A 67,893-nucleotide genomic window follows, 5' to 3' on the forward strand; every position below is an offset into this window, starting at 1 on the left:
TCGCACAGCTCTCGACTCAGTGCGTGGCTCCACCTGCCTCAGATAATCTGCATATGTGTCCAAATGCATTAAAGTGAACTCTGATGGTTCACTCAAATTTCTTATTACCTGGTGTCCAGCCACTGAGATTATCGACCGTATCTTCTTTCCTTGCGGCGCCATGCCGAACCTCTTACCGGAGATCACTTTAAGTTTCATATCTAAACTGCTTGGTGTTTTCGTCTCCTCGAACTCCGTTGCCTCGAAGGTATTCAGTTGCTCCTGAAGCTTTTCATTTTCCAGTTCAAGTTTCACTTTTTGTTCGATCTCTTTCGTCACCAATTCCTGCTGTACTCTATTTAGAGCATCCTTTGCGGCTGCCTTATAATCGATCTTGAAGTCATCGGCCGCAGTTGCTGGTTCCGGTTCACGTGCTTCTTCTGTTACCGCTTGCATTTTCTTTGCCGCCAGCTCTTGAGGTTTGTCCTTCCTGCGTGCCTCTGCTTCGCTCAAGAGTCGAGCCTTGCTTGCTTTCACTCCTGACAAAGCTTCTTCATGCCTTGGATGCTTGATGTCCGCCACTGCATCCCAGAATTGCGGACAATCTGATTTAAAATGACCTTCCAAGTTGCAAAAGAAACACCTCGGGCCGAATTTCGCAATTACTCCTCTCATGAAATCCTCATGGTCCAACTCTGACGCATCTTCGTCCTCGAGGCTAAAGCCTATTGCTTTCATGCCTTGTTTGTAAGCTGGACATAATGACACATGATGGTCTGTTGAACTACAATTAGCACAAGAGCGTCTCTTGTCCATATCGTCCCTCGTTTTGTACCAATTGTTCCCTTGATTTGCTGGTCCGTTGTTAAAATTGCCATAATTGTTCTTGTAATATCCAGATCTCGAAGGAGGTTTCAACAATAGATACTCTTTTGATTTGAGCCTCAACTCCTCCGGTGTTGGCGCATTAGTTGATAGTGGTGTGTAATGCGTTGCTAACATCGTACGAAGTTCATCATTTTTCACACCATCGATGAATTTTGAGGCTACGGCCAGGTTCATCCTTCGGTTTGACTCATCCGGTTGGCTGCGTCTTCTCAGCATTTCCAAATCATCGAGAAACTTGTCTATTGTTTCATCTTCTCGTTGCCTCCGTTTCTCGAAGCGCATCATCGCCTGGTGCCCCTGCACCCCTGATCCGAAACGGTTTAATAAGATTTCGAAGATTTTCTCAGCAGTGTCACGTTGATACTGTTTCTTGGCCATGACACAGTTCAGGGCTGTCCCTTCTAAGTTGCTGGTGAGCGCGCTGCATTCCTGTCTCTCAGACAAGTCTTCTTCCTCGAAATGCAGCTTCATTACCTCTATCCAGGTATCAATACAGCCATCAGATTCGTCTTTGTAGCATCTTGGTTTCTTAAAGACTCTTCTGGACTTTTCACTGCGTTCATTGGTTCTAGATAACCGCGTCAGGAATGTCTCCAAAGACCTGTTCAGGGGTTCAAATGCTGTGGCCATTGCCGTAGCATCCCTTGAGAGTCCCGCTTGAGTGTCCTCACACCTTGTCGAAGGCTCTGTGTGCGGTGCATCCCTGCAATCCGAATCACCTTGAGCGTTTCCCGCTTGGCCCATATGACTCCTCCTCGGGCTTGTATGCCCCATGTTGCCAGAATCGCTTCTCCCAGTCGCATGTGTGCTTTGCGTTGGTCGTTCGTTCGAGGTTTGTCTGTTCCCCGTTGAACTCGCTCTACTGTTCGGGCCCCATGCTGTATTACCCCTTGTGGCATAGCCTGATGAACTGCCCCTGCCTCTAGTGGATCCATACGTCTTCCTCCTTTGATGTTCATTGAAGTTCACCCTCGGTTCCCTGCTGGGACCTCCCGAGTTCGGCTCTCCTTCTTTTGGTCCACTCTTGCTGCTTAGTAGCCCGTCCAACCTATCCATGATAGCCTGAGTTCGCCTCTCCATCATCGCGTCTATCTTTGTGTCAAGAGACCCAAGAGACTGCTCTTGCTGAATTCTTAACTTCTCCATGTCGGCTCTTAAGCGTAACTCCCTCTGTTCCGCCTCTCTTGTCATTCGCGACAAGTTCCTCGTCATATGTTCGTCCGTTCTTTCTTTCAAGCGTTTCTCGCTTCTGCCAATTTCTTGTCTGTTGCGGTTTATTTCTTCCCGCAGACTTTCTCTTTCAATGTGAACTGCTCTTTCCAGTTCACTCATCCTTATCGACATCTGTTCATTCTGTTCTCCTAAACTGCCCACTATGTTGTTTAAGGCTTCTTCTAGTGCTGCCCCGTTATCCATGAGTGGCGTCACTAGTGGTGGTGTAACTCTGTGGGTCCCAGGTAGCTTCGTGCTGGTAGAGATCCTGGCCTTTACTCTCTGTCTTGACCTTTTATCATTATTTATTTCAGGATCCGCTAACGCGTTGCTAAGCCCTCTGGTTCTACCCTCTTCAGGTTGTGGCTCTGAACTTGTCCTAATCGCGAAGTCTTTTGACTGGCCTGGTGTGTTTGCCTCTTTGCTTATTGTTGTCACTACACCAAATTTGTCCATGGTTCCAGTCTCTCCTCCGACGTATGCCTCGTTCTCCTGGATCGAACTGTTGAGGCTGACCTGAGATCCAAAGTCCCCTTGCTCTTCTTCATCCTCTTCCTCTTGGGATTCACCGTCATTTCCTGCTCCTCCTCCCATGCTGAATGGAAAGATGTTTCCGAAGGTGTTCTTCATTCTTTCTGAGAATGATGATGACGTTGTTTGTTTCCCCGTTCCGCCTGCCATCATAGTGTTGTCTGTCGGAGATCTTCTAGTTGCCGTTACTTCAGTTGAGATGTCGGACAGTTCCGACATCTCCTCTCGATCCAACGTCCCGGTGGAAGTGGCAAAATCATGGCCTTGTTCTACCGGAGTAGATTCACTCGCCAGCCTTCTGCCTCTCCCTTCCAGTCCATTTACTCCCTGGTTGTCGTTCATGGTATGGTCCGTATTGACCTCCACTTCTAACAGTTCTCTTCGCTCTTCTGAGGTCTTTTGACTTCTCGTTTCAACCATTCTGCCTGAAACCGTCCCCTCTTTATCGGACCGGGTTCGCTTGATCCAACCCCCCCGTTTGTTGTTGATAGATATATTGTTGTTACAGGCATTTATATCAGTCAGGATCGTTACGATCAATTTTGTAGCCCGTTTGTGAGGCTTGTACTGTAGGGTTATTTGAGCATTTAAGCACGTTAATGATAAATTGCGCTCAATCCGGAAGGGTCAGCTGATTTGCGCTCAATTCGGAAGGGTCTTGGGTGAAGACCGATCCGGCAAGCAGTTCAAGGAGCAACAAGAAGGGGCTCAACGACAACAACAATCGACTGTTGGGTATCGTTAACAAGTTTTGTATCCCTTTTGGTACAAAAAGTAAGATAGTAATCTGTGGGGGGCTCGACAGTGCTGCACTGTAGTGACCCTTCACCGAACTGCGAATATCCGAGTTAAGCACCTTAATTCGGATAATAAACAAACCCGGAGGGGTATAGTATTACTAATATTATGATTTATATAGCCTATATTAATAGTCTTATATCGATTTTCAGTGAAAAACAACGAAAACAGACCGGTTTTTAGGGTCAAAATAGCGATATTTTGATCCCCCCAAAGTCGCGATTTTTGAGATATCGATATTTTTTGAAACGGAAAAAAGCGCTAAGTTAGTGTGTTACATCGTAACTGCACTACTGTAATAAGTAGAACCGGTTAACTTTAGTTCGGAAGCGGTTGGAACTAGTTTGGTACCAAAAACCAAATTTTCCCAATTTTTGATAGTAAGAAACACTAAAAATTTAGAAAATTTTTTTGAAATTTTTGAGGTAGGACAGTAAAAATAGTTGTTCGGACAACGTCCACTAGTGAATCTACAAGTCTTAAAATCCACTACCCGAATTTTAAGACTTCACATTAACGCCTATTAAGGGCGTTAATGTGAGCATCCGCTCGGCGCGGAGTGCTCGTTAACGGTTCCGCCGGTCATGATGTTATGAAAGAATAACACCCAGGAGCGCCATAAAAACATACATGTAACATTCGCCCGGAAGATACATATCGACGGATAACAAAACTAAGTCTTAAGACGACTGGCTAGCGTCTAAACAGAGCTTTGCATGTTTTTCACCGTCTCTACCAAGCCAGTACTTTTCGGTGGTCTTTCTTACATCAGGCTAACAAAAACGTTACTGTTCTCCGGCTTCGACCAGAACGCTCAAATTAACTGAATTACATGCGAAATTAGTGAGCTCATGGCTGGGTCTCTGTATCCCCAGACCACGAGGTCACTCCTAAAAACAGGGCTACTACTTATCATATTACTATTGTTTTTGTTCAGTAGATAAAAATCATCATCTCCATCGAAGATGGATCAACCCTTTCCCCCAACTCCTAGCACCTCATCCTTGTCAAAACTAATCAAAATATCAGTTAAATTCAAGTCAGGACATGACAGGATGCTAAAATTCAATACAAGTTCATAAAAGTTCCCGTCCCGAGACCCTTCCGGATTCTTGAATCCGGCGAATCAAGCTCCTTAACCTCAGGTTCACGCTAACTCGGAGGGCTGGCTTTTACCCTTCACCGTTGTTCGCAACGGCCTTGCAACTATTGTAACAGCACAATAGTTGCAACTCGGAACGTCCTCTGCTGTTCGGTAGTTCGTTGTTGTTTTTTAGTCTCGATTTTCGTACTGTTCGTAATCGCAGATAAAGTTGTTCTGTTTCTTTCTGCTATTTTAGCCAAAATGGCCGTTTTAACATTTCTCAGAAATGTTACGTCATCACTTCGAAAATTTAAAATGTAGAATTCCAGAATCTTCTAGCCTTCACCGTTTGGCCAATCATTCAAATAACGTCCTTATCCGTTCTAAATCGCCAATCCGGAAGGTTCACTGCTAAAATCCTGAATTCTGCAGAGACTGCATTTTGGCCATTCTGGTCGAATGTCACATACTCCCCGGACAGTCCGGTCAATGTCCTCATTGAATCGCGCAATGTTCTAAATGGTTACAGTGTCATCGAACAGAATTTACAAAATGCACGAAATTACTTTTATCTACTCAAATTTTATGGTTCACTCAAATTTCTTATTACCTGGTGTCCAGCCACTGAGATTATCGACTGTATCTTCTTTCCTTGCGGCGCCATGCCGAACCTCTTACCGGAGATCACTTTAAGTTTCATATCTAAACTGCTTGGTGTTTTCGTCTCCTCGAACTCCGTTGCCTCGAAGGTATTCAGTTGCTCCTGAAGCTTTTCATTTTCCAGTTCAAGTTTCACTTTTTGTTCGATCTCTTTCGTCACCAATTCCTGCTGTACTCTATTTAGAGCATCCTTTGCGGCTGCCTTATAATCGATCTTGAAGTCATCGGCCGCAGTTGCTGGTTCCGGTTCACGTGCTTCTTCTGTTACCGCTTGCATTTTCTTTGCCGCCAGCTCTTGAGGTTTGTCCTTCCTGCGTGCCTCTGCTTCGCTCAAGAGTCGAGCCTTGCTTGCTTTCACTCCTGACAAAGCTTCTTCATGCCTTGGATGCTTGATGTCCGCCACTGCATCCCAGAATTGCGGACAATCTGATTTAAAATGACCTTCCAAGTTGCAAAAGAAACACCTCGGGCCGAATTTCGCAATTACTCCTCTCATGAAATCCTCATGGTCCAACTCTGACGCATCTTCGTCCTCGAGGCTAAAGCCTATTGCTTTCATGCCTTGTTTGTAAGCTGGACATGCTGACACATGATGGTCTGTTGAACTACAATTAGCACAAGAGCGTCTCTTGTCCATATCGTCCCTCGTTTTGTACCAATTGTTCCCTTGATTTGCTGGTCCTTTGTTAAAATTGCCATAATTGTTCTTGTAATATCCAGATCTCGAAGGAGGTTTCAACAATAGATACTCTTTTGATTTGAGCCTCAACTCCTCCGGTGTTGGCGCATTAGTTGATAGTGGTGTGTAATGCGTTGCTAACATCGTACGAAGTTCATCATTTTTCACACCATCGATGAATTTTGAGGCTACGGCCAGGTTCATCCTTCGGTTTGACTCATCCGGTTGGCTGCGTCTTCTCAGCATTTCCAAATCATCGAGAAACTTGTCTATTGTTTCATCTTCTCGTTGCCTCCGTTTCTCGAAGCGCATCATCGCCTGGTGCCCCTGCACCCCTGATCCGAAACGGTTTAATAAGATTTCGAAGATTTTCTCAGCAGTGTCACGTTGATACTGTTTCTTGGCCATGACACAGTTCAGGGCTGTCCCTTCTAAGTTGCTGGTGAGCGCGCTGCATTCCTGTCTCTCAGACAAGTCTTCTTCCTCGAAATGCAGCTTCATTACCTCTATCCAGGTATCAATACAGCCATCAGATTCGTCTTTGTAGCATCTTGGTTTCTTAAAGACTCTTCTGGACTTTTCACTGCGTTCATTGGTTCTAGATAACCGCGTCAGGAATGTCTCCAAAGACCTGTTCAGGGGTTCAAATGCTGTGGCCATTGCCGTAGCATCCCTTGAGAGTCCCGCTTGAGTGTCCTCACACCTTGTCGAAGGCTCTGTGTGCGGTGCATCCCTGCAATCCGAATCACCTTGAGCGTTTCCCGCTTGGCCCATATGACTCCTCCTCGGGCTTGTATGCCCCATGTTGCCAGAATCGCTTCTCCCAGTCGCATGTGTGCTTTGCGTTGGTCGTTCGTTCGAGGTTTGTCTGTTCCCCGTTGAACTCGCTCTACTGTTCGGGCCCCATGCTGTATTACCCCTTGTGGCATAGCCTGATGAACTGCCCCTGCCTCTAGTGGATCCATACGTCTTCCTCCTTTGATGTTCATTGAAGTTCACCCTCGGTTCCCTGCTGGGACCTCCCGAGTTCGGCTCTCCTTCTTTTGGTCCACTCTTGCTGCTTAGTAGCCCGTCCAACCTATCCATGATAGCCTGAGTTCGCCTCTCCATCATCGCGTCTATCTTTGTGTCAAGAGACCCAAGAGACTGCTCTTGCTGAATTCTTAACTTCTCCATGTCGGCTCTTAAGCGTAACTCCCTCTGTTCCGCCTCTCTTGTCATTCGCGACAAGTTCCTCGTCATATGTTCGTCCGTTCTTTCTTTCAAGCGTTTCTCGCTTCTGCCAACTTCTTGTCTGTTGCGGTTTATTTCTTCCCGCAGACTTTCTCTTTCAATGTGAACTGCTCTTTCCAGTTCACTCATCCTTATCGACATCTGTTCATTCTGTTCTCCTAAACTGCCCACTATGTTGTTTAAGGCTTCTTCTAGTGCTGCCCCGTTATCCATGAGTGGCGTCACTAGTGGTGGTGTAACTCTGTGGGTCCCAGGTAGCTTCGTGCTGGTAGAGATCCTGGCCTTTACTCTCTGTCTTGACCTTTTATCATTATTTATTTCAGGATCCGCTAACGCGTTGCTAAGCCCTCTGGTTCTACCCTCTTCAGGTTGTGGCTCTGAACTTGTCCTAATCGCGAAGTCTTTTGACTGGCCTGGTGTGTTTGCCTCTTTGCTTATTGTTGTCACTACACCAAATTTGTCCATGGTTCCAGTCTCTCCTCCGACGTATGCCTCGTTCTCCTGGATCGAACTGTTGAGGCTGACCTGAGATCCAAAGTCCCCTTGCTCTTCTTCATCCTCTTCCTCTTGGGATTCACCGTCATTTCCTGCTCCTCCTCCCATGCTGAATGGAAAGATGTTTCCGAAGGTGTTCTTCATTCTTTCTGAGAATGATGATGACGTTGTTTGTTTCCCCGTTCCGCCTGCCATCATAGTGTTGTCTGTCGGAGATCTTCTAGTTGCCGTTACTTCAGTTGAGATGTCGGACAGTTCCGACATCTCCTCTCGATCCAACGTCCCGGTGGAAGTGGCAAAATCATGGCCTTGTTCTACCGGAGTAGATTCACTCGCCAGCCTTCTGCCTCTCCCTTCCAGTCCATTTACTCCCTGGTTGTCGTTCATGGTATGGTCCGTATTGACCTCCACTTCTAACAGTTCTCTTCGCTCTTCTGAGGTCTTTTGACTTCTCGTTTCAACCATTCTGCCTGAAACCGTCCCCTCTTTATCGGACCGGGTTCGCTTGATCCAACCCCCCCGTTTGTTGTTGATAGATATATTGTTGTTACAGGCATTTATATCAGTCAGGATCGTTACGATCAATTTTGTAGCCCGTTTGTGAGGCTTGTACTGTAGGGTTATTTGAGCATTTAAGCACGTTAATGATAAATTGCGCTCAATCCGGAAGGGTCAGCTGATTTGCGCTCAATTCGGAAGGGTCTTGGGTGAAGACCGATCCGGCAAGCAGTTCAAGGAGCAACAAGAAGGGGCTCAACGACAACAACAATCGACTGTTGGGTATCGTTAACAAGTTTTGTATCCCTTTTGGTACAAAAAGTAAGATAGTAATCTGTGGGGGGCTCGACAGTGCTGCACTGTAGTGACCCTTCACCGAACTGCGAATATCCGAGTTAAGCACCTTAATTCGGATAATAAACAAACCCGGAGGGGTATAGTATTACTAATATTATTATTTATATAGCCTATATTAATAGTCTTATATCGATTTTCAGTGAAAAACAACGAAAACAGACCGGTTTTTAGGGTCAAAATAGCGATATTTTGATCCCCCCAAAGTCGCGATTTTTGAGATATCGATATTTTTTGAAACGGAAAAAAGCGCTAAGTTAGTGTGTTACATCGTAACTGCACTACTGTAATAAGTAGAACCGGTTAACTTTAGTTCGGAAGCGGTTGGAACTAGTTTGGTACCAAAAACCAAATTTTCCCAATTTTTGATAGTAAGAAACACTAAAAATTTAGAAAATTTTTTTGAAATTTTTGAGGTAGGACAGTAAAAATAGTTGTTCGGACAACGTCCACTAGTGAATCTACAAGTCTTAAAATCCACTACCCGAATTTTGAGACTTCACATTAACGCCTATTAAGGGCGTTAATGTGAGCATCCGCTCGGCGCGGAGTGCTCGTTAACGGTTCCGCCGGTCATGATGTTATGAAAGAATAACACCCAGGAGCGCCATAAAAACATACATGTAACATTCGCCCGGAAGATACATATCGACGGATAACAAAACTAAGTCTTAAGACGACTGGCTAGCGTCTAAACAGAGCTTTGCATGTTTTTCACCGTCTCTACCAAGCCAGTACTTTTCGGTGGTCTTTCTTACATCAGGCTAACAAAAACGTTACTGTTCTCCGGCTTCGACCAGAACGCTCAAATTAACTGAATTACATGCGAAATTAGTGAGCTCATGGCTGGGTCTCTGTATCCCCAGACCACGAGGTCACTCCTAAAAACAGGGCTACTACTTATCATATTACTATTGTTTTTGTTCAGTAGATAAAAATCATCATCTCCATCGAAGATGGATCAACCCTTTCCCCCAACTCCTAGCACCTCATCCTTGTCAAAACTAATCAAAATATCAGTTAAATTCAAGTCAGGACATGACAGGATGCTAAAATTCAATACAAGTTCATAAAAGTTCCCGTCCCGAGACCCTTCCGGATTCTTGAATCCGGCGAATCAAGCTCCTTAACCTCAGGTTCACGCTAACTCGGAGGGCTGGCTTTTACCCTTCACCGTTGTTCGCAACGGCCTTGCAACTATTGTAACAGCACAATAGTTGCAACTCGGAACGTCCTCTGCTGTTCGGTAGTTCGTTGTTGTTTTTTAGTCTCGATTTTCGTACTGTTCGTAATCGCAGATAAAGTTGTTCTGTTTCTTTCTGCTATTTTAGCCAAAATGGCCGTTTTAACATTTCTCAGAAATGTTACGTCATCACTTCGAAAATTTAAAATGTAGAATTCCAGAATCTTCTAGCCTTCACCGTTTGGCCAATCATTCAAATAACGTCCTTATCCGTTCTAAATCGCCAATCCGGAAGGTTCACTGCTAAAATCCTGAATTCTGCAGAGACTGCATTTTGGCCATTCTGGTCGAATGTCACAATGTAGCGTTTTTACGGCTCTATCCAACCCGCATGACGGAAGAGCCCATTTTAATTGACCTCTTGTGTTAATTTTTAGTTTTGTCAGTGTTCTGTAAAGATCCTCATCTGAATTGCTGACCTGCAGGCGATCCATTTTCCGATACACATGTTAAGCCGTATTTCGAAGGGCTTTGCAAAGTCATTTTTGTGCAGAACTAAAAAGCGAATTTGTTCCTCAAATTGGTTAATTACAGAAAGAGTAATGCCTGCTGCCCCTATCAGTTCTTCTGCGTATCAAAAAATTGTTTCGAAGTTATGCGAGGACACTATACCTATTGAAATTTATAAGTCTTCTGTGACTGGCATAAGAGTTGCAATTTGTCAGGTTCCTGGCCCAATTGTCAACGGTTATTTCATGTTAGCAACCGAGGCTCATGATGACGACGGGCTGCCACATACACTAGAGCATTTAGTTTTTATGGGAAGCGAGGATTATCCATACAAAGGGGTGCTAGATATGTTGGCTAACAGGTGTTTTGCTCAGGGAACAAATGCGTACACAGATGTGGATCATACTGTCTACACGGTTGAGACTGCTGGTGCAGAAGGTTTTCTCAATTTTTTGCCTGTAAGTTAATATAATTTCTTAGCGTTTGATTTAATTGAATTTTCTCCTTTGTTCACTCCGCTGATTGAATAAATGTTAATGAACGATGTGAATTTCACCTATGTAAGTCATCGACCGTTTGAGATGGTTTAGTTTGAGATCTTTTCAAAACATTAATTCAATTGATCTAATTTTTTCTCAGCTTGCGCTAACTTCATTGAAAATTATCTATAATAAAAGATTTTTAAAATTTAAATGGCTGTAATGATGATAATAGTTCTTTGCTTTGTTCAGTATCCTTGAGTGCATTAGTGTTCTTCCAAATCTCCGTTGGCTAATTATGATAAAATATCTTACCTATGCCCGTGTTTAGGTTTATATTGAACACGTTCTGTATCCGACTTTAACGGACAGTGCTTTTGCAACTGAAGTTCACCACATCACAGAAACTGGCGAAGATGGTGGCGTTGTCTACTGCGAAATGCAAGGATGTGAGAATACCGGAGAAAATAGAACATATCTAGAGCTCATGAGAGAAATATACCCAGGTAAATGTGGGTTCAAAAGCGAAACTGGAGGAATTATGAAAAATCTCAGAGAAAGCACCACCAATGTAAAAGTTAAAAACTATCACGCTCAGTTTTATCGCCCTGATAATCTAACCTTAATTATAACTGGACAGGTTGACCCTCAAGACGTGTTTAAAACAATGTCCGCGATGGACGAGAAAATCAGAAATAAGCTAGAAAAGAATCCATTGCCAAAAATGGAAAGACCCTGGATGTCGCCGGTTCCGGAGCTTACGAAGTCTGTGACGAAAGTAGTTCCTTTTGGAAACGACACAGAAGATAAAGGGATGGTTCTTATTGGCTTTAGAGGACCAAAAGCGATCGAGATTTACAAATCACTCTGCTTCAATTTAGTGCTGGATTATTTCTCTGATACTAGTGTAGCACCTCTTAGACAAGCTTTCGTTGAGAATGAAAACCCATTTTGCTCGAATGTGAAATGGTCAATGATGGAGGCAACAGAAAGCACAATTTTCTTCAAGTTTGCAAACGTCGAATCAAAAAACTTGGACAAGATTCGACCAAAATTCTTTGAAGTAATCAAGGCTGAACTAGACAAGGTAACGTGACAACTGTTTAAATGACTCGGAAATTCACTTTTATTCGGACTTAATTTAAGAAATTTATTTTTGCCTGCCTAATTCGGTACGTTTGACATGATCATGGATATCAAATATTTCAGTATGTTCATTTTCGCGACGAGTTCCTTGGTATAAGACCAAATGTGCCTTTTTGGTCATGAAATTTAATCTTCTCAAATCGTGCATTCTATTAAATTTGTTGATTGCAGGGTCTGAAGATGGAGCGCCTGAAAGCAATCATCGAGAAGAAGCGTCTAGAGACTCTGAATTCTTTGGAGGACTGTCCTCACGAAGCCACTTCAGGAGAAGTAATGGGCCACATCCTTTTTGGATTAAAAGAGCAAGAATTAGAAGACAGACTGAATAAGACGAAACAGTTGGCAAAGGCAGCCAAGGAGTCGGAGAAGTATTGGAAAGAGTTGATGACGGAGCTGACTACTAAGCCATATGTTGAAATCATTGGTCAGTATATTTTCTCTAGATAAAGTAATCTTGTTTAATTTTGAATCAGTGACGTCCAGTTAAAAGGGTTCAGCAGCTTTTTTTATGACATCAATTTTTGAATAGAAAAACTTTTGAAACCAGTTCTTGAGTTTCAGTATCATAATCTATTTTGTTATTGAAGCATAGCCATTTTTGTACTGTTTGTGAGAGGAATGCACTCAAGAAATTTGAATCGTATCCAATCCAAGAAGTGTTGTTCACATCTGTAATCTGCTTTAAGGGAAACCTAGTCTCAAAGAGAAAGCTAAACTAGCTAAGGAAGTTGAAGACTTAGTGGCGAAACGCAAGGCGGAATTAGGCGAGAGTGGTCTGGCTCAAATGGAAAAGGATCTGGAAGACGCAGTTGACCAGAATGAGATCGAAGCTCCAGATGAGATGTTGTCCAAGATCCCGATTCCAGATGTCGAGAAGATACATTTCCACAACTTGACTGCATCTAGTAATTACAGGTTAAGTTGCAATCTATGCTGATAAGTTTCACAGATTGTCATTCTAAACACTTCTTTCTATACTCGGATATTTGTGAAGAAAAACTTACAATTGTGTCTTCTTGAACGCTATTTTAAGCGCTTTTTGTCTTTTGTCATTTTTGTCAATTTTGATGAATGGATCTCACCTTAAAATACCGATTATCAGATTTTTTGAATAATTATTTATCATGCAGAGGAAGTATTTTGTAACTTGAGGTAAATATTTAACTAAGTTATGAACTAATCGACTTTTTTTTCATTGCAGGAAAACGGACGAGGCTACCAAAGTGGATCTGAAGCTGTTTCCCTTCATAACTGAGCTGGATGATATCCAGGAGACGCAGTTCATAGCCTGGACTATGCTGTTTGATACCAGTGGGATTGGAGACGAGTTGAAGCCCTACCTGATGTTGTGGACTGAATTGATAGGCGAGACGGCAGTCAAGGTCACACCATTTTGAATAGTTACCGATATAAATTATTCAAATGGACGATGACAAGGTGTCCTTTAATTGGCCCCTTCGTCAAAACACCAAAAGAAAAACAGTTTTTTTCCAAATGGCTGCGTAGCAAAAGTTAGATATTTCATATAATAGAAAAGTCATGAACAAATCAGAATCGAGGCAAGAAAACAATTTGCAATCGGGTTCTAGAATTTTTTCCGTAAACAACTTTGTCCACAGGTCTCCTTCCAAAATCCTCTTTGCAAATCCTCTTTTCTTCGTCCTCTTTGATAATTCTACTCCTCTCGGTTGCAAATATTAAAAATGGTTGATTTTGTTACTTTAAATATCGGTGTGTTTCAAAATTTGCTTTTTATGTTGGCTGTGATTTTTCCAACTCGATTTGTTTTAAATTTATCTTTTTTTCGTCTTTTCTCGGCTTAATGGGCTCGGGCCTCTTTTATATCGGCTTAGTGGCCTAAATTTGATGGGTTTCAAGAGAAAAATAGTTTTTTGTTCACCTCCGGATCGCACAAAATGCTGAAAATCTTAATTGAAATTATAGTTTTTCATGGTAAGTTTTTTTGGCTTTTTTGTTTTTTTTTTCAGCTTGATAAGTTTCGGCCTATTTTATATCGGTTTAACGGCTGCATATTGTGCCTTTAGATGGGCGAAAATTTTTTGTGCGTGCGTGCCTGTGTTTTGAGGGCGAGGGGACTTAATATTTTTTAGTAGTCTTAAATTTTTTCCGGCTCTGTTTTTTTTTATTTTCCTTCTTTTTCGGCCATTGGTTTTGGCTTATATTATATCGGCATAGTGGCCGCACCGCATATTGTTTCATTTGACGCGTCAATAAAGTTTTTTTTGTGCGTGTGTTTATTTGTTTGTTTATTTGAGAGTGTAGGCCACTTGATATTGTTTTGAAAACTTTTTTTTGGCCTAAAGGGTTGTTGCTAAGGTATTTCCGGCTTTGTTACCGCGTGATAACTTTTCTTCCGATGCTTGTTTCACAGCCTATTGTCTTGGCTCGTTGTTGCTTCAAGTCATGCCTTATCGATAGATCTAGTTCGAAATTCTCGAATTTTTTTCTACTTAGCGGCTTTCGTGCTTTGTATCGCAAGTGGTGCGAAGCTCAGCTTCGCCTCTGTGTAAAATGAATCACTTGCAAATTGTGATTTTAGGATGAGAAAGGAACTGTTATCAAATACGAAGACGTAGTTGCCGGACTAGAGCGAGATCTCCTGGAGTCCTCCTGTCAGTTAGGAGCAGTAAACGGCGCCACATTCTCAGCTGGCTCCTTTCCCGAGATGTTGTCTCTTTCTATGAAAGTAGACCGAGATAGCAAGTTGCAGAAGTACAGTGATGGAGTTTCGTGGCTTAGTCGACTCCTGTTTAGGTTGGTGTTTGGATTCGGAAGCAAGAGCTTCCTAATTTTTTAACTGTGGATTGAAATAATACTTAGAATAAAAAAATGAAAAGATGTTTTGGTCAGATTTTTGGGCATGTAATTACACAACAGTAACTATTATTAATTGAAAATAATTCCATCGCTTTTTACCAGAATTAAATCTTTCACTGGAACTGATAATCATGTTCTGAATAGCACATGTAATACCAGAAAGATAAACAGTATTTCAAATGAGTATTTCCAAGTGATAAACAGTGACTCAACGTGCAAGAATAATTAGGTTCTAAATGAAAAAGTGGAGAAAACAGGATTCGCACCCAGAACTTTGACTTCAAATGTCCTTATTGTTTTAGACAGAATTTCGAGGCTGATAGAGTGAAAAGTATAATACAGAAGGTGCTGAATACAGTTGATGGTAAAAAGCGAAACGGAAGAACAGTCTGTTCTGCAACTCATATGAAGCTAATAATGACAACGAATAGTAACCCATATCATGCATCGGTGCTGAACCAGGAGAAGATTCTCAAGTCTTGTTTGAAGATAATTGACAAGGAGCCCGCTAAGCTATTAGGGTGAGCAACAAGTTTTTTGTCATTATTGAAATTATTCAAGGTGAAAAAAAAACAGAAGTACCGTGTTGTAGTTTCTTAATAGGCTACTTGGGTAACCAAGTTTTGTTAACATCCATTTAAACGAGAGCGAAAGCTCAAATCATTAAATAACAAAAGTTTTTACTAATTGTATAACTAATCTGAAAATGGAACTGTAATCATAAATTTTGATTGAATCAAACAAATTCGAATATTTGATTGAAGAAACTGACAATTATGACCAATATTCTCAAATAGAAAACTGCCGTTTTTGTTCAAGTTGGCGCTCAACTTTGTTCATGCTCTAGATATTTGTTCAAAATCACCGAGTATGTCACTCAACTGAACAGAATGAGACTGCATCTGACCACTGCAGTGCAGAAGTTTCCCTCTCCGGACAGAGTGACCACTCCCTGGAAGGAGGTGTTCCTCAAATCATGGACTGAGACCAGACCATCCGGGTCAGGAGATATCAGAAGCGACTACGGCGCATTCAAGGTCAAATATTGCTGCAAATTAGATGAAATCGCTACTGCATTTATGTTAATATCATTTTTTGCAAATTAGATGAAATCGCTGCAATTTAGATGAAATCGCTACTGCATTTATGTTAATATCATTTTTCGCAAATTAGATGAAATCGCTGCAATTTAGATGAAATCGCTACTGCATTTGTGTTAATATCATTTTTTGCAAATTAGATGAAATCGCTGCAATTAGATGAAATCGCTACTGCATCTATGTTAATATCATTGTGTTATAAAGAAAGGATGACTTCGCAGATCCTAAAAGGAGCCTCTCTTTTTGGGTTCCTCTTGTTGATGTTTAGCCGCTTCTCTTAAAGAAATATACAGACACTTAGTGGTATTCTTTACTAAAACAAAAACAAAAGTGATCAGCAAAAAACTGGCGGTTGATTAAGTGATACAAGCGACTTGAAATTGAACCTCAGCAAAAGCAAGAAGTGCCTGTTCGTTGCCCTGCCCAAGAAAAAAAATCGAGTTAAACAAACAATTTTCAAAAAAAAGTTTTTTTTTAGTTAATGGTTACTGAATTAAATGAAAAATTACATGAATGATAGTTAATAATAGCTGAAACAATGTGAAAACTAGTGGAATTGAACTGGGAGACCAGTGTTGCATCAAATTTTGTTTAAATTTAGCTTGGAATCAGAATAACAACTGAAAGAGTATGTTTTTGCTCTTTCACACATGTTCTTTCACGACAAGGCATGAATAAAAAATGAAATATTAGAACGCATGAATGAAAACAGAAATCATTTGAATAGTTTCGCGCACTTTTCCGGTCTCTTTCACAATTTTCCTTTTATCTTTCCCTTAGAAAGCAAAAACATACTCTTCAACAGTTAGAACATAGTTGAAGATGGCCTCGGGCACTTCGTGCCCTCAGGCCGGGCTCTTTTTCCCTCGGGCATTTTTCAACTATGTTCTAACTACTAAAAATTGCTTTGATATGATACAACTTTTGACTTCCTACGAGCTTTCTGTGATAAAACTTAAAAGCTTTCGTCTTCCCTCGGATAAAAACAACTTTTTTTCTTACCTCGGATAAAAACAACTTTCTTCTTCCCTCGGATAAAAACAACTTTCTTTTTCCCTCGGATAAAAACAACTTTCTTTTTCCCTCGGATAAAAACAACTTTCTTCTTCACTCGGATAAAAACAACTTTCTTTTTCCCTCGGATAAAAACACCCTAAGCCATAATTGCTTCCCACTTCGGGAAGTGGTTGGAACAACAGTTAGTAGTTATCAGTTTCTGGTTATTGTTAAGCAGGCATATTAAGATTTGGATTAGTTAAGAATAGTTTGTTGAGACTAGTTATTTGGAGTTTTTTATTTGTAGGTAGTGAGGAGTAAGCAGCTGATGAAGAAGATGGAAGATATAAAAGTGAAGTCGGCCATTGTGGCCGTAGGTGCTGTGGAGTCCAGCTACTTAGTCCAGAGTCACTTTGTCAACATCGATAGCTACGAACACGAGGACATAGCGCCAGTCATGGTCAGTCAGTAGCGTATAGTTAACGGGAAATTATCGGCATTGTCGGTGACCTTAAGCATCTTGATTGGTTTAAAATTAATTGATTTGTGACTTTAATTATAAGAAAACGACGGTGATTATGTGCTCAGCGCTTCCCGTGTCCTGAGCGTTATCTTCGTGATAATTGGGTGTGAACTTTAATCTGGGATCGTTCCCTGTGGTTTTTCTGTTAGTTTATTAATAATAAAAAGAATAACCTGACAAGCAACTGCATTGTCTTCAGGTGTTGATTGAGTACCTGACTGGACTTGAGGGTCCCATGTGGCGTCTGATCAGAGGACTAGGCTACAGCTATGGGTACAGTGTGCATCTCAGTGTGGAGACAGGGAGTCTCAATCTGCACCTCATGAAGAGCACCAATCTGCCTAAGGCATACGAGAAGGCCATAGAAATCATACAAGGTCAGGATGAGTTTACCACAAAAGTCAAAAGTTAATTGATTATAACAAATAAATTTATTAGAAATGAACACGGATCAAGCTACTATCCTCCCCCAAAAGGTCTCACTTCTATAGGTCATGATAATAGTTTTTTTCAGCAAAAGGCTTAAAATTTGTTTACGCTTAAACTTGATTTTTCGCGGTTCGAATTTTGGGTGATATGTTACAATAGGTGGTAATTCTGAGCGTAGTGCATCTATTAATTTTGAGAACTATAATGCATAATATAGTCATTTCATTGTCAATCAATTGTACTACTACTAAGATAGTTTTTGAAAATACATTACCCTGCCAGATGAAATGCTATTCAAAAATTCAAATTTTACACATCTTTCGCCAAAAATTTGGCTGTTAAAACAAATTATAAATAATGTGCGAATTATAACAAAAAGCGATCCAGCTATTCAAATTGAACCTACCACCTATTGTAATATATCACCGAATTTTGATTTATTTCAAGTTCTGTTTTTGATTCATTTTAAAATTCTGTTTTTGTATCTTATTAAAAAGATGACAAACTCGACTATCGAACTGCAAGTGTTAAATTCACGAAAAACATGAATAAATTATAGTTTCCGGAAATGGACTTTAATTTTCTGAATTTTGAGCGCAATTAAAATAAAACATTTGATTCGGCTTACTCTAATTGGGATAACTTTAACGTACAGTGTCAATCATAAAATTCTTGAAATTCAAAGAGCTTTAATGTGATATAATTTTTGTTCGAAAGTCGAAAAATATACAAAATGTTTTATTAAAATTTTTCTGCGCAAAAATCAAAGAATCTTTGCAAAAGCTGGAAAGACCCTTGCTTCGCGTAATATGAGGGCTCTACAATGATTTCAAATTTCAGAAGTTCTAATCTAATTATGGTTGAGATTTTGCTTTAAATAATTACTCGTGTGGCATCACCTTTATTCGTTACTTATGCGTTATGTAATAAGTCGCAAACAAAAGTGCTCACGTGGTAGGGCTTTTTAAAGATTGTTCAGGCTGAAATTTATCTTTTTCGCGGGTTGGCGGCAGTCTGGAAGTAGCAAATAAGCCCGGGACGGCAAAGATCCTGATTTCGAATCTGACTAAGACATGTTTTTGCCAACGGGAAATAATCAGTTTCAAAAAAATTTTCGGCTTATTTTTTGTCTGCTTATGTTTTGTCGGCTTAGTTCCACATCCTAGATTTTTTGCTTTGTATAGTTTTCATTGTATTTGTTTTTTATGTTTTTCATTTATTACTGCAGTTTGTAATTCTAATAGCCTTGACTTCGAATGTTTTCCTTTTTTTTATTGTATTTTCGCTCAAAATTTTTTTCGGCTACATGATTTCGGCTTTATTTTATTGGCATACTAAACACAGTTACAGTCGCTTCTCTTTTACTAGAAATTCTGCGGTAAAGTGATGAATTTGTTAATGAAGCGTCCTAGTTTCTGGCGGAGTCTAGTAATTAGCTTCGAAAATGCTTATCAGGCCAGTAAATTGAAATATTTCTAACTCTTGCATTATTTGGTTGATTTTAAAACTGTTAATTCAGCCAATTTTTTTTTCTGAACTCCTTAAATGCCCAAAAAAAACACATAGAAGAAAAATACGCGCCTCGGTTTTTAAAAAAATGAAACAAATATTGCCTCTCCATTAAAAAAGGAAGAGCGTTGTGTTGTTGTGTGTAGGCTATTTGAATGGGAGTGAGGAGTTTGAGGAGATGTCTCTGGAGGCGAGCAGGAGCAGTGTGATGTTTGAGGTGATAGAGAGGGAGAAGAGCATCGGAGACGCGAGTGTGGAGTCCATGATGAACCACCTCAGGGCAGTGGACAAGCACTACAACAAACAACTGCTCAAAAAGGTAACTAGATGGGCTGGCAGAACTTGTTATGAAAAGTACGAATGTTTAAAAAATAAACTAACTGAAGATTAAGAGTTGCAGAATGTCAATTTAATTAACGAGACTTCCAGGATGTAAAATGTATGAAACAGTTAGAGAAAACTAATGTTTCTAATAACAGAAACAGCTGATATCAAAGGCAACTAACTAGAATCCCGATTCAAAAATTTATGTAAGCTCCATGCAGAACAATCGCCGCACGTGAACTGAAAGCTCTAAATTAATCTGAGAATCGTTGGAATACCTGAACATCGTGACTTAAAGACAACGAAGAAAAAATCGCCGAAGTAATTCAAGTAGCTGCCGATATGGATGTCAAAGTAACAGAAGCCGCTATATCTGTTGCGCATCATTGCCTACCAGAAGAAATCACCCTCGAAAGATGATTGTGCTGCTTTCAAGAAGAGTGGGAAACTCTACATGCTAAAAACCAGAAAAAACGCTTGCAATATACTACAAGTAAAGATATTAAAATATTCGAAGACCTAACGGTACCGATTCAATGTTCTGTATCTGATGAAGAATGATGCCAGTACAAAAGTATCGAACTGTACATACATTGCTCACGAATTCTCTACGAAAGCTAGATTTCCTAAGAAAAAACTCTTTCAATGACGTGAGGAGCTGGTTTTATAAACAGTAAATAAATCCAATCAAGTGGTAATTGTGCTAAAAGTACAACTAAGCAGCATGCAAGATCTGTTGATCTGTTAAAAGACCATAAGGAAATAGAAGCGCTTATAAGTTTTATTGATTCACCACCAAAGTTAATAGCAATCAGGGAGACCTCGCTGAATGAATCAGATTACTCTAAAACAAAAACAAAAACAAAAGTGATCAACAAAAAACTGGCGGTTGATTAAGTGATACAAGCGACTTGAAATTGAACCTTAACAAAAGCAAGAACTGCCTGTTCGTTGCCCTGCCCAAGTAAAAAAATCGAGTTAAACAAACAATTTTCAAAGAAACGTTTTTTTTGTAATAAATGGTTACTGAATTAAATGAAAAATAACATGAATGAGAGTTAATAATAGCTAAAACAATGAAAACTAGTGGAATTGAACTGGGAGACCAGTGTTGCATCAAATTTTGTTTACATTTAGCTTGGAATCAGATAACAACTGAAAGAGTATGTTTTTGCTCTTTCACGACAAGGCATGAATAAAAAATGAAATATTAGAACGCATGAATGAAAACAGAAATCATTTGCATAGTTTCGCGCACTTTTCCGGGCTCTTTCCCTCAGAAAGAGCAAAAACATACTCTTCAACAGTTAGAACATAGTTGAAGTTGGCCTCGGGCAAAACAGCCGCACTCGGGTACTTCGTGACCTCAGGCCGGGCTCTTTTTCCCTCGGGCATCTTTCGACTATGTTCTAACTACTACAAATTGCTTTAATATGATACAACTTTTGACTTCCTACGAGCTTTCTGTGATAGAACTTGAAAGCTTTTGTCTTCGCTCGGATAAAAACAACTTTCTTCTTCCTTGGGATAAAAAACAACTTTCTTCTTCCCTCGGATAAAAACAACTTTCTTTTTCCCTCGGATAAAAACAACTTTCTTCTTCACTCGGATAAAAACAACTTTCTTTTTCCCTCGGATAAAAACACCCTAAGCCATAATTGCTTCCCACTTCGGGAAGTGGTTGGAACAACAGTTAGTAGTTATCAGTTTCCTGGTTATTGTTAAGCAGGCAGATTAAGATTTGAATTAGTTAAGAATAGTTTGTTGAGACTAGTTATTTGTAGTTATTTGGAGTTTTTTATTTGTAGGTAGTGAGGAGTAAGCAGTTGATGAAGAAGATGGAAGATATAAAAGTGAAGTCGGCCATTGTGGCCGTAGGTGCTGTGGAGTCCAGCTACTTAGTCCAGAGTCACTTTGTCAACATCGATAGCTACGAACACCAGGACATAGCGCCAGTCATGGTCAGTCAGTAGCGTATAGTTAACGGGAAATTATCGGCATTGTCGGTGACCTTAAGCATCTTGATTGGTTTAAAATTAATTGATTTGTGACTTTAATTATAAGAAAACGACGGTGATTATGTGCTCAGCGCTTCCCGTGTCCTGAGCGTTATCTTCGTGATAATTGGGTGTGAACTTTAATCTGGGATCGTTCCCTGTGGTTTTTCTGTTAGTTTATTAATAATAAAAAGAATAACCTGACAAGCAACTGCATTGTCTTCAGGTGTTGATTGAGTACCTGACTGGACTTGAGGGTCCCATGTGGCGTCTGATCAGAGGACTAGGCTACAGCTATGGGTACAGTGTGCATCTCAGTGTGGAGACAGGGAGTCTCAATCTGCACCTCATGAAGAGCACCAATCTGCCTAAGGCATACGAGAAGGCCATAGAAATCATACAAGGTCAGGATGAGTTTATCACAAAAGTCAAAAGTTAATTGATTATAACAAATAAATTTATTAGAACTGAACCCGGATCAAGTTAATATCCTCCCCCAAAAGATCTCACGTCTATAGGTCATGATGATAGTTTTTTTCCAGCAAAAGGCTTAAAATTAGTTTACGATTAAACTTGATTTTTCGCGGTTCGAATTTGGTGATATGTTACAATAGGTGGTAATTCTGAGTAAAGTGCATCTATTAATTTTGAGAACTATAATGCATAATATAGTCATTTCATTATCAATCAATTGTACTACTACTAAGATAGTATTAATACATTACACTGCCAGATGAAATGCTATTCAAAAATTCAAATTTTACACATCTTTAGCCAAAAATTTATAACAAAAAGCGATCAAATTGAACCTGCCACCTATTGTAATAGATCACCGAATTTTTATTTATTTCAAAATTTCGTTTTTGTCTTATTAAAAAAGATGACGAACTCTACTATCAAACTGCAAAAGTGTGAGTTCACGAAAAACCTAGTGGTAGTCTTTACTAAAACAAGAACAAGAAGTGATCAACACAAAACTGACTGTTGATAAAGTGATACAAGCGACTTGAAATTGATTGAACCATAACAAAAGCAAGAAATGCCTGTTCGTTGTCCTGCCCAAGAAAAAAAAATGAATTAAATAAGGAATTTTCAAAAAAAAGTTTTTTTTTTTTTAGTAAGTGGTTACTGAATTAGTTAAAAATAACATGAATGAGAGTTAATAATAGCTAAATCAATAGTGTAATTGAACTGGGAGACCTTAATATGATACATTTGTTTGACTTCTTATGAGCTTTCTTTGAAGTAATCAAGATCCCTCGGTTAAAAACAACCTAAGCCATAATATTGTATTATATCACCTTTTGAGCGTAGTGCATCTATGTATTTTGAGAACTATAATGCATAATACAGTCATTTCATTTTCAATCAATTGTACTACTACTAAGAATTTTTAAAAAAATACATTACACTGCCAGATGAAATGCTTTTCAAAAATTCAAATTTTACACTTCTTTTGCCAAAAGTTTGGCTGTAGATACAAATTATAAATAATGTGCGAAGTATAACAAAAAGCGATCCAGCTATTCAAATTGAACCTACCACCTATTGTAATATATCACCGAATTTTGATTTATTTCAAAGTTCCGTTTTTAATTCATTTTAAAATTTCGTTTTTGTATCTTATTAAAAAGATGACAAACTCGACTATCGAACTGCAAAAGTGTTAAGTTCACGAAAAACATGAATGAATTCTAGTTTCCGAAAATGGACTTTAATTTTCTGAATTTTGAGCGGAATTAAAATAAAACATTTGATTCAGCTTACTCTAATTGGGATAACTTTAACGTACAGTGCCAATCATAAAATTCTTGAAATTCAAAGAGCTTTAATGTGATATAATTTTTGTTTGAAAGTCGAAAAATGTACAAAATGTTTTAAGTTTTTTCTGTGCAAAAATCAGAGAATTTTTGCAAAAGCTGGAAAGACCCTTGCTTCGCGCGATATGAGGGCTCTACAATGATTTCAAATTTCAGAAGTTCTAATCTAATTATGGTTGAGATTTTGCTTTAAATAACTACTCGTGTGGCATCACCTTTATTCGTTACTTATGCGTTATGTAATAAGTCGCAAACAAAAGTGCTCATGTGGTAGGGCTTTTTAAAGATTGTTCAGGCTGAAATTTATCTTTTTCGCGGGTTTGCGGCAGTCTGGAAGTAGCAAATAAGCCCGGGACGGCAAAGATCCTGATTTCGAATCTGACTAAGACTTGTTTTTGCAAACGGGAAATAATCAGTTTCAAAAAAATTATCGGCTTATTTTTTGTCTGCTTATGTTTTGTCGGCTTAGTTGCCACATCTTAGATTTTTTGCTTTATATAGTTTTCATTGTATTTGTTTTTTATGTTTTTCATTTATTACTGCAGTTTATAATTCTACTAGCCTTGACTTCGAATGTTTTCCTTTTTTTTATTGTATTTTCGCTCAAAATTTTTTTCGGCTAAATGATTTCGGCTTTATTTTATTGGCATACTAAACACAGTTACAGTGGCTTCTCTTTTACTAGAAATTCTGCGGTAAAGTGATGAATTTGTTAATGAAGCGTCCTAGTTTCTGGCGGAGTCTAGTAATTAGCTTCGAAAATGTTTATCAGGCCAGTAAATTGAAATATTTCTAACTCTTGCATTATTTGGTTGATTTCAAAACTGTTAATTTGGCCAATTTTTTTCCGAACTCCTTAAATACGCAAAAAAAACAAATAGAAGAAAAAATACGCGCCTCGGTTTTTAAAAAAATTGAGACAAATGTTGCCTCTCCATTCAAAAAGGAAGAGCGTTGTGTTGTTGTGTGTAGGCTATTTGAATGGGAGTGAGGAGTTTGATGAGATGTCTCTGGAGGCGAGCAGGAGCAGTGTGATGTTTGAGGTGATAGAGAGGGAGAAGAGCATCGGAGACGCGAGTGTGGAGTCCATGATGAACCACCTCAGGGCAGTGGACAAGCACTACAACAAACAACTGCTCAAAAAGGTAACTAGATGGGCTGGCAGAATTTGCTATGAAAAGTACGAATGTTTTAAAAATAAACTAACTGAAGACTAAGAGTTGCAGAATGTCAATTTAATTAACGAGACTTCCAGGATGTAAAATGTATGAAACAGTTAGAGAAAACTAATGATTCTAATAACAGAAACAGCTGATATCAAAGGCAAGTCACCCTCGAAAACTAACTAGAATCCCGATTCAAAAACTTATGTAAGCTCACTGCAGAACAATCGACGCACGTGAACTGAAAGCTCTTAAATTAATCTGAGAATCGTTGGAATACCTGAACATCCTGACTCGGACCCAAATGAGCGGCGATCATTTGAAGACAACGAAGAAAGTATCGACGAAGTAATTCAAGTAGCTGCCCAAATGGATGCCAAAGTAACAGAAGCAGCGATATCTATTGCGCATCATTGCCTACCAGAAAAAATCACCCTCGAAAAATGCTTGTGCTGCTTTCCAGGAGAGTGGGAAAGTCATCATGCTAAAGAACCAGAAAAAACGCATGCAATATACTACAAATAAAGATATTAAAATATTCGAAGACCTAACGGTACCGATTCAAAGTTCTGAATCTGATGAAGAATGATGCCAGTATAAAAGTATCGACAGCACACATTGCTTACGAATGCTCTACGAAAGCTGGATTTCCTAAGAAAAAAACTCTTTCAATGACGTTAGGAGCTGGTTTTATAAACAGTAAATAAATCCAATCAAGTGGTAATTGTGCCAAAAGTACAACTAAGCAGCATGCAAGATCTGTTAAAACACCATAAGGAAATAGAAGCGCTTATAATTTTTATTGATTCACCACCAAAGTTAATAGCAATCAGCGAGACCTGGCTGAATGAATCAGATTACTCTAATTGCTTCAAAAATGAAGAGTTTGAATTATTTATCTCTCATAATGCAGGTCTGGCATGAAAGGTGGAGGCGTTGAGATCCAATGAAAAAATGTGAAAGAAATTGATCATTCATTACCGGAATCGATCTTTATTCAAGTAAGGGTACAAGCATCTACCTATTTTGTTGTATTGATCTATAAATTTTAGAAAAAAGAAATTATCTTTTATCGATGAATTTGATAATCTTCTGGAGCTAATGTCATCCTAAAATTTTCCAGTTTTTGTTTGCGGTGATGTCAAAATCAGTTAACTCAAAATCTGACAGCATCTAACTATTTACATGTAGAGACTTCTATTAGCTTCATTAGAGTTCTTCGCGATTTACTGAAATTGCTAAAAACTGCATAAAACATTTTGTTACAAAAAGCATAGATCATCACGAGATCCATTTGTTGAAAAATCAAGGTTTTTCTGATCATATTCCTGTCGAGTTACGAGTTTTCAATCGTAATCCTAAACCTGATTTCCATATAAGCTACAGAGACTTTTCTTTAACCTTAAGTAAAAAGCAAATAACTCATGAGAATTCCTTATGGTTAATTACGATCTGAAATACAGATAATTGTTTTTAGTGAATTCAAAAACACGTTTGCAGAAGTTATTAACAATTGCGCTCAATTGCAATAAAAGAATAAGATAGTAAACAAAATCAGACACAAATGGTTCTCAAATAATCTCCAAAATATGATCTCTATGAGAACTAGACTTTTTTGAGCTTACGCTCAGCAGGCTGTACAGCGATTGAAACTTTAGACGCGTAAAAATTTTAAAACAACCAAATCAATGTTTTAGTTAATGAAGCTTGAAAGTTGTAATGGTGACTCTTGACAAATATACAATTTTTTAGATATTGTTAAAGGAAACTCATCAAATAGAAGTTTGATTGGTGAGGTTAATGACAAACGCTTCGACAATTCTTTCTCAAATTGAGGTCTGTAATGAACTCGAAGAGTATTTTGCTTGCATTGGTTAAAAGCTAAGTTCATCTATACCTCAAAAATTGAGTGTTTTAAATATTGAGTCAAAATAGTTTTGTCCATTTAATGATGATGTGATGAAATCCATGATAAAGTCAAGAATTGAAAAATATGCCTTCTGCCGGGCTAGTTGAAATTAGCAACATAATAGTAAGCAGGCATGCGATCAAGTAGTTCCTCATCTAACCAATATAACACTCATCAATGAAGAACGGGATCTTGCCTAAGATTCCAGCCAGCTGAAGTTTTTTTCATTTTCGAAGTTTTTTCATTATTCTAAGAAGCATCAAAAGTAAATGTTGGAAATTATAGCCCTATTTCTTAACTGATTTGCAAGAGCAATGCTTTTAGGAATTGCTCGTTCAAGAAGAACAAATAATCGTATGGAGGTTCATAATTTTTTTTATTGAAACCATTTGGTATTCGAACAAAGCAATACAATTGACGAAAATGCTGAACTCATTGAAAAAATTAGTGCATGCAATGGTTTTTTGTACCAACTGTTCTTGTTTTGAAAAAGGCTTCAAGAGTTTTAAGATCATGCTTCTCTAAAAAAAAAAAATTGGACTATTATGAACTACATGAATCTTGTCTTCAATGAATAAAAAGTTACTTATCAAACCGATTTCATTGCATTGAAATAAATGGCCTGCAGTCATTTGAGAGAAAGTCAATCGTTGTCCTCCACAAGGATCATTAATCGGTCCTTTTTTGTTTCTGAAACATATTAGTGATTTACCACTGGTCTTTCAGCATGTCAGGAGTTTGGTTTTACGATACTCCTACCTAATTTTTACACATTTTTTGAATACGGTGTGTTTATATTTGTTTGTACTAGCTATAATTCACTCCTAGCCACTCTAAAATAGAACAAGATAAATAGAAAAAAATTACTTTTTGAAAATCGAGACTCCGTAAATACTCCTATTGAACATACCAACATTTAAACTGTTCACGAGCTGATTTTGAGCGTTTTTTTGAATTTATTTTTTCGATCCTTAGCAAGCACGCATACTAGTAAATTTCTGAATTATCTATTCGAATTTAATCATATTCGAAATACCAGAACATCAAAACGAACGTCTCCTAAAATACTTTTCGCTCGAACTTTATAAGGGTAAATTATAAGGGATCCCGTTTGTTTATTTTGTTGCTAGAATTCCAATAGATATCCAAAATCGAGTGCCAATAGATATCCAACATTAAAAGAAGTTCAGTTTTTCAAAGTGTTTTTTGATGGTAGTGATCTTCACTTTTCATTGTCTATCTGAGTTCATTTTTGGTTGGCACCATCACAAGTCACCTTTATCGAAATGAGCACACCTTGCAATTCATTCTCTCTTAGTTTTGGGATTCAGTTTGCTTTTGACAAACTGATTTCCTTCATGATTTTGTTCTCTGGTTACTGCCACCTGAGCTCACTTGGGTGTCCTGTGTCTAAAAGCCTCCATCTGTTTCCAACAGTGAGACTGAGTATGCAGGCACATAACGCAGTTTGTAGAAGCAGTTACCGCTAATCAAGCAAGTGCGGTAATTTTAAATATCGTGAAAAAATTAATTTATGATGCAATTATTCATATGAATATTCCAAGGGACTGTAAGTCTTTATGCGGCTAGCCCTTGCTGTCAGGGATATTTGCATGTCATGAATTTGTGTTTTTGATGAATTTGAAGTGTGATTTTGTTTCTTTTCTATTTGTGATTTTTATTCTATTTTTTTCTCATCCTAAATGTCTTTTGAATCTGTTTAGGCTACAGGACTGTCACCTGAATCAAATGGTCTGACAAAAATGCACGTGTTTTGTAAGACCGTTTTTTTAACTAGCAAGCATTAGGTACTAGTATGGATTTTTTCCATCCTAACTCGCAATTAATAAAATCGCTAATTTGTTGGTACTTTTGCTATAATCTCAATGTATAGCATTGAAATTCTCATACCATCTGCTCTTTGCTTTATTTGTAGCTAGTGTTTGTCAATTGTTTATAGGCCGTGATTGAGAGGGAAGGTCGTGAGATTCCAAATTTTGAGGTCGTAGGTTCGAATGCGACACCAAGCAGAAGTTTTACTATTTCGAAGCGTATTTCTACTTTCTTATTTCGCTTTATAGAGCTTCTTTTTTTGTCGTTTTCTCGCTAGTGTTTGCGAAGAGCAGCCTCGCCTCTTTTTCAAAATTGCCCACCCAATGAGTTAATTTCTTTCAAGATTGTCTGAAGAGTGATTGGGGACAATTCATTTAAATGGTTGACCTAAAAGTCCGCATATGGTATTTAGGTATCCGAAGTATCCTTGAAAGACCTGTCCAGGGTCTGCCAGAAGTACTTCGCCACCTTCTTTGACCAAAAGGCCTCCTGTTGTGCTATTTCTTGTCACCCCTCCAAAGTGGACGAAATCTGCGCTGCATTTGCCAAAATGCCGGAAGGCTGCTGTCGAGACTTGACTAAATTCAAATCCTTTGACCAAGTGTTTGATCAGTGATCAGATAACGTTGGAAGCTATTCAAAAGATCAGGTACGACCGGGTAATTCATCATGTCTGAGGAAACGAATGACTAAGTTTTATGAGCCAATCAGAGTTGTTAAATTATAAATTAGTCAGTGTTGAAACGCTTTTGATTGGTTAAAAATTTTCGGATTTTTTTTTTCAAATTGTAAACGGCGTAACATTCGGACATGAGGGATTACCATCACCCATCACCAAAGCAATGCTTCATCCCAATTAGTTGAAACCGTGACGACGATATCTGAAAGTAAGTTCGTCGAGATGACAATAGGCTCCTTAGTTTTCACCAATGCTGTAAATTTAACCAAGAATCTGCAGAAAAGAAAATTGCAATAAGTTTGTATCGAGTTAATATTTTCCTTGATTGACTTTTTTACAGTGATATTCAAAAAATGTTAGTTATAAAATCTGTCACCCCATTTGTTGCAATTTTCTACGAAATTATTCAAAAATACTCAGAAGTTGTGCAGTTACTTGAGGAACAAAGTTTGTTTTCCTTTTTTTGAGAATGAAAACTATGAAAAAGTTTTATTGCTGTACATTATATTTGTGTTCAATATCAATCAATTTTAACTATGTATCTAATTAATTTTGTTGCGTTTGATATTTTTCAATTCACACGGGGAGAATTCAAATGATCGACACATAGTGCTGGGGGTTGCTCGTAAAAAAACCCGAAACAAAGAAATTACTACAGCTCAGCGCTGATTGGTCAAAATACGCTTTTTATTTTCATAGGATGTATTTATTCTGACCATTGAAAATGGGGAGGGAACTTTGTATTCGGGTGTGGTTTAATTTATTTTCCACGCAAAACAAGGTAACACAAATAATCATCGGACTGGTCGAGTGATATATTATTTAAGAGCCCTTCCAGTCGTGACTCGAACGATATGAATGTTTTCAAAAAGTTGTCCCAAGTGTCGAGAAAAACGAAAAACTGGTGTGAAATTTGAGTCCAATTTCGAGCCAGTAAAACCATCGAGTGACCTTTGTTTTATGAGAAAATTAGCAATTGAGGTTAAAAAAATCTGATTTCACCAAAAGGAATGTTAGTTTTGGAAGCTTCATTTAGCACTTCTTTGGCTCAAAAAAGTTTTAAAATTATTAAAATTTGTACAAAAAATTGAATTTTTTTCTCCTTTTTAGGTCCAATTTAAAAGTACCTCAAATTAATTTTTTATGCGCAAAATTTTTTTTCCTTTAATTTTTTTTTGAATACAATTGTAGTACTTCATGCCGAATTCATTAGTTTTATACGTTTTGTCTAGCTCTTTCATCACACGACGCGCAAAAAAAGACGCTAATTTGAAAAAAAAAATTCTGAGAATGTGGTAGGAACATTCGTTTGTACTTGCACAGCAACCGGCTATCGTTGTTTTTCTTTTTTGTTTTCCTCAAGTACCTCAAATTAATCAACGGAATGGTTCTAGTGATATGTCATCTAGGATAAACACCTGGGACCCCTAGCTCTTGAATATTTAACCCTTCTTTTTTATATGTCGCTGTCTGAAAATATTATCCCTCAAATGTGGAAAAATTCGAAAATAATCCCTCTACCCAAACCCGAAAACGACTATAAATTATCCACTTCTTATAAGCCCATCTCTTTACTCTGCCTCGCTGTTGAAGTCTTAGAAAGGCTCTTTCACCCCTTTTTCTTAACAAAGTATCTCCCTACCACCCTACATCAACATGGTTTTGGTCCTTTCCACTCTACCACTACTGCGCTTTCCACACTAGAATTTTTTGTCACAGACAGTTTTAATCAAAATCGCCCACCCTCCCGCACCGTTCTCGCAACGCTTGACCTCTCGAAGGCTTTTGATATGGTGTGTCATTGTACTCTCGTGGAACTAATTCATGACACGCCGCTCCCGAGAGGTATTGCTCGTTGGCTGAGTAACTACTTGAATGGCCGACAAGCCACCACACTTTTTGATTACCAAGAATCCCCTACAAAATAGTTCACTGTGGAGTTCCCCAGGGCTCTGTTCTTTCGCCTTCTCTTTTTAGTTTTTCTGTCCATGACGCTCCCACACCCCCGTAGAATGTCCGTCTCACATCTTACGCTGACGATTTCCATCCCTTTTCCCTAAGCCCTGATGTAGAGGCAGCATCTCGATCGTTGAACGATTGCCTTCATCATCTTTTTATTTTTTTCACTTCCAGGAAGTTATTTTTTGCGTCCTCTAAAGGATCAGTTACCCTTTTTTCATCGTACAATAATGATTTTAACAAACACTCAGTGTACTTTTAAACAACGAGCCTCTCCCTCTTGACAAAAACCCAAAAACTGTAGGGGTTACTTTTGACCCAACCTTATGCTTTGCTGCACACTGTAAAAGATCCGCTGACAAGGCTCGCCGCAGGATAGGTATCCTGAAAGCGTTGGCAGGATCCTCTTGGGGACAGTCTAAATAAACACTCCTCTTAACCTACAAAGCCTTAATACGCCCCATTTTAGAGTATGCCGCCCCTGCCTGGTCAAATGCCGCCAGTAACACCTCCATTAATTACCTGCAGGTTACCCAAAATCAAGCCCTCAGAGTTAGAACCGGCTCAACACTCATGAGTTCAACTGCCCACCTGCACAGTGAGGTCGTGATCCTCAATGTTCCAAATCACCACACTCTTTTAACCCTTCAATTTTAGCTCGTCATACCGCTCCCCTTAACCAAATAATTTATACCACTCACACCTCCACGTCAAGTTCGGCAATCGGTTTCAGCCCTTCACTCAATCTTAATAACCCAGAAGAAGTTTCCACTTTCGTTTTTAACACCACAAGTCCCTTTTAAATCACAACCACACAAATCTAGTAACCAAGTTCATCGCAGAAATCCGTCCCTCTAAAGTAATTTGTATACCGCCCCGTAAGGTCGACCCCACAGAAAAATCTCTCCCCAGAACTACCCGCAGTAAACTCCCACAACTCCGGTCTGGTTACAGCCGGCTTTTAAACACATACCTCTCCCGACTAGGCAACCAAGTTTCCCCACTATGCCCGGACTGTCAACTTGCCACATTTTTAACTAGTTGCCACATTTTTAACTGCCCCGAGAATCCCTCCCCGCTCACTACCGCCGGTGGAAGTTCCTTAGCCTGGAGACAGACGAGCCCAACCCGACCAACGTGGGCTAATGAATGAAAAAAAAGTGACATGTCATATAAAATCCTTTCCAGCCTTGATTCGAGAGACGTTGAATCGAGAGAAGCCTGTTTGAAGTTTTGGAGTTTCAGTCTCATTTCGAGCGGGTAAAGCGAGAAACGTTCGTTACCTGAAAATTTAAGCCTAAAAAACTTGGATTTATTAAAGCGAAAAGTATTTAGCGCTTCCTGGCAAAAAAAATAGTCTTGAAATAACTATCAGAATTAATCGAAATAGGTGGCGGCATTTTTTTGGTGGACAAATCACAAGTATCTATATGCGTATCGGAAAATATAATCGACTCTTTAGCCGAAAAACAGTCAAATTTGTTGCATGAATGCAAATAAGACTTCGTAGTCTCAGAAACTCATTCCAGGCCGTTACGTTGTCGGGGGATTACAGAATATAACACTTCGGGTGAAGTGTTGTGCAAAGCGGTGCAGTGTGATAACCCATGACAAAGTCATGACAGTCAACACTTGTCATAAGTTGTTGTTTTTGAATTAATTTTAGGAAATCTGAAAACAAATGAAACTAAAACAAGAACAAGAAGTGATCAACACTAAACTGACTGTTGATAAAGTGATACAAGCGACTTGAAATTGATTGAACCATAACAAAAGCAAGAAATGCCTGTTCGTTGTCCTGCCCAAGAAAAAAAAATGAATTAAATAAGGAATTTTCAAAAAAAAGTTTTTTTTTTTTTAGTAAGTGGTTACTGAATTAGTTAAAAATAACATGAATGAGAGTTAATAATAGCTAAATCAATAGTGTAATTGAACTGGGAGACCTTAATATGATACATTTGTTTGACTTCTTATGAGCTTTCTTTGAAGTAATCAAGATCCCTCGGTTAAAAACAACCTAAGCCATAATATTGTATTATATCACCTTTTGAGCGTAGTGCATCTATGTATTTTGAGAACTATAATGCATAATACAGTCATTTCATTTTCAATCAATTGTACTACTACTAAGAATTTTTAAAAAAATACATTACACTGCCAGATGAAATGCTTTTCAAAAATTCAAATTTTACACTTCTTTTGCCAAAAGTTTGGCTGTAGATACAAATTATAAATAATGTGCGAAGTATAACAAAAAGCGATCCAGCTATTCAAATTGAACCTACCACCTATTGTAATATATCACCGAATTTTGATTTATTTCAAAGTTCCGTTTTTAATTCATTTTAAAATTCCGTTTTTGTATCTTATTAAAAAGATGACAAACTCGACTATCGAACTGCAAAAGTGTTAAGTTCACGAAAAACATGAATGAATTCTAGTTTCCGAAAATGGACTTTAATTTTCTGAATTTTGAGCGGAATTAAAATAAAACATTTGATTCAGCTTACTCTAATTGGGATAACTTTAACGTACAGTGCCAATCATAAAATTCTTGAAATTCAAAGAGCTTTAATGTGATATAATTTTTGTTTGAAAGTCGAAAAATGTACAAAATGTTTTAAGTTTTTTCTGTGCAAAAATCAGAGAATTTTTGCAAAAGCTGGAAAGACCCTTGCTTCGCGCGATATGAGGGCTCTACAATGATTTCAAATTTCAGAAGTTCTAATCTAATTATGGTTGAGATTTTGCTTTAAATAACTACTCGTGTGGCATCACCTTTATTCGTTACTTATGCGTTATGTAATAAGTCGCAAACAAAAGTGCTCATGTGGTAGGGCTTTTTAAAGATTGTTCAGGCTGAAATTTATCTTTTTCGCGGGTTTGCGGCAGTCTGGAAGTAGCAAATAAGCCCGGGACGGCAAAGATCCTGATTTCGAATCTGACTAAGACTTGTTTTTGCAAACGGGAAATAATCAGTTTCAAAAAAATTATCGGCTTATTTTTTGTCTGCTTATGTTTTGTCGGCTTAGTTGCCACATCTTAGATTTTTTGCTTTATATAGTTTTCATTGTATTTGTTTTTTATGTTTTTCATTTATTACTGCAGTTTATAATTCTACTAGCCTTGACTTCGAATGTTTTCCTTTTTTTTATTGTATTTTCGCTCAAAATTTTTTTCGGCTAAATGATTTCGGCTTTATTTTATTGGCATACTAAACACAGTTACAGTGGCTTCTCTTTTACTAGAAATTCTGCGGTAAAGTGATGAATTTGTTAATGAAGCGTCCTAGTTTCTGGCGGAGTCTAGTAATTAGCTTCGAAAATGTTTATCAGGCCAGTAAATTGAAATATTTCTAACTCTTGCATTATTTGGTTGATTTCAAAACTGTTAATTTGGCCAATTTTTTTCCGAACTCCTTAAATACGCAAAAAAAAAACAAATAGAAGAAAAAATACGCGCCTCGGTTTTTAAAAAAATTGAGACAAATGTTGCCTCTCCATTCAAAAAGGAAGAGCGTTGTGTTGTTGTGTGTAGGCTATTTGAATGGGAGTGAGGAGTTTGATGAGATGTCTCTGGAGGCGAGCAGGAGCAGTGTGATGTTTGAGGTGATAGAGAGGGAGAAGAGCATCGGAGACGCGAGTGTGGAGTCCATGATGAACCACCTCAGGGCAGTGGACAAGCACTACAACAAACAACTGCTCAAAAAGGTAACTAGATGGGCTGGCAGAATTTGCTATGAAAAGTACGAATGTTTTAAAAATAAACTAACTGAAGACTAAGAGTTGCAGAATGTCAATTTAATTAACGAGACTTCCAGGATGTAAAATGTATGAAACAGTTAGAGAAAACTAATGATTCTAATAACAGAAACAGCTGATATCAAAGGCAAGTCACCCTCGAAAACTAACTAGAATCCCGATTCAAAAACTTATGTAAGCTCACTGCAGAACAATCGACGCACGTGAACTGAAAGCTCTTAAATTAATCTGAGAATCGTTGGAATACCTGAACATCCTGACTCGGACCCAAATGAGCGGCGATCATTTGAAGACAACGAAGAAAGTATCGACGAAGTAATTCAAGTAGCTGCCCAAATGGATGCCAAAGTAACAGAAGCAGCGATATCTATTGCGCATCATTGCCTACCAGAAAAAATCACCCTCGAAAAATGCTTGTGCTGCTTTCCAGGAGAGTGGGAAAGTCATCATGCTAAAGAACCAGAAAAAACGCATGCAATATACTACAAATAAAGATATTAAAATATTCGAAGACCTAACGGTACCGATTCAAAGTTCTGAATCTGATGAAGAATGATGCCAGTATAAAAGTATCGACAGCACACATTGCTTACGAATGCTCTACGAAAGCTGGATTTCCTAAGAAAAAAACTCTTTCAATGACGTTAGGAGCTGGTTTTATAAACAGTAAATAAATCCAATCAAGTGGTAATTGTGCCAAAAGTACAACTAAGCAGCATGCAAGATCTGTTAAAACACCATAAGGAAATAGAAGCGCTTATAATTTTTATTGATTCACCACCAAAGTTAATAGCAATCAGCGAGACCTGGCTGAATGAATCAGATTACTCTAATTGCTTCAAAAATGAAGAGTTTGAATTATTTATCTCTCATAATGCAGGTCTGGCATGAAAGGTGGAGGCGTTGAGATCCAATGAAAAAATGTGAAAGAAATTGATCATTCATTACCGGAATCGATCTTTATTCAAGTAAGGGTACAAGCATCTACCTATTTTGTTGTATTGATCTATAAATTTTAGAAAAAAGAAATTATCTTTTATCGATGAATTTGATAATCTTCTGGAGCTAATGTCATCCTAAAATTTTCCAGTTTTTGTTTGCGGTGATGTCAAAATCAGTTAACTCAAAATCTGACAGCATCTAACTATTTACATGTAGAGACTTCTATTAGCTTCATTAGAGTTCTTCGCGATTTACTGAAATTGCTAAAAACTGCATAAAACATTTTGTTACAAAAAGCATAGATCATCACGAGATCCATTTGTTGAAAAATCAAGGTTTTTCTGATCATATTCCTGTCGAGTTACGAGTTTTCAATCGTAATCCTAAACCTGATTTCCATATAAGCTACAGAGACTTTTCTTTAACCTTAAGTAAAAAGCAAATAACTCATGAGAATTCCTTATGGTTAATTACGATCTGAAATACAGATAATTGTTTTTAGTTAATTCAAAAACACGTTTGCAGAAGTTATTAACAATTGCGCTCAATTGCAATAAAAGAATAAGATAGTAAACAAAATCAGACACAAATGGTTCTCAAATAATCTCCAAAATATGATCTCTATGAGAACTAGACTTTTTTGAGCTTACGCTCAGCAGGCTGTACAGCGATTGAAACTTTAGACGCGTAAAAATTTTAAAACAACCAAATCAATGTTTTAGTTAATGAAGCTTGAAAGTTGTAATGGTGACTCTTGACAAATATACAATTTTTTAGATATTGTTAAAGGAAACTCATCAAATAGAAGTTTGATTGGTGAGGTTAATGACAAACGCTTCGACAATTCTTTCTCAAATTGAGGTCTGTAATGAACTCGAAGAGTATTTTGCTTGCATTGGTTAAAAGCTAAGTTCATCTATACCTCAAAAATTGAGTGTTTTAAATATTGAGTCAAAATAGTTTTGTCCATTTAATGATGATGTGATGAAATCCATGATAAAGTCAAGAATTGAAAAATATGCCTTCTGCCGGGCTAGTTGAAATTAGCAACATAATAGTAAGCAGGCATGCGATCAAGTAGTTCCTCATCTAACCAATATAACACTCATCAATGAAGAACGGGATCTTGCCTAAGATTCCAGCCAGCTGAAGTTTTTTTCATTTTCGAAGTTTTTTCATTATTCTAAGAAGCATCAAAAGTAAATGTTGGAAATTATAGCCCTATTTCTTAACTGATTTGCAAGAGCAATGCTTTTAGGAATTGCTCGTTCAAGAAGAACAAATAATCGTATGGAGGTTCATAATTTTTTTTATTGAAACCATTTGGTATTCGAACAAAGCAATACAATTGACGAAAATGCTGAACTCATTGAAAAAATTAGTGCATGCAATGGTTTTTTGTACCAACTGTTCTTGTTTTGAAAAAGGCTTCAAGAGTTTTAAGATCATGCTTCTCTAAAAAAAAAAAATTGGACTATTATGAACTACATGAATCTTGTCTTCAATGAATAAAAAGTTACTTATCAAACCGATTTCATTGCATTGAAATAAATGGCCTGCAGTCATTTGAGAGAAAGTCAATCGTTGTCCTCCACAAGGATCATTAATCGGTCCTTTTTTGTTTCTGAAACATATTAGTGATTTACCACTGGTCTTTCAGCATGTCAGGAGTTTGGTTTTACGATACTCCTACCTAATTTTTACACATTTTTTGAATACGGTGTGTTTATATTTGTTTGTACTAGCTATAATTCACTCCTAGCCACTCTAAAATAGAACAAGATAAATAGAAAAAAATTACTTTTTGAAAATCGAGACTCCGTAAATACTCCTATTGAACATACCAACATTTAAACTGTTCACGAGCTGATTTTGAGCGTTTTTTTGAATTTATTTTTTCGATCCTTAGCAAGCACGCATACTAGTAAATTTCTGAATTATCTATTCGAATTTAATCATATTCGAAATACCAGAACATCAAAACGAACGTCTCCTAAAATACTTTTCGCTCGAACTTTATAAGGGTAAATTATAAGGGATCCCGTTTGTTTATTTTGTTGCTAGAATTCCAATAGATATCCAAAATCGAGTGCCAATAGATATCCAACATTAAAAGAAGTTCAGTTTTTCAAAGTGTTTTTTGATGGTAGTGATCTTCACTTTTCATTGTCTATCTGAGTTCATTTTTGGTTGGCACCATCACAAGTCACCTTTATCGAAATGAGCACACCTTGCAATTCATTCTCTCTTAGTTTTGGGATTCAGTTTGCTTTTGACAAACTGATTTCCTTCATGATTTTGTTCTCTGGTTACTGCCACCTGAGCTCACTTGGGTGTCCTGTGTCTAAAAGCCTCCATCTGTTTCCAACAGTGAGACTGAGTATGCAGGCACATAACGCAGTTTGTAGAAGCAGTTACCGCTAATCAAGCAAGTGCGGTAATTTTAAATATCGTGAAAAAATTAATTTATGATGCAATTATTCATATGAATATTCCAAGGGACTGTAAGTCTTTATGCGGCTAGCCCTTGCTGTCAGGGATATTTGCATGTCATGAATTTGTGTTTTTGATGAATTTGAAGTGTGATTTTGTTTCTTTTCTATTTGTGATTTTTATTCTATTTTTTTCTCATCCTAAATGTCTTTTGAATCTGTTTAGGCTACAGGACTGTCACCTGAATCAAATGGTCTGACAAAAATGCACGTGTTTTGTAAGACCGTTTTTTTAACTAGCAAGCATTAGGTACTAGTATGGATTTTTTCCATCCTAACTCGCAATTAATAAAATCGCTAATTTGTTGGTACTTTTGCTATAATCTCAATGTATAGCATTGAAATTCTCATACCATCTGCTCTTTGCTTTATTTGTAGCTAGTGTTTGTCAATTGTTTATAGGCCGTGATTGAGAGGGAAGGTCGTGAGATTCCAAATTTTGAGGTCGTAGGTTCGAATGCGACACCAAGCAGAAGTTTTACTATTTCGAAGCGTATTTCTACTTTCTTATTTCGCTTTATAGAGCTTCTTTTTTTGTCGTTTTCTCGCTAGTGTTTGCGAAGAGCAGCCTCGCCTCTTTTTCAAAATTGCCCACCCAATGAGTTAATTTCTTTCAAGATTGTCTGAAGAGTGATTGGGGACAATTCATTTAAATGGTTGACCTAAAAGTCCGCATATGGTATTTAGGTATCCGAAGTATCCTTGAAAGACCTGTCCAGGGTCTGCCAGAAGTACTTCGCCACCTTCTTTGACCAAAAGGCCTCCTGTTGTGCTATTTCTTGTCACCCCTCCAAAGTGGACGAAATCTGCGCTGCATTTGCCAAAATGCCGGAAGGCTGCTGTCGAGACTTGACTAAATTCAAATCCTTTGACCAAGTGTTTGATCAGTGATCAGATAACGTTGGAAGCTATTCAAAAGATCAGGTACGACCGGGTAATTCATCATGTCTGAGGAAACGAATGACTAAGTTTTATGAGCCAATCAGAGTTGTTAAATTATAAATTAGTCAGTGTTGAAACGCTTTTGATTGGTTAAAAATTTTCGGATTTTTTTTTTCAAATTGTAAACGGCGTAACATTCGGACATGAGGGATTACCATCACCCATCACCAAAGCAATGCTTCATCCCAATTAGTTGAAACCGTGACGACGATATCTGAAAGTAAGTTCGTCGAGATGACAATAGGCTCCTTAGTTTTCACCAATGCTGTAAATTTAACCAAGAATCTGCAGAAAAGAAAATTGCAATAAGTTTGTATCGAGTTAATATTTTCCTTGATTGACTTTTTTACAGTGATATTCAAAAAATGTTAGTTATAAAATCTGTCACCCCATTTGTTGCAATTTTCTACGAAATTATTCAAAAATACTCAGAAGTTGTGCAGTTACTTGAGGAACAAAGTTTGTTTTCCTTTTTTTGAGAATGAAAACTATGAAAAAGTTTTATTGCTGTACATTATATTTGTGTTCAATATCAATCAATTTTAACTATGTATCTAATTAATTTTGTTGCGTTTGATATTTTTCAATTCACACGGGGAGAATTCAAATGATCGACACATAGTGCTGGGGGTTGCTCGTAAAAAAACCCGAAACAAAGAAATTACTACAGCTCAGCGCTGATTGGTCAAAATACGCTTTTTATTTTCATAGGATGTATTTATTCTGACCATTGAAAATGGGGAGGGAACTTTGTATTCGGGTGTGGTTTAATTTATTTTCCACGCAAAACAAGGTAACACAAATAATCATCGGACTGGTCGAGTGATATATTATTTAAGAGCCCTTCCAGTCGTGACTCGAACGATATGAATGTTTTCAAAAAGTTGTCCCAAGTGTCGAGAAAAACGAAAAACTGGTGTGAAATTTGAGTCCAATTTCGAGCCAGTAAAACCATCGAGTGACCTTTGTTTTATGAGAAAATTAGCAATTGAGGTTAAAAAAATCTGATTTCACCAAAAGGAATGTTAGTTTTGGAAGCTTCATTTAGCACTTCTTTGGCTCAAAAAAGTTTTAAAATTATTAAAATTTGTACAAAAAATTGAATTTTTTTCTCCTTTTTAGGTCCAATTTAAAAGTACCTCAAATTAATTTTTTATGCGCAAAATTTTTTTTCCTTTAATTTTTTTTTGAATACAATTGTAGTACTTCATGCCGAATTCATTAGTTTTATACGTTTTGTCTAGCTCTTTCATCACACGACGCGCAAAAAAAGACGCTAATTTGAAAAAAAAAATTCTGAGAATGTGGTAGGAACATTCGTTTGTACTTGCACAGCAACCGGCTATCGTTGTTTTTCTTTTTTGTTTTCCTCAAGTACCTCAAATTAATCAACGGAATGGTTCTAGTGATATGTCATCTAGGATAAACACCTGGGACCCCTAGCTCTTGAATATTTAACCCTTCTTTTTTATATGTCGCTGTCTGAAAATATTATCCCTCAAATGTGGAAAAATTCGAAAATAATCCCTCTACCCAAACCCGAAAACGACTATAAATTATCCACTTCTTATAAGCCCATCTCTTTACTCTGCCTCGCTGTTGAAGTCTTAGAAAGGCTCTTTCACCCCTTTTTCTTAACAAAGTATCTCCCTACCACCCTACATCAACATGGTTTTGGTCCTTTCCACTCTACCACTACTGCGCTTTCCACACTAGAATTTTTTGTCACAGACAGTTTTAATCAAAATCGCCCACCCTCCCGCACCGTTCTCGCAACGCTTGACCTCTCGAAGGCTTTTGATATGGTGTGTCATTGTACTCTCGTGGAACTAATTCATGACACGCCGCTCCCGAGAGGTATTGCTCGTTGGCTGAGTAACTACTTGAATGGCCGACAAGCCACCACACTTTTTGATTACCAAGAATCCCCTACAAAATAGTTCACTGTGGAGTTCCCCAGGGCTCTGTTCTTTCGCCTTCTCTTTTTAGTTTTTCTGTCCATGACGCTCCCACACCCCCGTAGAATGTCCGTCTCACATCTTACGCTGACGATTTCCATCCCTTTTCCCTAAGCCCTGATGTAGAGGCAGCATCTCGATCGTTGAACGATTGCCTTCATCATCTTTTTATTTTTTTCACTTCCAGGAAGTTATTTTTTGCGTCCTCTAAAGGATCAGTTACCCTTTTTTCATCGTACAATAATGATTTTAACAAACACTCAGTGTACTTTTAAACAACGAGCCTCTCCCTCTTGACAAAAACCCAAAAATTGTAGGGGTTACTTTTGACCCAACCTTATGCTTTGCTGCACACTGTAAAAGATCCGCTGACAAGGCTCGCCGCAGGATAGGTATCCTGAAAGCGTTGGCAGGATCCTCTTGGGGACAGTCTAAATAAACACTCCTCTTAACCTACAAAGCCTTAATACGCCCCATTTTAGAGTATGCCGCCCCTGCCTGGTCAAATGCCGCCAGTAACACCTCCATTAATTACCTGCAGGTTACCCAAAATCAAGCCCTCAGAGTTAGAACCGGCTCAACACTCATGAGTTCAACTGCCCACCTGCACAGTGAGGTCGTGATCCTCAATGTTCCAAATCACCACACTCTTTTAACCCTTCAATTTTAGCTCGTCATACCGCTCCCCTTAACCAAATAATTTATACCACTCACACCTCCACGTCAAGTTCGGCAATCGGTTTCAGCCCTTCACTCAATCTTAATAACCCAGAAGAAGTTTCCACTTTCGTTTTTAACACCACAAGTCCCTTTTAAATCACAACCACACAAATCTAGTAACCAAGTTCATCGCAGAAATCCGTCCCTCTAAAGTAATTTGTATACCGCCCCGTAAGGTCGACCCCACAGAAAAATCTCTCCCCAGAACTACCCGCAGTAAACTCCCACAACTCCGGTCTGGTTACAGCCGGCTTTTAAACACATACCTCTCCCGACTAGGCAACCAAGTTTCCCCACTATGCCCGGACTGTCAACTTGCCACATTTTTAACTAGTTGCCACATTTTTAACTGCCCCGAGAATCCCTCCCCGCTCACTACCGCCGGTGGAAGTTCCTTAGCCTGGAGACAGACGAGCCCAACCCGACCAACGTGGGCTAATGAATGAAAAAAAAGTGACATGTCATATAAAATCCTTTCCAGCCTTGATTCGAGAGACGTTGAATCGAGAGAAGCCTGTTTGAAGTTTTGGAGTTTCAGTCTCATTTCGAGCGGGTAAAGCGAGAAACGTTCGTTACCTGAAAATTTAAGCCTAAAAAACTTGGATTTATTAAAGCGAAAAGTATTTAGCGCTTCCTGGCAAAAAAAATAGTCTTGAAATAACTATCAGAATTAATCGAAATAGGTGGCGGCATTTTTTTGGTGGACAAATCACAAGTATCTATATGCGTATCGGAAAATATAATCGACTCTTTAGCCGAAAAACAGTCAAATTTGTTGCATGAATGCAAATAAGACTTCGTAGTCTCAGAAACTCATTCCAGGCCGTTACGTTGTCGGGGGATTACAGAATATAACACTTCGGGTGAAGTGTTGTGCAAAGCGGTGCAGTGTGATAACCCATGACAAAGTCATGACAGTCAACACTTGTCATAAGTTGTTGTTTTTGAATTAATTTTAGGAAATCTGAAAACAAATGATAAAAAGAATTGGAATCAGAATTGATAAAAACTTCTAAATTATGGAAGGGGCCCTCCGGTGTAGTTTTCAGCATTTAATGCATCTTCATCAAACCCCAACGAATACATAATCTAAGCCGTTCCTCCTCTACTTTACTAAGGCACTTATCGAGTTATCAAAATTGATTATTTTTTCATCGACCTGCAGCCACTGATATGTTAAATTGTATTCCCGAGGAGTGCAAGGTTGATCTTAATTCTAATGTAAATAATTGTCTCTGAGTATCTTTCTGTTGACTTGGATGCCCAGTTTAGCGGTCATCATCAGTGCTAGAATAGTTTCAACAGCCATCGATCAACACTCCCATTGATGGCTGTTCAAAGAAAAAAGAAACCGAAAAAAATATATACAAGGAAATAGAACTAAGTGAATAATAAACCTGAATTAATTGTGATCCACCTGATAAGGTAATTGCGAATTTGACCGTTGAAGATCATTTTTCTAATTTGCGCTTCTAAATCCTACATTTTCAAATTACGTATATTTTTTGCGTATGTGAGCCTTGGTACCAATTCGTGTGTCATAATGAGATTACCCTTCAAGTTTTATGGAGATGATTAAATTATCCGAATCATAATTTTAAACAAATTTTGTCTTTTTGATGTCAATACGAGAAATACCTATTTCTGAGTGATGTTGTGCACTAGTTTGCGTTGACAAAGGTTACTTATTTAAGTCGTGTGGCTATTGTTACGTTTCCTTAAATACGGTGAACCTTTCTGGTTAGAATTTTTTCTTCTCAGACTTTTTTCCGAATGAAAATTTTTGTCATTTTTTTTGTCAATTTCTTGAAAATTCAAATTTAACTTGATGAGTATTAGTTACTTCAGGATATTTCAGGGGAATTTAAGTTTTTTAAAGTTTTGTACAAAATAATTTTTTTCGGCTCAACTAGTGTCTGCTCAAAGATAGTCGGCCTCGTTTCCGCTTCGTTAGTTTCGTTCAGTTGTTAATTTGATTTTCAAATGTCTTGCTTGACATATTTGCCTAGAATTCATGTTTGATAAGAACAGGTATTATGAAAGTTAGACGGATTGTTTCTTTTTTTTTCTTTTTTTTTTCAATACTCCCTTCGAAAAAGTTTTTTAGGGCAATATTTGACCGATGTTTCTGCTGTTGTTTTTCAAAAACTAGCCTACCAAATCTGAGATTTTGGGTTCAATGAATACACCCTTTGAATTTTTTTGTTTTGTTATTTTTCAAAATTTTTCTTTCGGCTAGGTGTCATTGAAAATTTGTGGTGTATTGCAAGCATTGCTTTCGTGCTCTTGAGGCAAGCTAATTGGTCAATAATTTCGTAGTTCAAAATATTTTTTATCAAATTTAAGTTATTTTTTTTTTCAATTTTGTGAAGAGTAGCTTATAGCCTGGTAGAATTCTTAGAGAGATATACAAAATTCTTTGACTATAATTCCTTAGTCGGTTTTGCTTGATCGGAAAAGTGATAATTATAAGATTGAGCTTCAAGGATGCAATAAGTAAAAAAATTGAAAAGTTAAAAAAGAAGTCGGTCGTTTATATTTTTGGTCTATTTTGCAAAAAACTGCTGAAGGTTGAAAAAGCTGCTGGAGCGTTTCTGTGAGGGTTCAAATTCGTTGTAGACGATACAGTTTGACATAGTATTTTCTTTCATTGCTAATTTTTTCATCTTCCGACTTTAGGAACTCCTGTTTTCGATTTTGCTTGTGTTTGCAAATTGCACATCCGCCTTTCTCAGAAACTAGAACCATAGGTAAATCATATCGTAGAAGGTTTTGCAGGCTGTATGTTTCCGAAAAAAAATGAATCGTCTATCTTTCTGATTATCTTTCTAATGACATGGTTGGTAACTAAAAATCGTATCCTCTAAGCAAATGGTTTGTGTTAGTGAAACATTAAATTTCATTGCACTTGTGGTATTGCTCTTCTAAATCTCTGTTAGACTTCAGTCTATGAACTTATTTGTGACTCTTATAAATGTCGTGATAATTTTTTTCAGGGAAATATCTTAAATTTTGTTCACGCTTAAATGATTTTTTTTGAGGTTTGACCTTTGATTTTACTTCATCTCCAAGATCAGTTCATTTCATTTTTAAAAGGAAGGCAAACTTCATTATCCAACATCACTATATAAAGGTCATGAAAAATGTGATCTACTTCTAGGTTTTATTTTGCAGATTTCCCGGCTGAATTACCTATTGATCCAGTTTTATCAAATTGGGTTACTTTGATCAAAAAGTCTCAATCATTATTTTTCTGAAAGCGTAAAATTTTTGGTATTTAGAATTTGACGTTTTTTACCCTTGCGATAAGGAAGAGTACTCCAATCTGTTGCTAGATTTTTCCCTGTATTTAACTTGGATCACAGGACTCATTTCCTGGACATATTCATCTACGTGCTTTATTATAAATGCGGTCAACCATTCGGTCCATCTGGGTTAGAGGTAACGCACCTGCTTAAAACGGCAAAGGCTTGTGGTCGAATCCTGCCAGGATCTATTTTTGCAAACTAGTTTTTGTGCTTTTTCGGGCTATAGTCCGTTTCTTTATTTATGGATTTATTCCCGTAGCCCATTTTTTCCGAAGGTTCAGATTTCCTCCAAGTTTTTCTAACAGCCGTACTTGAGACGATAAAGCCCGGTGGTTCGATTTCTGACGGGATAATAATTTTGCAAATTCAAAGTTTTGGAGTTCTTGATTTTGGTCTGTCTGCCTATTTTTGCCGGCTTAGTTCCAACAGAAAAGACTTTGTTTGAATTTCGGCATGTTTATTGCTTTCCGAAAGCTCCATGTAAAGTTTCTAATGGTGCAGGTAATGTTTTTCAGGGCTGTTTTAACTTTTTGCGATTTTTTTTATGACAAAAACGATTTTCTTACAGTTTTTGTTTGATTGTAATCATAGTCATTCATTTTTGTATCGCAATTGTTACAAAGCTCAGCTTCGCCTCTGTGCTCAAAAAATACATTTGTTTCTGTTTCTTTGTGATCCTTGACTCTTTTCCACTTGCCTGATGGCTATGTTAATTTTTTAGATAAAAGTTGTAATAAGGAACCATATGCAAAAATTATGAGCGATGAGGTTTTATCGAATCTGCTGGACATGGGTTTTGCGTGGGCCGATTGTCAACTGGCGTTCAGTGCTGGCTGCGTTACAATCGAACAGGCTGTGAATCATATATCTCAAGTCAGTGCATTTACTCCTGGCCAATCTTCTGCAGGCGTTCTTCAGCTGAACAAACAACCACCTGGAAAAACTTCCCAGTCAGATGAGCAGCCTAATTCAACAGACCCTGGAAATGACGCAGCAACATCAGCGCATGAACAGCCTGTTATGCATTCCAGGTACAGCGTCACACGTGATGCTCAGAAATTGATAGCGGAGAAAAAGGCGCAACAACAGCGTGAAGAGATTATTCGAGACAAGGAGCTGAAAAAGTTGGACCACGATTCCCTTGTAAAAGAAATTCAAGCTGATAAGAGAGCTCGCCAAGAGTTGAGAAATCAAGGACCGTCTGAGCAAACATCTAATATTGAACCATCAGAAGAAACTAAATTCGAAAACAGCGAAGATAATCTGCGAAGTCGTTACACTAAAAAAGCGAAAGATGATATTGAAATGAATTCAAAAATGCATGATATGATAACGGAACAAAAACGAAAAGAGCGAGAAATGAAGAATAATGCTCGGTTAGAGGCGCTGAGAAAAATCGAAGAGGACAGGCAAAAACGGGCGAATGCTAAATGCAGTTCGACTGAAACTCAAATCAAGAGCGAAGAATCAAACGAAAAGAGCTCAATTCCAGTACAAGCTAACATTCAGATGACCACAGGTTCGGGTGAAAATAACTCAAAGCGGAAGGATTTTAAATTGGTCAAGTTAGTGGGAAAATTTGGCCTCTCTCTAAATATATCTATATTGCCTATCAGTCCGCTGAGCGCATTGTTTATGAGAAAGGCAAAAATTTTCTGTATCATATATTATTTTGAGGGCTGGAGTGTTTCTTATTATGTAAACATTTCATTTTTTCAGACAAGGTCTGCTCAATTCAAACAGGTCTAGACCTAGACAGCGCCCGTTTGTTTTTTTTTTTAAATTTTCTTGAGTGGTTTTATTTGAACAAAAGTAAACTCTGAACTGCGTTATATCTTCAATATAAAACATAGTTTTTATTCAGTGCGAGCCTTTCGTAATATTCTCAAATTTTTAAAGGCCTTTCAAAGCTGCATCGTTTGAATTAGGGGCGGATCTAGGTTTTTATCGAGAGATTGGGGCATTTTCAACGATTTTTCTGAGTGTGCTAAATCCTATAAAGACAAAAAGACCCTATTTTAGGGTCTGTCAACCAAAAAAGGGTATGACTTCCTGAGAAGAGGAAGTCCGCAATCCCGTCCTAAATCCCCCCATGGCTCGAATGAATAGCTTGTTTAATTTTTGAACTTGCGAATCGACCGAGGCTCCTCAAAACAACTTTTTTTAAGCTTCTTCATTACTTCAACAACTTGTTTGAAACTATTGATGTTTTTGATGGTAGCTATCAAACTATTGAAACTATTGATGTTTTTGATGGTAGCTATCAAAAAGCACTTCAAAGTATCATCGCTTGAATAGTTACATTGAAAACTTATGTGTTTGCGAATCAATCGCAGCTCCCAAAAACAACTTGAAATATTTCGGCTTCACCACTTGAACAGCGTCTTGGAAAAATTAACGAAACAATCGAAAGCATCAAAAATTAATTGCAATTCCTCGGGAAACTTCAATATTTTTTAATGAATGAGTCTCTCGGTATGAAATTCGATTTCAGGGTGTTTCGTAAGTTATGCGTATTTTGAAAACGCTGCCATTTCTTTCCTTCAAAACCGTTCTTCTTCAATATGGTATCAATGGTTAGATCATTGAATAAATTTTTTATCATCTTAGATTAAGCAAAGTTTTCATTTCAGCAGCTGCTGAAAATGCCGACCATTCATAGCGCGACATTTTTTCATTCGTCTTACGATGTTTCGAGTTGCCCTCAAAACTAAGGCACTTAATGTGATATGCACAACGGTTTCGACAGCGATGTTTAGGCCATCATCAAAAGAGTATGTTCGATCAACTCTTCGGACGGTGCTCTCTCTTCATTCGAATACCGATGCTCTGTAATAGCGTCTCGAATTCAGTAGAATATTTCAATCGAGTAAAAACTGCCCTCTAACCCATGCGGTTGAAGGGTTTTGGTAATAAGAGCATTGATAGAACGTTTCTGTTCTGGCGTGATTAATGCAACCATTATAAAGTTTGTGAATTGAAAATAACAAAATTGTTTCACAGGTTTGAACAAAATGCATTTTTTACGCGGCCGTTTCCCCGGAAAAATTTTGTTCAATCTGGCAAAAATATGTAGTAAACTGTCTATCTGATGATAAAAACGGTTCATCCCAATGTATCATACATGTTGAACGGTGGGTTTCAAAATGCACACAATTTACGAAACACCCTGTATTGCAAAGTTTTCATACCTTGAATAGTTAGAAAAATTGTTTTTAGAAATCGACCCCAGCTCTCGAAAATTAGTTGAAATAGTTATAATTTTCCTTGCGTGAATATCTAGCGTGAGATTCTAACTTTCAAGTGTGATGAACGTAGTTCAGACTCTTTAATGAATATCAATACTCAAATAGCTTTCTTGCACGATGTCTTCTTTTATGAACCGATCGAGGGCATCAAAAACAACTTCTCATCTCATATAATAATCTCATTTTTTTGCGGAAATATTAGGTCCCGCAGTTTATCATCAGAAATTTTCACAAACTGAGAGCCCTATTCCGCAAGATTTTTTTTTTTCAATTAATTGGATATCGAAAGTTGTTTTTGATATCCTCGGTCAATTCGTTAAAAAAGATGTTGGTCAAGAAAGCTATTCGAGTATTTAAGTTTATTCAAGTGTTTTCGATAGCTGAGATATGTAATTTACTGTCAAGTTTGACAAAATACTTGATAGCTAGTCTTCACCATCAGGCCAACTAAACTAAAATTTCGAAAAAAAAAATAGCGATAACCTAGCAGTTCATCATTAGAAACCTTTCCCGAGCTGAAAGGTTTTTTTTTTTTTTTTGAAAATTTATCTTTGTGAGCCTGCTGGTGTTGGTACAAATAGCCAGAGTTTGTTAGGACTGATATGCAAGTAGTTTATTCTGATCATTGTGAAATGTTAGGAAAAGGAAATTTGTCTTCGGGTATGTTATAGTTTTTTTTTCCACGCAAAAGAAGGTACCGCAAATAAACATCAGAATGGTTAGAGTGATTTTGTAATCTTAAAGACTTTTAACTTGTGATTCGAACGTCCTTAAACATTTTTCAACAAGTATACCCATTATCTAGAAAAACCGGTTGGATTATATTATTTTGGATTAAGTTCAAGCTACTTGCACTACAACCGGCTATCTTCGTTGATTTGTTTGTGATTGGTTTCTAAGTTTGCGCCGTACAATTGTTTCGGCTTTAGCTGAAAGATTTGCTTCCCATTCAGTCCGCTCTGAGTTAATTTCACCCAGGTTCGTTTATAAATATCCGCTTTCGTTTGCCGAATGGCGAATCTTTAGTTGAAAAGTTTGCGCCAGGATGTTTGGTATCTGTTCTTTTTGATTTCGTCGAAAATCAGGTGAAGACGAAGAACTACACATTAGCTGAAGGATTTCCGCCCTTTACTGAAATCGATACTTCGAAGGCCTGTGTTTTCGATAGCTGAGATATGTAATTTACTGTCAAGTTTGACAAAATACTTGATAGCTAGTCTTCACCATCAGGCCAACTAAACTAAAATTTCGAAAAAAAAATAGCGATAACCTAGCAGTTCATCATTAGAAACCTTTCCCGAGCTGAAAGGTTTTTGTTTTTTTTTTGGAAAATTTATCTTTGTGAGCCTGCTGGTGTAGGTACAAATAGCCAGAGTTTGTTAGGACTGATATGCAAGTAGTTTGTTCTGATCATTGTGAAATGTTAGGAAAAGGAAATTTGTCTTCGGGTATGTTATAGTTTTTTTTTCCACGCAAAAGAAGGTACCGCAAATAAACATCAGAATGGTTAGAGTGATTTTATAATCTTAAAGACTTTTAACTTGTGATTCGAACGTCCTTAAACATTTTTCAACAAGTATACCCATTATCTAGAAAAACCGGTTGGATTATATTATTTTGGATTAAGTTCAAGCTACTTGCACTACAACCGGCTATCTTCGTTGATTTGTTTGTGATTAGTTTCTAAGTTTGCGCCGTACAATTGTTTCGGCTTTAGCTGAAAGATTTGCTTCCCATTCAGTCCGCTCTGAGTTAATTTCACCCAGGTTCGTTTATAAATATCCGCTTTCGTTTGCCGAATGGCGAATCTTTAGTTGAAAAGTTTGCGCCAGGATGTTTGGTATCTGTTCTTTTTGATTTCGTCGAAAATCAGGTGAAGACGAAGAACTACACATTAGCTGAAGGATTTCCGCCCTTTACTGAAATCGATACTTCGAAGGCCTGTGAAACATTGAGAAGTTTAAACATGGGAAACAACATTGCTCTTGTTGTTAAAGTTGCCAAACCCGGTGATCCAATTGATGTTGCGCCTGGCGATATCGTTCACGCTGGGCCTATGATTACGTCACAGGGCCAAGAAAACAACGAAGAGAACTCAGAATTGAGTTCAGGCGAGGATATAAGTGATGTTCCTTATGAACAATTGCATAATATACCGACAGACGAGGAACAACTGGAAGACAATGAAATGGAATTGAATGAGATTGAAGATGCACCAGGGGTTGGATTCGAACCTCCGCTCGATGATGAAAATGAAGACGAGGCAGGTTTGGGGTTAGAACCTCCACTTATTGCACCAGGTGCTGGAATTGGGTTACTTCAGCCTCCGCGTCACGCAGAAAGAAATGACGATGATGAAGATGAAGACGAAATGCGCAATTTTGGAATATATCGAAGAGGTAGAGAAGCGCAGTATAACATAACTCAAAGACTGGGCGCACATGGTACAAACGAAAGCACGAACACAACATCAGCAACAACATCGACAGCAACTGATGTAGAAATGGTTCTGGAGGAAACGCGTGAAATGAGAAGAACGCGGTTTCTAGAGGCGGCGCAGAATCGAATGTCAAAACCGGATCCCAAAATCCCGGAGGAAACTCCACCGATTTTGAAACTCAGTTGTTCCACGCTGAGAAATATAGCGGCTGACTATGTGTTGAAGTACTTCATGCAACAGAAGGTCAATATATCAACTCTTGATGTCAATTCGGCTGAACTTTTGGTTGGCATGCTTAAACAACGAGGTCTGCTAAACGGAAAAACGTATCGAGCCTTTATGACCAGTGGCATTACTAGTCTAGATTTAGCTGGCTATGTCTTCCTAACTAATGATTTGGTCCGCACAATTTCTCTCAGCAATCTGACAAGTCTGAATTTGAGAGGTGGCGAAAACTTGACTGATGCAGCGCTGATCCATATAGGGCAAGTTTCAACTCTAAGAACTTTGACAATTTCTCATTGTCCGAGCTTAACTAGTGCTGCAATTGGAGATTTGTTGGTAAACTTACCAAATTTGGAAATATTTGAAGCCGCGGCTACAAAACTGAACTCGAAAACACTCGAAAAATTGGTTAATCTTAGCCTCGTCATGAAAAATCTTGTGGTGCTTGATTTATCCTCGACGTATGTTGATGATACTGCTGTTTTTGAAGTTTTTTGTCCTATTTTAATATCTTTGACAGTAAACGATACCAAAATTAATTCAGTGACAGCTTTGACCAATTTGAAGAATCTGAAATCGTTATCAGTTTCAAATTGCCGTCTAATTGATGTTACCAGCCTCGCTAATTGTTCAAAGCTGGAATACCTAGATATTTCCAACAGTTGTGATCCAGAGGCTATGGGAGAGATTTTCGAAGCTCTTCGTGGTCGACTAAATTTGAGAAAATTCAACATTCCGCTGAGGTCAAATTTCACAGACAGTCATTTAAGTTCGTTGGCGAAAATGAACATAACTGATGTTGATTTGACTAATTGCTGTCATTTAACTGCTGAAGGATTCAGAACTTACTTCAAGTTGCTTCTAAGCCAAGGAAGCTTCACTATCAAAAGTCTGATTTTGTCCAACTCGAATTTCGATTCAAGCTGCGTCGAGTTAGTTTGTGGATTATCATCTTTAATTGAACTCAATCTAGACTATACGAAGATAAAAGATCAAGATGTGATTGCGATTCGAAACTTGACTCAGCTCACGACACTGAGTCTGGTCGGAAATAATCTGTCGGATTGTGTTTTCACATTGGTGTTGGAAAACGACCGCAAGCCATTCCAAACCTTGACTTCTCTTGCGAAGTTGAACTTGAGTAGAAATATGGCATTGACTAATTTCGGAGCGAAGAGACTCGAACACCCGAATTTAGAGACTGTATCTTTAATGCAAACTAAAGTGACCAGTGCTATCAAGGATGTTATGTATTGCAACATGCCGCAGCTGAAGGTGCTTCTGATTAGTTAGATTCTGGTTAGAGTAAAGGTGTAAATTGTAATGAATTTGTAGCTTACCCTGTTAGATAACACGAGTATTTTGTTATAATTAATTGGTTCTACATTGTTTATTTTTTGCGTGAAAAGATAGTAAAGTGGCATTATATTCAACAGGTTACACGCCAAGTTATTATTCCGACCATTGAAAGTGAGGAAGGAGCTTTGTATTCGGGAATTTTTATTTTGTTCCTGTTGATAAAAACAGGTATTATAAAAAAGTATGAGATCGGGTTTTTATTTATTTATTTATTTTTTTCGAGACGCTTTGGAAAAAATTTTCACTTTAAAAAATTTTGTTTTGCTCAAAAACTACGTTACCAATTTTTTTTTAAAAATGGTACCAATGGGAAGTCCGTCTCTCCCCTGTGTGTCTGCATGCTCCCCTAATCTCTTTTTACCTTACCCCACTTTCTACTGCCTTCGAAAAAGTGTATGGGGGAATTTTTGACCCATATTTTTGGATTTCTTACATTTTCTCAAAAACAAGCCTTCCAAATCTGAGATTTTGGTTTCAATCGATAGAACAGATTGTGAGAAGCTTCCCTGAATTACCGGCTACGTCCAATTTTTTTTTTTACAATAAAAGTTATGGTCTTTAAAAAAGTCAATTTTTAGATTTTTTTACCATTTTTTGAACTTTTTCGAAAATTACTCTTCCAAATCTGAGAGTTTAGTTTCAAAATAAAGGACGAATTGTGGGGAGCTCTCCTGCATAAACGTTTACACCTAAATGTTTTCACACAAAATTTATGAACCTCGAAAAGGGTGGCAGGACAATCTACCCTATTCCAAACTACCCTATACCATTCTACCCTATGCCATTTTACCCTACATACCAATCTACCCTATACCAATCTACCCTATACTAATCTACCCTATACTAATCTGCCCTATATACCATAATGAGGTATCATAATGTAATCTTTCAGAGTCCTAATTAGAATCGGAAAGATACAGCACGTGTTAATTCATTTGAGTCTAAATTTTTGGACTCAATTTGAGTCTTTCACTTAAGGAAATTGTTCTAAAGACTAAATCGCAATTAGAGTCTCAAAATTTGAAATTTATTTCAATTAACAAGTTTTAATCCCCAATTTTCAAAATCACGTACAAGAATGAAACCAAAACTACGTCATTATATCAATTTCCTTTGGAATAACATCTACTAAAATGAGTCAAATTTCTTGGGGTTTATCCCAACAGAATCGGCGAACGCTTGTAATCGGTGGCCACGAGTTTACGAAAAAACAGGAAACAAAGAATGGAAACATTCACTGGAAGTGTTCAAGATGGGGGTCCCATAAATGCAAAACGACAGCAATAACCAGAGAAAACGATCTTATTTCCTGTAGAAATGAGCACACGCACGAAGTATTTCCTGGTCGTTCGGATGCAAGGCTTCTCGTGCAGAAAATGAAACAGGACACAAAAATACAGCAAGTACCAGTCAACAGCATAATTATAGCAAACGGCCTGCAGTCTGTCTCCGAAGAAAAAGCAGTTCAGTTAGCTCTTCCTTGCCGGTCGGCTATTAACCGGGCCCTCAATCGACAGAAGGTAAATGATAGACCCACGATGCCGCCAATTGTCGACAGACATTTTGAAGTGCCAAAGCAACATGAGGATTTTTGCGTCTTCGATAGCGGCATTGAAGATCCAGAAAGGGTGTTGATTTTTGGAGATCGGGACAATATCCAGAGTTTGATATTACATCGAGATGTTTGGCTGTGTGATGGAACGTTCAAAGTTTGCCCGATTCAATTTTATCAACTCTACACCATCCACATTCAACTCGCTGGCTTTTACCCCCCCTGCATTTATGCACTGTTGCCCAACAAAACAGAACACACTTACAAAAAGCTACTGAAGGGGTTATCAGCCATCACCGAAAACCACGAGCCTCACCGCATTCTCCTCGATTTTGAACGTGCAGCACTTAACGCTTTCGCTAGTCACCATACCGGAGCGTTGCTGAAAGGCTGCTATTTTCACTTATGTCAAGCGTTCAACCGGAAAATAAACGAAGTGGGCCTGAAGCGACTGTACGAAACTAATCATGATCTCAATTTGTCATTGCGCTTAATTCCAGCTCTAAGTTTCGTACCAGTTGAAATGGTCAATGCTGCTTTTGACTTGGTCATTGAGGAAATCGAAAATGTGTCGGACAAATTTGATCTTGACGACAATATCACTCAAAAACTTGATGAGGTAGCCTCATACTTTCAGCGCACCTACATCAAAGGCGAAACCATCGGAAGGAATTCTCGCGAACCTCTCTTCCCAGTAAACCTTTGGAATCATTCCGAAGAAGCAGCTGCTGGGTTAATAAGGACAACAAATGCTGTAGAAGGCTGGCATCTTGGCGTTGCTACTCTCTTCAAAGGAAACCACCCATCCGTTCACACCTTTCTGGAACAAATCAAACTGGATGCTGCAAATCAGAAATTTAATATAATGAAAGCAATGGGAGGAAACAGCAACCCCAGTCGAAAGAAGTACAGGGAATTGAACGAGAAAGTGAAAAACATTTGCAACAATTTTAACAAAGATTCTATTTTAACCTATTTGTATTCTCTCGCGCAATTAAGTCATTCCTAACTCAGTTTATTTTAACAAACTTTGTGAATTTTTCAAAAATTCGATTTAATTTCTTTAAAAAATACACTTTTTGAGGTTCCCGTGGCCGTAGAGGGCTGAAATTTTGGGAGGTAATAGAGGCCAATACCAAAAGAATTTTACCTTCTCCCTCACCCCGCCCCCCAGTACCGCCTTGGCCTGGTACTGGGGGGTCTACCCCTCCTTTTGTGATCAACTAGTCAAACCCTCAGTAATTTTCGAATTTCATTCAAAATTTGACTTCTTGGTGTTTTGATCTTTCGAGCTTTTGATTTTCAAACACAAGCATTATCCGCTACGCTATGTCGACTTGATGTGATATGACTTTTGCTTGTTTAAGAAATAGCCGCAACGCATTTCTATAGCAACATTGGATTAAAATTTCTGTTCGTTCATGCTTTGAACTCATTTCCATTTTGAACGCGCAAGTTTTACGTTGCTTTGATAATTTGTTCACGTGCGTCAATTGTTCTTTGATCATAATTAATGGTTCTTTGATTTGTTCGGAAATATACTGTTTCGGATTCTTCAAGAGGATGGGGTAAGTTTCAATTGCTTTAATTATAGGGTAGAATGGTATAGGGTAGATTGGTATAGGGTAGATTGGTATGTAGGATAGAATAGTATAGGGTAGATTAGCATAGGGTAGATTGGAATAGGGTAGAATGTCATGGAACCTCGAAAAGTACCCACCTAAATTTGAGTTGTTGGTTTCAATGAGTAGAACGGGTTGTGGTTAGCTCTGCTGCATAAGCTGGTAAGACTAAGATTTCTTTCTCAAAAAGTTATGACCCTCGGAAAAGCATATCTGATTTTTTGACCGTTTTTTTGAAAATTTTTGTTTTTTCTCGAAAACTACCCTCCGAAATCTGAGATATTGGTTTCAATGGGTAGAACGAGTTGTGGAAAGCTTCCTGCTCAAACAATTTTGCCCAATTTTTTTACCCAAAAAGTTATGATCCTCGGAAAAGTCAATGTTTTGATTTCTTGTCCGTGTTTTGAAAATTTTTGACTTTTCTCGAAAACTAACCTCCAAAATCTGAGATATTGGTTTCAATAGGTAGAACGAGTTGTGGGCAGCTCTCCTGTGTAAACAATTTCGCCCCATTTTTTTACTCAAAAAGTTATGACTCTCGGAAAAGTCAATGTTTTGATTTCTTGTCCGTGTTTTGAAACTTTTCGACTTCTCGAAAACAAATCAATTTGATATCAACGGTTTATTCAAGGAAAGAAGTTGTGAGAAGCCTCCGTGAATACGCGTTAAAGTTTCAACAAAAAGTATTTTTCTGGGAAAGTTCTAAAATCACAAAAATGTTCATTCATTTTTTGATAGAGCAACAACTAAAGTTTGGGAGATTCCAAATTCTTAATTTGTTGAAATTACCTACTTCATCCCGCATCAGTACAAAAAATTCAAAAATTATCAAACAGGTACCTCCAGCTTTAGCTGGTCCTCTATTTTTTCACTCTAAATCAGGTATCACCGGGGCAGATTAAGTGCGATCGGGTGAACGTGCCCTAAAAAAATTTCCAAAGTCCTCTAAAACAGTCTTTGGTTTTTAGAATATTAACGCGGCGCTGAAAGCTTTTCTATAATGGGTCTCTATGATGTTTGGAGGGAGCTCGAAAGATCTTTCGGTCGACCTAAAAATTTCCTTAAAATTTTCGAGAAAAAGTGTTAGGAAATTTTTGTTTTAGAAATGGATTTTATATGAACCACTAATCCGCTCTAAATGATCTGTAAGAGTTTTTCTCGAAAATTGCAATGACATTTTTAGGTTGACCGAAAGATCCTTCGAGCTCTCCAACATAAGCGGTGCATCATTCGCTCGATATTAGCCATCGAATGTTTGTCAAAAACATTCTCCGAACATGCCGTATTTCATTCGGATTTTTTGTATTCTGGATATGATCTCCAGTAAGTGCTGCTCTTTTCTGTTAAAAACGTTTTCAACTGAGCAGAAAACACGCTCAGACTCATCAAAGCAGCTTCAGTGTGTTACTAGCTTTGTTGCTTTGTCGCTCGCTAGACAAGTCAATTAAGTCAATTACTTAAAAAAACTCAATATCACGCATGTCTAATAGAACAGAACGTTCGCGGAAGCTATCGACGTTTTTTCTCAAACGATCGTTGGATTATTCGGTTGCACCACTAGAGCGGACAATATAAGTGAGTCGTTCCTCATTTCGACGATTAACACGTCTTTTTACATTTGCCATCGCAAGTGTTATAATCGGGAACTAGTCTTTTTCTCGTAAACAACTTTTCTTTTATAAAGCTGTATGAAATTGAACTAGCTTCTCGTTGAATCTCAACATTTCAACTAATTTGTCTGGAGGTAACGCGGTTGCCTTTTCACTTTACTGTAATTTGTAAATTTACTACTCCTATATTTTACTTTTTTTCCTTGAAAGCTTTTTCGGCCAGACTGGTTTGAATATCAATAGTCTTTTGTTATATCGGCATAGTCGCATAATTTTTTATCGTTTAAAGGGCAAAATAGTATTTAGTTTTTTTAATTTTTCTGGTCATTTGTGTTGTATTAGTTCAAAGTCTTAAAACTTGATCGCTCATAAAATTTTCTTGACAACTTCTTATGGCGTTTTTTTCCGCTCAATGGGATTATACCGAGGTATTGTCAGTTTAATGGCAGCTCGGTAAATAATAAAAGCTTATTTAAAGCCGGTGTTTCTGTTTCCTGGTTGTTTTTCTGAAAATGATTTTTTCACTTTTTCGAGAAGACATTTCCAATTTGTCATTTTTTCAGCATATGTTATTTCCGTCTCATTTTCCATTCTTTAGCTAGTATTGCTACGCCGGCGTTGTTTTGTAAATAATATCGTACTTAATGATTAGCAACTGGCAATGTGTTAGCATAACGGTCGAGGAAGGAAACTGTTTTTCCTAATGAATTTTGATTAAAAATGGTAATCTAAGACAAATCAATTTTTCCAAATAAATGAATTTGATAAAGAAAAAATTCTTAAATGCCTCAGCTTTTGTTTTAGGGTTGCATTACTTATCTCGTTTTTATATCCATGGCAAAATAATTTTATCAATCGGTAACTAGACTTTTTTCCCGTAAACAACTTTTCTTACAAATTTTCAAGTTGTTGAAGACATTTGGGGTCTTTTTTTTTTGCTATATTCTTCATCAGATCAACTCCACTTAATTGGTTATAGTTTTGGCTATTGAGTTCCAAATTTGCTTAGCAGTTGCATAATTTCACTTGCGAGAGCAAGCGACTTAAATCGGAGATTAGAATTTTTCCCGGTAAACAACTTTTAAATTTCTGCGGACATGCTTGATTCTGACATGGTAAAAGGCTGACATGTTTAATTGCTTCAAAATTCAATTTAAGCTATTTTTTTAGTTTATGCGGGTAGTAGTTACGTATTCAAATATAATTATCGAAAAAATTTTGATTTTTTTTGGATGCGGTTTGCGTCCTAATTTCTGTCGCCTGATTTTCCTTTTTTTCATATGAAATTTATTATCTGGTAAGCTTTTCAAGCGGTTCTTTTTCAAAGCTGGTTTTTTTTTTAATTTTTGATTCAAACAGTTTTTTAATACAATCGAAAGTTGCTCTGTAGTTTTTTAACTTTTCAACTGATTTTTAGTAATTGTTTTTTGATTTTTTTTTTCATTTAAACGGATTCGTCTTATGTTATATCGGCTTAGTCAACTTATGCTGCGTAGTTTAACGTGCGATTTTTTCCTGTTTCAGGAGAGATGGGTCGTAAAAATTTTGATGTTCGAAGTTTTATAGCTTTTATAGTTTTTTGTCTACAGTTTCCTTTCCGGCTTAACGAGGTTCAGCCTAATTTTTTTTGCCTTAGTTGACGCTCGGTTGTTTATTCATGATGCTTGTTAAGGCTGTTTATTAACATCGTGCGAGACAAAGGTATCAATTTTCAGCCTACTTTTTTTTGAAAAATATACACTTCCGCCTGAAACTTTGAGTGGTGATCAAGTTATTTATTCTCGATATATTTGTGCTTTTATACTTCACAGCAAAAAATGACGCGTTCAATCACATCATGTGAAAGTGCACTGAAAACAAAAATTTTAAAATGTGTGTCTGCGCGCTTGATGTTTTGTGTGAAGGGAGAAGGGAGTAGTCAGACGCCAAATTTTGTTCCGATAAAAGAGTTTTTGTATCAAACTAAATAAATATATGAATCTAATTCAATTAAGTTTCAAAATTGAGTTCCAGGTCTGGCTGCGTTTGAGCACTGGAAGTGGTATCTCCTCTTTGGCTCTTTAATGATTTCCTCTTTTTCATCAATGGGAGGGAAGGTGATGTTTTTGAACCCCTGGGTCCGTTTTGTCTTTTCAACATGGTACCTGGAAACGGCTAAATAATTTAGTTGGCCTGCTTTTTGTTTTTAGCTCATTGCTATTATTTTCAAAAAATTTAGAGATTTTTTTCATACTGCTTTTGGTTTCTTTGAGCCCTAATAGCTTATGCGGAATATTCCATAAATCTAGAGCGGAATGTTCCAGAAATGCAAAAAGTTTATTATAGCTATTGATTCGACTGATCTTAAAAAATTCGGTTCTATATTTTTATTTTTAAAGCGAAGCCTATTTTGTGAGGTAATTTGATGGTTATTTGGAAGTATTCGTTTGAAAATAAAAAGTCAAGCTTGGCATCCTACTGACCAGCAATGGATTAATGGAGGGATCCGATGCCCCTCCTCAGAGATTCAACTTCCTGGCCAACCAAATGATCCCCCTTTATTACTTATTTTACAACATCTAATATCCGCAGACCCTGCCTTAAATTGTTTCAAAGGCGACTTCGGCGCCCGCGCGCTTATATACTAATTTTCAGACGACACTTTTGGACTGTTTTTTCGAAAATTCACCTGCGACAGCAAATTTTAGAACAATAGGGTCTTCCCATAAAACTTCCCTGAAGCGCGATAAACTAATTAGCAAAACGAAAAAAGAATGACCTAAAATGGACATATAACCTACGCACGTTCAATTCGTTCAACGTTTACCTTCGTTCCTTGAGGTAGTTGACAGATTTAGTCTGATGTGCCTCTGGTTCCACTGCTACTCGTTGTTTAACAGGGAAGAAGTCATCGGGCAGAAGGAATGTCCGATCAAGAACAAATCCATCCCCATCCTCCAATGAAAGTTAAAATGCATCTTATGTTATAAAATCCTTTAAGGTATTAAGACCCTATTTGACCTATTAAATATGCCTTCGAGTCTTCTATGTAAATGAAATGATAAAGTTATTTAAATCGGGTTGCTTTCGGGAGGATCCGGATAACGTAAACCGGATAATTGTCATCAAAGATTATTTTGCTTGCGATTTGCAGTCGTAATCAAATGGGAAACGACTTCTTTTTCAAGAAACAAAATCGTGAACAGAAAATTTTTGCATCTTCGCCATTGCGATAAGAATTTTTCCCGTAATTTACTTCAAGAATTGCCGAACTTAGAAATGGAAAGTTACTCATCTCATTTACGGTGCTGATTTAAATTGTCCGGACACAGCGCATAAACGTGAAGTTAAAAATGTGCTTTTCTCACATTGGGTTGACATAAGGAAAAAAATGATGCAGTCATAAGCTTGTGTGATAGTATGAAATCATTTTTTTCCTACCTAAGTCGCAAATATTAATGCGACGCAAATATTGTTGCGACAAAATGTGATTAATTTGATCAATAACCAGCTTTTAAGTACAGCCGATGCTAAGGATATTAACACAGACTATTATATTACAAATAGCTCTTAGCTTCAAGGTATTATGGATCTGTAGCGTAGAGGTAGGAATGAGACCAGCAACAAAATGGGAGGGTTCGAAACTGGGCAGGGTCGGATGTTTTTAATAAACTTTTTCGTATTTTAGTTAAAATGCGTTCGCTCTATTAATTGAAGCTTGTTAGTTGGATTCTTTTTTCAAATTGACTGGTGATCGAATTTTAGCTTTTTTAATAAAAGAAAACAAGTTACAAAACCTAAATGAGCCTTCAATTCGTTTCTTGACGTTTAATCACTGAATCATTAGGTCATCTCTGTTATTTCGTCAACAACAGTCACTTTTTGGTGATCGAAATTGAATTTTGAATTATTTTTTTTAAATTAGTTTTTTTTTAAATTTTATTATTAATTTATTAATTTACCAGTCGGCATTTTACATAATCCGCTTTTCAAAATTTCTATTCGCTATGATTGGTGCAAAAAGTTTCGGCTTTAAGGTTGTTTGATTAGTAAAAAATTAGTGTGAGTTACTCCGTTTGGGGAGAAATAAACATCATTCAAGACAACTCGAAAAAATTCGTTTTATTTTTTTTCTACCTAAGTCATTTTTTACCTACCTAAGTCGCAAATATTAATGCGACGCAAATATTGTTGCGACAAAATGTGATTAATTTGATCAATAACCAGCTATTAAGTACAGCCGATGCTAAGGATATTAACACAGACTATTATATTACAAATAGCTCTTAGCTTCAAGGTATTATGGATCTGTAGCGTAGAGGTAGGAATGAGACCAGCAACAAAATGGGAGGCTTCGAAACTGGGCAGGGTCGGATGTTTTTAATAAACTTTTTCGTATTTTAGTTAAAATGCGTTCGCTCTATAAATTGAGGCTTGTTATTTGGATTCTTTTTTTCAAATTGACTGGTGATCGAATTTTAGCTTTTTTAACAAAAGAAAACAAGTTACAAAACCTAAATGAGCCTTCACTTCGTTTCTTGACGTTTAATCACTGAATCATTAGGTCATCTCTGTTATTTCGTCAACAACAGTCATTTTTTGGTGATCGAAATTGAATTTTGAATTATTATTTTTTTTAAATTAGTTTTTTTTTAATTTTATTATTAATTTATTAATTTACCAGTCGGCATTTTACATAATCCGCTTTTCAAAATTTTTATTCGCTATATTTGGTGCAAAAAGTTTCGGCTTTAAGGTTGTTTGATTAGTAAAAAATTAGTGAGTTACTCCGTTTGGGGAGAAATAAACATCATTCAAGACAACTCGAAAAAATTCGTTTTATTTTTTTTTCGAACTCTTCTTTTCTTATTTTCTGTCGGCTAGCTCCGCTTCGTTTCCCCATGAGTAAATATTATTGGGTTTTGATTTTTGAACATCTCTAATTGCGATCATCTGCTTAAATACTCCTACATTATGTGACGTTTTTATCACGATTTTTGGTTTTGTTAAAATTTTCGGAAAGGTAGTTTATAGAATATGCATTTTACTAGCTTTTTCGATTGCTCTCTGCATCTTGTTGGGGAACCTGACTGGGTGAGGAGGAAGGTCTTCGTACAGTCGCTGGTACATACTCGCCACCTGACAACAACACAAAGATTATCTAGATACTTTTGACGTCTTATGCTACCAAGTTAAATTATTTTTCGCTTTTGTGATAACATGGGTCCTATGGTTATATACTAAAAGTCTTTCTGTTTTTGCAAGGGGAGCTTGTGTTATAGAAGGAAAAAAAACTGGAATCAAATATGCACTTTTTTGTCTGCAGCTTTTTTGTACAGTTAGTATTTCACGATTGTAAACAGCATGAGATATCGACTACATTCGTTTGAGCCCATTTGTGTTTTAAGCAGGCGCGTTTATCCAGGTTCTCATTCGCTGTGGTTGGTATTCAGCATTAAAATTAGAGTTCACTAATAGGTCGGGGAATGAGTCCGCATGGCGTTGGAGGTTCTTGTTTGAGGCGAAGGCATCTTAATAGCATCTTCGTTTGGCCGTTTATTGTCGGAGAGCGTAATTTGCTAGTCATTTAATTCAAGGAAGTTAAAGAGAATTTCAAAGAAGTCCTTTCGTCCAGATAGAAATTTGAGCGTGATCTAATTTAGAGATTTTAACGAAAATAACTAGACTTAAAAATGGAAATTTACTTGTCTATTAAATAATAAACTTGTTAAGCGTTTTGCTGAGGTTTTAGCACTGAAAGCGTAGTTTTGGGCAGCCAACTTTACCTAAAAACATATTGGAATAAACTGGAAGCAAGACAAAATGATGCCGTGCGCATAGCCACAGGATGCGTTGCCTGCACATTTCTTCGGTAGATGATCAGAGGTGTGAACCGCAATGCAGTCCAATAAAGGCTCACGTTATGTTATTGGCATCTTAGAATGCACTTCATATTAAACCACAAATCAGTCATCCATGCCAGGAACCAGTATTTGGATCAAAACGAGGGGACAGTAAAAGTTGGAAGAATAGACAGTATGAATAGGGAAGAACAAGTGAGACTGACGCAACTAAGAATCGGGCTTTGCTGTTCGTTGCGGCATTATATTTTATATTTGTCGCGGATCTTGTGTTGTGTTAGTTGCGGCATCATATTTGGTTTTTATCTTCAATTTTGTTCTCCCATCTAGTTTATGGAAAATTTGATTTTGCATTTGTACTAGGAGTGCATTTTTTGGGATTCCTAAGCCTGATTTTTTTTCAGTCCCTTAGGCTAATGGGTTATTTTTTATTTCTTTCTACAAATATTTAATATGCTATTAATATCCATTCAAAACAAACAAAGTTTATTTTCTGTTTTCTATTGTTAATAATAGTTTTATTGTGGTTCTATGCTAACTTCGCAGCGACCGGATTCTGTAAAGCATAAACTTAAAAAAATAGAATTGAAACTAAAGACTTCTAATATTTTTCAAATAAATAGTCTCAACGGTGCGATTCTGTTCCTAAAAACTCTTTGAACTATTCACCGAAGATTTCGAGAAGCCAGTTTTCTGAGAGGCTCTTCGTAATAGTTTGCGGCTAGAGGTTGTTTGTAGAACGCTGTCGTGCATTGAGCTTTGCGCTTGGATTTAAAAATTCGTTCAGGATTTGAAAACAAATCAAAACTACTATACCGGTTTTACTTCATTAAATGAGCCAATCTAACATCGTCCACTCCCCAAAAGAAATTTAAGAGGTAGCCGAATGATATTAGCTGGCTCTACGTTAGAAATTTTGGACAATCAGAATGTAGTTTTTTGCTAACAAATGTAGCCAGTTGCTGTACAAATTTCATTTTCAATTTTTTCTTCATAGTGGCTTTTGTCTCGTTTCTGGCTAGCTTGTCATTTTATTTTGTCCTGCATCGTGAATGGTCCGAAACTCCACTTCACCTCTATTAAATAAATAATTCTGATTGGCTAATTACCCTTGCGATAAGCCAGGTTATTACAATCGGGCCTAGATTTTTTCCCGTAAATAACTTTGTTCACAGGATCTCCAATTTCAGAGGCTCTCTACTTATAGAAGATCTCAGCGCTTTTAGGTTGCACTCTGAACAGCGCTATTAAGTAATTCTGTGTCTAGAACTGGCAAAAGTTTTCAGATTTAAATATATTTTTTATAGGCTTTATGGATTTTTTTATTTTTCTGGATCGTTTTTTTTTGGTGCATGTTTTGTGATTTATTTTTTCGGTCTTAAAGTGTGCGTTATTGCTATCAAGCATTTTAGCGCCATAAATATGTTTAGGCAATTTCATTTTAATCCATTCAAGGTGATGATGGCGCACAGAGGATTATTTAAATGTCAAAAGCTATTTGAAAAAAAAAAAACCATTCATTTCGAGAAATTTTTTCCCGCAATTTTGACTGTTTAGTCTACAAAGGTATTTGGTAAATGATGCAAAAGATTCAAGGTTCTTGTGGTTTTTGATTAAAATTTTTTGAAATGTTTTTTGTTCTTTTGTTTTTTCATTTTTAATTTTTCCTATTCGGGTGTCTTTTTTGTTACCTATTTTTTGTTGTGATTCAGCTCTCTTACCCTTGCGTATTAACTTCGTATTTGATAAAATTGATATAATTAAGTCCTTTAGGTAGCAATTATTTTTCATGTTTTTATAGGATTTGTGGAAAATCTTCTCTGTGGCAATGGGTTGTAAATTTTGTATTTAAATTTTCATTTTCCAATTTTGTTATTTTATTTTGGTTTTAGTTTATTGCAAGCCTTTGATATTTCCCTTTGATATCAACCCGTATGTTCCTAATGGTCATGCGGTTTTTTGATTCCAAGACTTTTATTTAAGTTTCTAAGTAAATTTTGGAATTTTTGGATAATGATTTTTTCTCATTTTCATCTGTTAGTTATGAGAAGGAAATGAATGTTGTTTGTTGCGCATGAATCTGAATCTTTCTTATCTTATAGGATTTTTTTTGAAATGTTAATTACAAAAAGAATTTTTCAGCCGACGATTTCCTCAACAAATTTATTTGTATCACTGTGTATAGAGAAGAGAGGCTTCGCTTTTGTGTATAACTTTCTGTCACTCGGTTCTACTGTCATTATATTTTCCCGCTTTGCGCCGTTTCACCCGATATTTTCAGCTTGTGAATAGCCCTGACTCCAATTTTTCTAGAACTTTCCTTGTGCGTAATTAATATTACGTAATTTGTCAAAAATGTAACCTGAGGTGGTTTCTCTCCCAAGTGGTACTTGACTAGTGAGTCCATGTGCACTTTATTTGCATGTGCCTCCTCCAATATCTGCGTCTTCTTCTTCACCAACTCCAAATCAGACTGCCACTCCAGTGTCCGTGTGGGTGGTGGCTGCTCCCACCAAGAGTGTCTCCGGTACACCTGTGAGAAGAGTGGTGGACTGTTTTATTCTACTGTTTCTCTCACCGAATGAGCTTAAATTAATCATTCAATATGCTCAATGTGTCAAATTAATTGTTAACTTGATCTAATATCTCGATTATATATCTAAATGCGGGCTTCACTATCTCGCCATTGTTAAGCTTTTTCAACGTTTTATTTTTGCATGTTAAACGAAAGAATTTTTGCACGTTTAAGCTATATCGTATATTGAATGGTTAAGATTTTTTTCCAATTTTGCATTTTAATTCAGTGTTTATATCACCACTTTAAAATCAGCAACCGAATAGGGGGATGCTGTCAGGGCTGTCAATTATGAATGCCCAAGTTTTTTTAGTTTACGAGATACGACGATTTTCAATGGTTTTTCAGAAAATTTCCAGAAAACTCAAATTAAAAAGTAATTCATTAAATTTGAAAATCGCAACCCTAGTGGGGTGCTGTCAAAATACTCTGAAGGATTGCGATTCTTTCCCCAAATATGACGGCTTAAAACCTTGTAGATTTCGAGATCTGAACTGTTTTATGATTTATTTTCTTAATTTCAAAACTTAACTAAAAAAACAGGGTTTGAAATTCCCAACATTGTAGCTGGGCTCTGTGAGGGTACTGTCATACCCTGAGGTATGCTCAATGTTAATATGGAATCCGAACGGATTGGCGAGCTAATTGTGAGTGAGGCTGAGGACATGTATGAGACAACTGGTTGTACACTCTTTCTTCATCTTCTAACGATATAATCTAAACTCTTCGTTAGGTTTACCTTCGAGGTCAAAAACACAGTGAGCTTAACAATATTATATGTTTATATATAGGACTTTGCCAATCGGGCCGGATGACAATCATCCTCGCGAAAATAATAAATATATAAACAAAAATTAGAGTTTTAGGTCCCCTTAGGACCGGAGTTTTTACGTCCCCCTAGAACGGAACTGAGTTTCTGACATAATTTCGTTGTCATTTGGTCTTCTTTGTTTTGTTTCTCCTGATGTTCCTCGAAATCATCTTTCATTCTTCCACTTTTTGTAATTTCATTGCGGTTAATACTTCTAGATTCGTAGATTTCGCCGGGCTTTCTGTAGGGGATACTAGCTCGACTATCTCCGTAGTATCTGTTTTGTCTTTCGGTCGTATCGCATCTGAGAATTTTACGCAGGCTTGGTATTCGTGAAAACCCATTTCTGAAATTAAGCTTTTCAGGCTTGGCTTTTGATCTGGTGTTGAAGTTACGTGACCGCTTGTAGTTCTGTCTGTGGGCGATTCTATTGAAAATTTCTTTGGTGATTGCAGCATGTCCTCTACTGCATTTATGGGAATTGGCTTTCTCAAAGCGCCGGCAAGAGTTGACTGTCTGGCCCGGCCTGATACTCGTGTCGGTTGTTGTTTTTGTTTTAACACTATTTGGTGTTTTCTTCTTGTTTATCCTTTTGGTGACGGCGCTATATTTTCTGACGTAGTTGATCCCGAATCGTTTGATGATAAAGATGTGGCACTCTCTTTCCGTCTCGTTTTCGATTGGAACTCCATCCCTCTTGTTGGTGTTCTTGGTGCCGGTCGTCCCCCATTTCTTTCCCCGGTTGCTTTCCGTTTGGATGGACTGTTCTGTTGTTCTTTACGTGTCAGCTTCACAGGTTATCCTGACGCGTCCTCTTTGAACCTGGGTGTCGTGGTGCACTTGGGTTCTCTATATCTAAAAAACGTAAACAAGGTCCTGTTCTCCGGGCGGATTTATATGCCACATAATCACTGAGTGTTGAGGGACGACATGGACCGTATATTAGAGGGTTAGGTACAAATGCAAAACCACTGTTTCTTAATAACCGTGGTTCTTTCCCCTTCGTTTAGACCCACGCTGTATGTGGCGTGTGATTTAGTATTCTCCCATCGATTGTTTTGTATTTTTCAAATGTTTTTGGGTCTTTCACATTCTTGGCCAGTCTAACTGTCTTTCTTGCTACTTGTTCGATTTTCTTTTTTATTTTTGTCAGTTTGTTGGTGTATCCCTTTATACCTTAGATTTAACTTTTCCTTTTCTAACGCTAATGCTCTTCTAGTTTTCACACCTGTGCTAGTTTGTGGACGATTGTCTACTGTTCCAGGATCCTTGGGAATGATGGGCTCAGGTATCTTGTTTGATGTTGACTTCATCCTCGGACCATCTCTGTAGATCGTGCATAATTTCCGCCGGAATTGGAGGATGAATCAGATTTTTCCAATCTAAACAAGCGTGCTTAGCGTTTTCCCAATTCAAATTACTAGGTGAACTATTTTTTGTTATGTTTGAAAGTGGTGTGTTAGCTTTCCTGCCCATATGTGCTTCGAAAGGTGTGATTTTTGTCACTCCGTGTGGAGTTATCCGTAGTGTTCTAATGATTTCTGCCACGCTTGATGCAATTTTAAGCGGTTTATTATTTGGATCACATTTTATGACTACGAGTCGCCGTTTGAGTGTTTGTATCAGTCGTTCTACGACGCCTATGGATCTATGATCATCAACCGGGGCCAACAGAAGTTT

The 67,893-nt window shown here is 37.5% G+C and overlaps 4 protein-coding genes across 4 annotated transcripts; all 4 read left to right on the forward strand.

The window, feature by feature from the left end:
* Positions 1 to 10,034: 10,034 nt before the first annotated feature.
* LOC134840499 (uncharacterized protein C05D11.1-like) lies at positions 10,035 to 29,152 on the forward strand. Its single transcript, XM_063856342.1, has 12 exons — positions 10,035 to 10,562; positions 10,915 to 11,670; positions 11,901 to 12,153; positions 12,416 to 12,644; positions 12,931 to 13,111; positions 14,290 to 14,504; positions 14,870 to 15,088; positions 15,415 to 15,604; positions 21,257 to 21,409; positions 21,672 to 21,849; positions 24,238 to 24,410; positions 28,583 to 29,152. Exons 1-12 carry the CDS (start codon positions 10,101 to 10,103, stop codon positions 28,784 to 28,786), a joined length of 3,213 nt encoding a protein of 1,070 aa, XP_063712412.1. The 5' UTR covers positions 10,035 to 10,100; the 3' UTR covers positions 28,787 to 29,152.
* Positions 29,153 to 34,349: 5,197 nt separating this feature from the next.
* On the forward strand, positions 34,350 to 39,260 carry LOC134840305 (uncharacterized). The gene is made up of 2 exons (XM_063856057.1): positions 34,350 to 34,518; positions 38,691 to 39,260. Exons 1-2 carry the CDS (start codon positions 34,378 to 34,380, stop codon positions 38,892 to 38,894), a joined length of 345 nt encoding a protein of 114 aa, XP_063712127.1. The 5' UTR covers positions 34,350 to 34,377; the 3' UTR covers positions 38,895 to 39,260.
* A 6,395-nt stretch (positions 39,261 to 45,655) lies between these two features.
* On the forward strand, positions 45,656 to 52,233 carry LOC134839967 (uncharacterized). The gene is made up of 2 exons (XM_063855596.1): positions 45,656 to 46,674; positions 49,942 to 52,233. Exons 1-2 carry the CDS (start codon positions 45,688 to 45,690, stop codon positions 52,135 to 52,137), a joined length of 3,183 nt encoding a protein of 1,060 aa, XP_063711666.1. The 5' UTR covers positions 45,656 to 45,687; the 3' UTR covers positions 52,138 to 52,233.
* Positions 52,234 to 53,741: 1,508 nt separating this feature from the next.
* Positions 53,742 to 54,764, forward strand: LOC134839968 (uncharacterized). Its single transcript, XM_063855597.1, has one exon. It carries the CDS (start codon positions 53,742 to 53,744, stop codon positions 54,762 to 54,764), a length of 1,023 nt encoding a protein of 340 aa, XP_063711667.1.
* The last annotated feature ends 13,129 nt before the right edge of the window (positions 54,765 to 67,893 follow it).

The sequence above is a fragment of the Symsagittifera roscoffensis genome, chromosome 2, assembly GCF_963678635.1.
Source record: "Symsagittifera roscoffensis chromosome 2, txSymRosc1.1, whole genome shotgun sequence".
NCBI classification, from domain to species: Eukaryota; Metazoa; Xenacoelomorpha; order Acoela; family Convolutidae; genus Symsagittifera; species Symsagittifera roscoffensis.

Bases quoted from the DNA above. Each gene is read 5' to 3' on its own strand.
- LOC134840499 (XM_063856342.1), top strand. From the start codon at position 10,101: ATGTTAAGCCGTATTTCGAAGGGCTTTGCAAAGTCATTTTTGTGCAGA. The intron at 13,112-14,289 runs GTCACACCATTT...TTGTGATTTTAG, and splicing joins TAGGCGAGACGGCAGTCAAG to GATGAGAAAGGAACTGTTAT. The intron at 21,410-21,671 runs GTCAGTCAGTAG...CATTGTCTTCAG, and splicing joins AGGACATAGCGCCAGTCATG to GTGTTGATTGAGTACCTGAC.
- LOC134840305 (XM_063856057.1), top strand. From the start codon at position 34,378: ATGTCTCTGGAGGCGAGCAGGAGCAGTGTGATGTTTGAGGTGATAGAG. The intron at 34,519-38,690 runs GTAACTAGATGG...TATGGTATTTAG, and splicing joins ACAAACAACTGCTCAAAAAG to GTATCCGAAGTATCCTTGAA.
- LOC134839967 (XM_063855596.1), top strand. From the start codon at position 45,688: ATGAGCGATGAGGTTTTATCGAATCTGCTGGACATGGGTTTTGCGTGG. The intron at 46,675-49,941 runs GTCTAGACCTAG...AGTTAATTTCAC, and splicing joins GGTCTGCTCAATTCAAACAG to CCAGGTTCGTTTATAAATAT.
- LOC134839968 (XM_063855597.1), top strand. From the start codon at position 53,742: ATGCCGCCAATTGTCGACAGACATTTTGAAGTGCCAAAGCAACATGAG.